The sequence below is a fragment of the Lactuca sativa genome, chromosome 8 (assembly GCF_002870075.4).
Source record: "Lactuca sativa cultivar Salinas chromosome 8, Lsat_Salinas_v11, whole genome shotgun sequence".
Classification (NCBI taxonomy): Eukaryota; Viridiplantae; Streptophyta; class Magnoliopsida; order Asterales; family Asteraceae; genus Lactuca; species Lactuca sativa.
In genome coordinates this window covers 138,505,249-138,577,337 of record NC_056630.2, presented here as the reverse complement: position 1 = coordinate 138,577,337, position 72,089 = coordinate 138,505,249, and the positions used below count along the sequence as shown (strand labels likewise).

Here is a 72,089-nt window from a genome sequence, read left to right as displayed (position 1 = left end):
TCTGCTGAAGTTACCACTGCTGAAGTTGCAGAACTTGTTCACAGTTCTCAGATTTTTCTCGAATCCCTCAAAGGTCATGTTGATTCAAATGCAGCCAAAGTGAATGCTTCAGTTGATTCCTTATCCAAGTCACTAAACGAGCAACATGCTAAATTTGAGTCTGTTCGTTCTTCCATTCAAGCTGAGAACACTTCTCTACTTATCAGGGTGACTTCTCATCTTCAAACACTCCAAACTGATTTAGAAAAGGGGAGTGCATTAAAGGAAGATCTTGCACGCCAAGCCTCTACTATTGAAGTTCAGGAAGTGCAATTATCTCAAGTTGAAAAGGAGATTTCGTTGTTGAAGACAGAGCGAGTTATTTTTCAGAGCTGTGTTGGTGATGTCAAGAATATGCTTACCAATCTTCTTAGTGCTCACGATCCAATACTTACTCTGACCATCAGGAATCATTTGACTTCCAAGATTCTTCCTTATCTTGCTCTCTTACATGAAATGAAGGGTGTTTCGGAGAGATTCGTACCTCCAAAACAAGGGAGAAGGTGCTCATGCTACTCAACCGAAGGTCACAGTCAAAACCGAACCGAAGGGTAATGAAGCTTTGGGTTCTGGTAATCAAGATACGAAAAAGGGATTGGATGATGATAGTGATGAAGAAGAAGAAGAAACAATTGTTGGGGACCTAAAGTGAAAGAAAAGGGATAAAGTATTGGATGAAAACCTTCAGGTTGCGAAGGAAGCTGAAGAAAGGGAGCGAAAGAACAAGGGAGAGCAATAAAAAGGCCTTGTTTCCTCTCTGGACAAGAGAAATGCTCATCAAAGAGGCAATAGAGTTTCCAAGCGTGTACTGGCTGGAACCTATCGCTTCTTTTGATTGTGAAAATTCAAAGGACTCGCAGTTCGATATGCTTATAACACGAAAGGAATTTACGTTTCATTGCTTTGATTCGACTATTCCAATTCCCTTCCCTCATCCTAAAGTTGATCGTGGACTTCTTGATTTTTATCTGAAGTTTGGTCAACCACAATACTTGACATGGAGTGCACAGAAGATTATTATTGTCATGGTGATGAAACCTTCATCTGCCGGGAAGTTTATCAATGTTAGTTTCAAAATAACCCGAGGTTCAGCAAACTCGGTTTTGGTTATATCCCTGTCAGATCTTCCAAATTTGAATCGTCATGATTAGATCTTGTTGTTTAACATACTGCTCACCAATCCAAAAGAATATAAGTCGATCCTGGATCATTTGAAGAGAATGTTGGCCTCCTATATTCATGAAGAAGCTGCAATGGATTAGGAGATAGCTAAAGTTATGAATAAGAAACCCACTGTGAAGCCAAGAGCAAAACCTGGAGATGTGAATAAAATGAAGATGGTCCAAATTGATTCTACACATCTCACGGTGATGTTCACAAAAGGCGAAGCCAATAAATTTCTTTTCGCTCTTGTTGACAAACATCTGTTCTCAACAGACTGCTTAGAGTACATAATTAGTATCATTCATCGGTGCAATTAGAACTCTAAGGCAAACAAAAAGAACTTCACGGACATGCTCCGGTGGTATATCACGTTTCGTCATACTCTTTTGGCTATCATACGGAAGGTGTTCAAGACTGTCAAGAAGTCTTCTATAGCTCAACCGAACAGAGATTTCGGCTCCATTGACGCAAAGGGGGAGATTGTTGGGTATGTTATGTTGCGTCATGGGCTTAGTATTGTATATCCGGATTGGGCCTATACATCCGTGATTATTATAGGGTTTAGCTATAAATATTTCATGCATGTATGCCTTAGAAACTAACGTGATTATAGTTATTATTACTTTTTAACCCTAAACACCTCTACGGTCGAAGTTCTTAATCGAGCTCTTCTGAGGTGTTAAAGTTTAATCATTTGACGTCAGTTAAACCATTCATGTGTTCATCATTACGTCTTTAATTGTTTTTCTTCTTAGAATCTATCGATCCTACAAGAACTTTATTCTAACATATATATATATATATATATATATATATATATATATATATATATATATATATATATTTGTGTATGTGTGTGTGTGTGACTAAATATGATTAAAATCTCAATCTAAGCTTTTAGAATTGAAATGAAGTATAATTTTCTCTCCCTTAATTATAGCAAAACAACTTTTCAAACTGTGCAACTTGCAAATTTAAACTTTTGTTTTCTATAATTAACATTGCTAACTTGCAACATTCACCATAATTGATTATGCTCCCACTAGCATAATAATTAAATCCTTATTAGCATAACACTTATGCTCCCACTAACTTTGACATGTACTCATAAATCAACTGGACTTCTAGAAATCAACACTTTGTTGACTTTCTTACCAAAGTTCATATTTCTGATATGAGATACTTTGATAAGACTTCATGTAAGCTTCTTAAACTCATACATCTTTCCTTAGATAGCTCACATGTGTATCTAAATAATTTTAGAACTATGAAGAGGTATGTCGTAATCATAGTCTCAATTGTTTAGACCTTTTCCATTTCTCACAATTCGAACTATGAAGAGGGATGTCATAATCATAATCGAATTTGAGAAATGTAAGTATCACAATTGCTAACTAGTTAAAATCTACTTAGTGAAAGCGTTTCCTCACCATCATTTTCATGAATAAGAGAGACACCTTATGACACTTAGATTTTATGGTGTATGTGTTCCTATCCATGTGAATTTGTCAAAACCATAATAACAAGATAAGGTTAGTGACAAATCCAAAATCATATGGACTGAACTTGTTCATTCTTAAGTTCTTGCCACCTGCAGTACAAGGGCCTACCATTGCGTCCAGGTTGTAATACAAACAATTGATAACTCATAGAACTACATACATAGTCAACTTTAACTGGAATGGGCACCAAAACAAGAATATGTCAACATGATAGGTCACAAACCTCAAGTCATGTGCTAGTGTTTAACAATAGGTTTATTCTTGATTAGTTCTTGAAACTTGTCAAGATCTTTAAGATTCCCACTGACCTCTTGACATATATGATTCACTTTGTCAAGGAACATTACCTGATAAACAAATATTCAAGAGTTAGTGCAAATTCTAATCAAGACAACCACTTCACATAATTGGCCTTAGTTGGTATTTGTTTTATCCAAAACATCACAACTTACCAATTTCGAATGTACAAGAGTAGAAAACATTTTACTCTACATTTGATGGGTGTTTTAAACCTTCTAAGATTATCTCACTCAAGGTTACAATCTTGGAGTATGACTCTAAGACTTGTTTTTGGAACGAAGTATGATTCATCTTCTTGATTTAACCATTTCAACAATTCATGATTCCTCTTCTTAGCCATAAGAATGCACTAAGATGTTCTTAGAGGATCAATTGTGATATGGGTTTTCCATAAACATTAAAATGATCATAAAACATGATACTAAAGTACTCTCCCATCTTTTCAGATTGGAGAAACTTTTATCTTTCTGCCTTATTTGATTCTTTTCATTCGTTCTACCATACATTGAATCTTTTCCAATGTTTCAGAATTATACTTAAACTTGTAAGCATAACCATGTTTACTAAACTTTAGTAAATCATCAAAAATAGTCCTTCACTTAACTCACGTATCCATGTGAACAAGGAATTAGTCTTAATTTACCAAAAATGAAAATTCTCATTCATCATACAATACAACATGCATGATTCCAAGTTTCTGTCCAACTGAAACTTGGGTGATGAGAATCTTTCCTTATTTGGTAAATTATGACACTACCACAAACGAAAGAATCAAATCTATTTTCCAATATTGCTATCAACGGAAACATATAAACAACAATTTTTCATAAATGCCATTATAAGGAGATATAATAAAATAAAACAAAATTTTATTTATAACATGCAGAAAAAACTTTTCCTTATAATTCAATTACAAATGAAAACAATGTTATTACATATTTCCTAGCAATCTATCATAACTCCTAAGCAGCAACTTAAAAATCCGATCTTCGAACCATGCGATTGAAATCCATCTTCGCTGAATCTTCCCTTAAGCTTCCTTCTCTTTGCTTCGATTCTTCAAAACATTAAGATGCGACCTAGTCATATCATGTATTAAGAATCAACAATTAGGGACTTAATAGAGTTGGATAGTAGACTTACCTGAAGCTGAGTCAAACTATTGATTCTACCTTTTCTCAGATCTTTCAGGTAGTCAGGGCAGCTTCGCAACCAATGCCCCTTCCCTTGGCAACAGAAACATATTGACTCTTTGGGAATGGTACACGGGACAGACTCAGACTTAGACTTTCTCTTTCCCTTAGAAAGAGAAATCTTTTCTAGACTTCCAATGTTTCCATTGTCAGTGACCATGGAAGTTTAGAGAGTAGATCTTCCATCAAATTTGCTTTTCCAGTGCACCAAATCATTGCTGATTCAGCAACAACAACAAATAGGTAAGATCAATAAGGGTCATGTCATGGTCTGTCACATAGTAGTCCTTAATGAATTCACTATATGATTCATGAAGTGATTGAAGAACCCAGTCAACGGCCAACTTCCTTGAGACTTCGACACCAAATACTCTCAGCCTGTCAGTATGTGACTTCATCTCCAAGATATAAGTACACACAGGCCTTCCATCTTCATGTTTCATTGTAAGTAGGGCTTGAGTGAACTTGAATTTTTTAAGTCTTTGAACTTGTGGGTTAGGGAGAATTATTGGAAGAGGTGGAGGAAGTGAAGTATGACTTCCACGATCCAACCGCGGGACATCATCTTCAAGAGGAAAGCTTGTTCCAAAGGATTTGGGAAGACCATAGTTGTCTGAACTAGACATATACAATGGGAGAAATTCAAGTTAGTTGATTTAAGTCCTTAATATAACACCCAAATGAAATATTAAGGCTAGGAACCAACATTACAATTTCGAAGAGAGATGTCGTAATCCAAACCGCAAAATATTTGAACGTAGGTAAATGACGATTTACCAATTTCCATCACGAAAAAAGAAAAAGAGTTTTAGGTTTTAAGTGAATTGAAACTCCTAGATCCTTTGAGATTCATTGGAAAAATTAATTGGCATGTTTAAATCTCGATTGTGCCCTTCAAGTTTGTGACTGGGATGCCAAGGATCACAAACAATGTGTGAATAACCATGCAAATTAACTTAATATACCCAATGTTACACCACCTAATCAATGTGTCGGTTAACCACACACACTCCATTGATCTATGATTAACATCAAGCTACCCTTTGTCATGCACTATCAGTCCCGATTAGTGTGCCGGTTAACCACACACACTCCACTAACGGCTTAACAAGGTGCAAAGTTCAATTTCATGGGTTAGAACCATATTCACATTTTCCTAAGTTACTAAGATTTGGGAATTTATAAGTTTTTAGTCACCTAGTATTTATCATTATACTTTTAATGAAGGGATAATTAGAGTCATATCCTACCCGTTCAGCTAACGACCCTCCACCAGTCAAGGAAGCGGTGGGTAAGAGTGGACACCCATTAAACTACCATTTTATAGGCAGTAACCTTATACCCCCCTTACCATTTTATAGGCAGTAACCTTATACCCCCCTTATAGAACAGCTTTGTGAATGAGGCCTACTAACGGTAAGACTGACTTTTACTCTTATATATATATATATATATATATATATATATATATATATATATATATATATATATATATATATATTAAACCTTTAACATTATAATAGTATAAGGGTTGAATTTTAAACTATTAAAATTCTAGGGTTTAATTTGGAATTAAAGTATTCATAAGTGAAACTTTACAAATTCCAAAACTTTAGGGCAAGTTTTGAACTATTCAAAAACTTTTGGAATCCATAACTTAAGAGTTTAATATAGGTATAAATGAAATGACTCTTGGAAATCCATGACTTGAAGACAAGTTATGGAGTTCATAAAACCATTTATGAAAAGGAATCTTAATTTTTCTATAACTTATGAGTTTAAGACTCTTTTAAATAAAAAGTTTTCATTTTCCATAAGTTGAGGACAAGTTATGGAATTCATCTAAGGCCATTTAAGATCATCAATTATTCGTTCAGCCATACATTGAAACTTTTCCAATGCTTCAGAATTATACTTAAACTTGTAAGTATAACCATATTTACTAAACTTTAGTAAATCATGACAAATAGTCTTATCGATCTTTGTGGTGGACTTTGATCAGTGCACAAGAATTATTACTTGATCCCTTAGTCCTTCACTTGACTCACATATACAGGTGAACAAGGAATTAATCTTAACTTTCCAAAAATGAAAATTCTCGTTCATCATGCAATACAACCTGCATGATTCCAAGTTTTGGTCCAATTGAAACTTTGGTGATGAGAATCTTCCCTTATTTGGTAAATTTAGGCACTACCACAGATGAAAGAATCAAATTCATTATTGCTAGAAACATACAAACATTAACTTTCCATAAATGCCATTGCAAGGAGATATAAAATAAAGTAAAACAAAATTTTTATTTATTTATAAAATGCAGAAAAAACTTTTTCCTTACAATGCAACTTTAAATGGAAACTATGCTATTACATATTTTATAGAAATCTATCATAACTCCTAAGTAGTAGCTCAAGAATCCGATCTTCGAACCATGAGATTGAAATCCATCTTCGCGATCAGATTCAACATACTCTTCTTTTAAGCTTCCTTCCCTTTGCTTGATTAAAATGCAACCCAGTCACATCATGTATTAAGGATCAACAATTAGGAACTTAACAGAGTTAGATAGTGGACTTACCTGAAGCATAACCATACATTCTAACTAAAGATCTCAGTTAGTAAGGGCAGCTTCGATTCCAATGTCCCTTTCCTTGGCAATAGAAACACACAGGCTCCTCTGAACCAGCACATAGAGCAGTCTCAGAAATGGCCTTTCTCTTATGATTATCACTTTCGACCATGGCCGATTCCTTCCCTTTAGGATAAGAAATCATTTCTGGGATGTTCATGTCAGCTTGGGTGGCAGACCTTCCAATCCAAGTTGCTTAACCATTGCGCCAAATCATTGTTGATTCAGCAGCAATTAGCAAATAGGTAAGATCTATTAGGGTCATGTCGAGATCTGCCACATAGTAGTCTTTAACAAACTCACTATATGACTCAGGAAGTGACTGAAGAACCTAGTCAATAGCCAATTTCCTTGGGAACCCGACACCCATCATCCTTAGCCTGTCAATGTGTGCCTTCATCTCCAAGACATGTGCACACACTGGCTTTCCATCCTTGTGTTTACTATCTAATAGGACTTGGGTGAGTTCGAACTTTTCAAGTCTTCGATGTTGTGGGTAGGGGAGAATAATTGGTGGAGGTGGAGGAAGTGGAGCATAATGTTGTGGGACATCATCTTCAAGAGGAAAGCTTGTTCCAAGAGATTTGGGAAGATCATACTTGTCTGAACCAGACGTCTACAATGGGAGAGATTCAAGTTAGTTGATTTAAAATCCTTAATATAACACCTAATATAAAATATTAAGTCTAGAACCCAACACAATATTATAACTTGGAAGACGGATGTCGTAATCTAAGCTATAGAATATTTGAAGGTAGGTGAATGACGATACACCAATTTCCACCATGAAAAACGAAATAAAGATTAGGTTTTAATTGGTTTGAAACTCCTAGATCTTTTGAGATTCACTAAAGTTTTCAATGGCATGTTTCAGTCTCGATTGTTCCCTTCAGATTTTGTGACTGGGATGCCGAGGATCACAAAACAAGGTGTGAATAACCATGCAAATTCACTTGGTACCCTTAATATTATCACCTAATCAATGTGCCGGTTAACCACACGTGCTCCACCGATCTATGATAAACATTAAGTCACCCTTTTACATCCTTACTAGTCCAAGTTAGTGTGTCGGTGAACCACACACGCTCCACCAACGACTTGGTAAGGCACAAAGTTTAAATTTCATGGGTTAGCACCAAATTCACATTTTCCTAAAGTAACTAAGATTGGAAATTTATAAAAGGTTTAGTTACTTTATATTCATCATTATACTTTTAATGAGAATTATAGTCCTTGTCCTACTCGTTCAGCTAATGACCATCCACCAGTCAAGGAAGCGGTGGGTGAGAGTGGATACCCATTAAGTTGCCATTTTATAGGCAACAACCTTATAACCCCCCCCCCCCCCTTATATACCGGCTTCGTGAATGAGGCCTACTAACGGTAAGACTGACTTGCTCATATATATATATATATATATATATATATATATATATATATATATATATATATATATTATTAACTTATAATACTATAAAGTATAAGGGTTGAATTTTAACTTTTAAAACTCTAAGGGTTGGAACTAAAGTGTGTGTGAGACTTTACAAATTCCAAAACATGAGGGCAAGTTTTGAACAATTCAAAAAATTTTGGATTTTCATAACTTATGAGTTTAATTAAGGTTTTAAAAAAACTTTTAATGAAGAGACTCTTGGACATCCATAACTTGAGGACAAGTTATGGAGTCCATAAAACTATTTATGATGAAAAGACTCTTCAACTTGTGTAACCTATAGTTTTTAAAGGACTTTAAAGAAAAGACTTTTGGTAATCCATAACTTGAGGACGAATTATGCATTCCATTAAAACACATCAAGATCAAGAATTAACTAAAAACTATTTGCAAATAATTCCTATGATCTAACAAAACTCATAAGTTCATGAACATCCATATCAACATTTTTCAGAATCATATGAACACATAAAAAACTTAAAATTTTGATAATAGCCTTTGAAATTGGATTATCATAATTAGTACAATATCAAAAACAAGTTTTATAAGTCCAAAACAGTTTAGTCTAATGATTCAAGTCCAATTCCAGCTTAAAAACTAGAAAAATTGCACTCTGGGTCTCCTACTCGTCGAGTGCATGAACCTACTCGACAAGTAGGATGAAGATGAACATGGACTCTTCGAGTCCCCCCATGGACTCGGCGAGTTCACTATGCAGACAGCAAGTTTTTCGATTCTTTCAACACTTTGCATCAAGTATTCAAGAAAACAATCCTAGGCTCTGATACCACTGCTGGGATTTGAGCATTCGAACACTGTTATGGTGTACATGCAACCCTATAAACTTGGATCTATGTTTTCTCTATAATACATGCAAATAAGAATTTCCAAGGTTTACGTCCTAACTAGCATGGCATGGGGAACTTGAATCATAAAATTACTAGTAGAATGACATACCTTTTAATAGTGGTTGATTGCTTGGAGTTTGAGAGCCTAGCACAAATAGTGTGGATGCCTCAAATGGAAATCACAAATCACCACAAACTTTGGAAAACTCTTTAGAGAATAATGCACTCTTGAAATCAGCCACCACTCTTGTTCACACACAACTAGTGTCAAATCAAGTGCCAAGGACTCCTTTATATAGTGTGGAGGATTAGGGTTACATCTATGTAAACCCTAATACCCATGACTCTTCCTTTCCAAGGATCCATGGGTTAAAAGCTCCATGGACCATCCATGGACTCCCATTCAATCCTAGCCCATTCCAAATGAGTATTAGCCCACACTATATAAAATACAAGAGCCCATATTTAATTAGTCACCTTTTTGATCACCAAATTAATTCTAAATTAATTTATGATCAATACTAATTAAATAATATGATTTCATATTAATATATTATAACTTATAATCTACTAACAAATCATAAACATATTATTCTCAAAAGATTATCCATACAAATTGTTCGGGTGAAGTGCAACCCAAATGGACCATGTCGGGTCGGGTCAAGTGCATCTCAAATATTGTTATGGACTTAGACACCTTATCCAACAGTGAACGATGTGTTCACCCTGTGTACTCTAAACCCTGGCGAATATGCGACTTAGTGTCCGCTGTATAAACCCTAGAGACTATGCGACTTAGTGCATGTTGTATAAACCCTGGCGACTATACGACTTAGTGCCTGTTGTATAAACCCTGGCAACTATGAGACTTAGTGCATAAACCCCTGCGACTATGCGACTTAGTGCCTATTTTATAAACCCTGAAGACTATGAGACTTGGTACCTAAACCCTGGCGACTATGCGACTTAGTTCATGTTGTATAAACCCTGACGACTATGAGACTTAGTGCCTAAACCCTAGCGACTATGCGACTTAGTGCCTGTTGAGTAAACCCTGACTGTCACACCCCCAAACCAGAATGGCGGAAACGTTCGAGGGCGGAGGACGTCATATTCAGTATCATAACAGTTCATAGAAAGGAAAGTACACACCACCATAATATAAATATATTTGAAAAGTTTACATGATTGTAGATGTTACATGTTTGCAAAAGAAATCAAATACAAAATGGTGATCCAAAATATGTTACTAACGCCAGCGCGTTAGTCTTTAGAAGTAGTTGCTACCTGGTCTAGCCGTTTCCTGAGAATACAAGTTATTTCAAAGAAAAAGTGTCAACATTTAAGTTGGTGAGTTCATAAGTGGTGTTTTGAGAAGATGTATGCCATTCGAAAGTGTTTGTATGTTTTCCAGAAAATGTAGTATTTCAATTGAAAACGAGTTATGATTCGTGTGTTGAAAATGAATGTATTAGATCCAGAAAATCCCATATTTTCCCTAATAGTTGAAATATGATTTGTTGTGTTTTCCAAGAAAAACCCTTATTTTCCTGACATAACTGGCAGTCTCTAAGACCGAAAATCGCAAGCAAACGACGTGCTTGTAAGTTGTGTCATAGTTTTACATAGTAAAGTTATACGAAGATCGCACTTGTTAGATGAAGAATAGTTTTAATAGCTACTCGTTCATAAAAGCATAATACCATAATAATTGTATATCCAATGAGTTTTATAACCATACTAAACATAATATGCCTGTAGCGACGTTCTTCAGGCGTCGTAGCGTTATGACAACTGTCACCCCAAAAGACGGACTGTAGCTAACAGTCAGGGCGCGGGATCATGACTTCCCGTATAGATCTATACACATTTGACACGTTCTCCGAATGGGAGACTCTGGTTGTAGACAGGACTTGTAGCGATACCTTTTATCAAAAAGGCAGTGTTTGAAGATGTATACGTCTCATGGATTCTCAACTAAGTCTGTATTAAAGTAGTAGTTTGTATGCAAAGTTTATCCTTTTTCACAATGTTTGACAAAGCATAAATCATAAGTTCTTTGAATGCATAAAATGATTTAGTAAAGAATGTTACCCTTGATATGATGTATTTGTATGCAAACGTATAAATAAAACATATTTCTATTTATAAACATATTGTATCCCAAGAGGGTAAAGTTGTGTTGTGAGGCGTTTTGCATGATAATGACTTCATAAGACAGTTAAAGCAACAGGATGAAAAGTATATAAAAAGATCGATGTTTCACACGATTTTAGTCGTGTGTTTACTTGTATTCCTCCCCTAAAAGAGTATAAAAGCATTTAAAATGTATTTAAAGAGTGTTCGAAGGGGATATGAACTCACTTGATAGTTTGAAGATAGCGAGATGGAAAACCGGACAGAGTTTCGTCTCGGGAAACTGATTTTTCTCGGGATTCTCGGGAATCTCGGGAGTAAAATCGACCCTCGGGACTTGAGTAAAAAGACCAGAGCTTCGGGTTTGAACGGGCACGGAAAACGAGGCAAGATCGTGAGAGAAAGGAGAGAATTGAGCCCTTTTTTTTCGGAAAGCCTCGCATCCTATTTATAGGAAGGCTGAACCGCCTCGGTACGCGGGGCGTACGCCCGTACGCAGCGCGTACGCGTACGTCATGCATGACCGAAGCCTCAACTGCCTCGGCTTCGGATGGGACGGGTTGCTGGGTACGAGGGTCGGATGGGACGGCGGGTCGGACGGGACAGCGAGTCGGACGGGTCGGGTACTTCGGACGGGTCGGATGGCTCGGATAGGGCGACGTGGACGATCAGAGGCCAAGTCTCTCGGGTACGCAGGGCGTACAGGGGTACGCAGCGCGTACCCGGATGAGGACGCTGACTCCTCTTCGGATAAGGTCCGAAATTTTGATTTAAATAAATATATAATTTATTTAATAAACTTCAAAAATTCATATCTTCTTCATACGAACTCCGTTTTCGATGGTCTTTATATCCACGCGTAGGTGAGACTACGCTCTACAACTTTCGTTTAGACTCCGTTGGCAAATTCTGAAATTATTTTTATTATTTATTTTATAACTCATCGTGTTTAAGGAATTTCTTTGAAAATTCATAACTTCTTTATCTGATGTCGGTTTTTGCCAGACTTTTTACCGCTGAAATACCATTGTCGAGACCTTCGATTCTCGTTTAGGTCATTCCGGCCAAAAGTCGCTCGATCTTCGATTCGAGTTTTTAGCTGTCTAATGCTATATTCGGATCTTGGAAAAATCATAACTTCCTCATACGAAGTCAGATTTGGACGTTCTTTTTGTGTACGCTCACGGTTTAATGTTATCTATAACTTTCATTTAGATACCCAAGGCTAAATGCTATCGTATTGAAACTTTGCGTTTTCCGTTTAATCGGTGTTGTCGGTTTTGTCGGAAATCTTAGAATGGTCATAACTTCTTCGTCATAACTCGGATTTTAGTGTTCTTTATATATTTGGAAACCTTTAAGACGATATCTACTACATAGTGTACTCCAATCAGAGCTTTTGAATAATTCATTTATCGATGATATTCCTATTACATTCCAAAGGGGTTACAAGACTCGATTTATAATGCCCGGAAATAACGGGTTGTTACACTGACAACGATGGATTTCATGTTGATTCCTTAGGATGATCCTTAGGAATGAATGAATGAGGAATAGCTAATTCTTAGGGTAGATCCTTAGTAGTAAAGAAGATAATAGGGATGGATAATTGGGTTGATTGTTTGATGTTTAAACATAAAAATTATATTATTGTGGGTTGAAAACCCTACGTACTCACCAGGTTTCCCAACCTGACCCACTCAAGCGTATTTAAATCACAAGTGTTGTTACGAAGTTACATTACACTGATAGATTAAATAAGTATAGATCACTAGTGTAAATGAATGTAAGTTCTTTTTATGCTTATGTTTCTGCATTGACAATGACATCCCAAATGTTTTGAAAATGAATAAAAATACATTTCTTCAGAAATGCTTTGCTAACGTATTTATCATGTTTTACTGGGAACAAATTCCGCAACATTTTTATTAAAAGAAGTACTCTGATTTTTATAAAGCATAAACAAAATCGGTCTTTTCTGGCAGTGAAAATGGGGATGTCACAGTTGGTATCAGAGCATTAGTTTAAGCAAACTAGGAATAAGGATTTATTTCTAGACTTAAACTTAGGACGATAAGAAATGATCGTGAGGAGTGTGTCTAATATAATTTAGGTAGTACACCTGAATAGACATAAATGCTAGCTTGATTAGGGAAGATGCCTAAAATGCTTTTATGTGCTAAATAATTTGTGATGTTTTATGCTATCGTTTGATCAAATCTATGGTTTGTTGCTGACCAGATCTGGAAATTTTATGTGTGCATATTTCTAAACGTTTAAATACGGTATTAGAACTGGCATGTAACTTTTCTGAGTAATAAGGAGGATTACACGTCTAAACCTTCTCTATCTACATTCTCGTCTTAGATGCACTAAACGCATGCTTCCATAAACATAGCATCATGGTGAAGACTCATAAAGAATTGAGTAAATGGAGGAAATAAAAAGGCTTATGATAATGAATGACATCTATCGGAAGATATTGTAAGAGTGGTATCTTGCCTTTAGAATATGTATGATAAAATAACAGTACATTTAGAGGAGTACGGTACATCCGAAGTACACCTTCGATTGGCAGGATGATGGAACGATTGGTGTACTTCTTGAAGTTGTCCCATCGTATGGAGATTCCACCACCAACCGAGTTGAAACAGAAATGATGATTAAAGATACGCATGGAGGAAGTCCTATTAGAGTCTAGGGAAAATTTTATGATTGTTTGCACACATTTGTATGTGTTAAAATTGTTTTTGTGATAATAACTTGGAAAGCTGCAAGACAATACTTGGGACGAGTATGAGTAGGTGTGAATGTTAGTACTAGAGGCCTATACTACCGGAAGCACAGGACTCGTACTTGGATCAGGGAAAGTCACAAGGTTACCAAGAAGCTAGTAATTGATTTTGTTTTGTTCATGTATGTCGTTACCATTGTTTCGTTGATGACTAAGAAGATAACTGTTATTTCAACCCTAGCAGTCATATCAAACCGAGTCCAACTAAGATGAGTATGTTACGTGGTTCAGAGAACCAAGTTTGATGTAGCATCCGACTTAAGCCAGAAGATTGAAGTGAAAGATAATCAAGGAGAATGTGATCGTTGTTAAAGTAAGAAACTTGTAGCTAGAAATGCTACATGCTAAAAGGTGATTATATCACATTAGAACATGAAGGAAGGTATATTCCATTCTGGAATTTGACTCTAAGAGACCTGAGTCTAAACGTTGCATCACACGATGTTAGGTCATTAGAATATGACACATCGGTCCATTGTAGTAATCAGAGAACTTATCTTAAGTTCATTAAGAAGAAGAAGTAATCTCCAATAAGGATCGAGATTGTGATTGTAAGGTCATAATTTTGGAGTCTAACATGAGATAGAGAGCAGGTGCGAGATCGAGCACTACTTGCAGTCAAGAAAACCAGGAGTTAGATACTCATTCAAAGGAAGATAGAAGTTACGATTATTACCTAGGATGAGGAGATAATGTATGGAGTCATTATACAGCCCTGTTTCGTTGATGATTTCGGGGCGTAATCATCCTAAGGGGGAGATAATTGTAACGCCCGCAGATTCGGGCTAGTCAATTTAGAGACAATAAACATCAAAAATGAGTTTTTGATGGAAGATTATTTAGAAGGAGTAATCTAAACCAAGTTGTAGTATATGTTACAAGGGTTTCGTACATATAAAGAACGTCGAAATCGGAGTTATAACGAAGAAGTTACTGCATGTCGAAGTTTCGCGACAAAACTGACACGACGGTGTGAGACGTAAATAGTGAATTTACGATAGAGGACTTTTTATCCTTAGAAATCTAAACCAAAGTTGTAGTATACATTAAACCAAGAGAGTGCATAAAAAGAACGCCCAAATCTAACTTCGTATGAGGAAGTTATGATTTTTCTAAGATTTGGCTTGGTAGTGCACAGCCCGAAATTTGAATTTTAGATTGATCGATTTTTGGCAACGCAACCTAAATGAGAATTGAAGATCTCATTAATAGGATCTCAACGGTAAAAAGACAGACGAAAACGGAGTCCGTATGTAGAAGTTATGAATTTTACGCGGTCATTTAACAGTATAATCTCCTTTTACTGTTAAATTTAAGATTGGTCGAGAATTAGCCGACAGCGTCAAAAGGAAAGTTGTAGATCTTATATTTACCTACGCGTGGATATAAAGAACGTCGAAAACAGAGCTCGTATGCGAAAGTTATGAAATTTTGAAAATCGGTTGTTTTACCCCCTGTGTGTGATGTCACGTGTCAGCACCAGGCTTTGCCCTGGTGCCCAAGCTAGCTCACGACGTGAGAGTTCTCCTGGAGGCCTAAAAATAGGATGTGAATCCAGCCTTCATTCCTCACCAATTCACTACTTCTTTCCCTCTCTAAACCCTCTCTCTAGCCCCTAAACCCCCCAAAAAGCCTAGGGAACCCCCCTAGCACGAGGCGGAAGCCCCAGAGCGCCCGACAGCTCCGAAAAGAAGAGCCTTCGGCTCAGAAACTCTGCTTCGGTGGAGCCCGATTTTGAGAAAAACCCGTTGTAAGTGAGATACGTCTACCATAATTTAAATATAGCTTATATATAAATATAATATTGTTAATATGAACCTATAAATAAGATTTATCAGTGATTCAAAGTCGTTATACTAATTGATCTACTTACCGGAATGATGTCTAGGATGTGATTTAGTAAGGTGTTTAAAGTGGGATTTCCAAACAGTATACTCCGTATACCAAACGGACCTTACCTCCGATATGATCCTACCTAGTTGTTCCTTACTTGATAGATCATGAAGTAGACTCTGAGTTAATGAAGAATCTAGACTAATAATTAGTCGCAATAAATATTAGACTAAAATCTACTGATAATAATACTAGGTTTCGTCGAAGGAAAATAGAATCGTTAGAAGCAAAGCGCTACCCGAGTTTGGAATCATCACTTTGACAAGTGAATGCATAGTTACTTTCATCTTACACACATATATGAAGTATTTAATATAAATTACATGCTATATGTGCATATTATCTGTATACTTGCTATCTATGTTGGATGAACGAGTTTATACGTGTTTTAAATGATTTAAACTGTATACGTATTTTATATCTACAAATTATGTTGGGTAAAACATGGGTAGATGAAATATGAGTTGGATGATGAGATGAGAGGTGATATAGACCATGAGATAAGGACGAGAGGTGAACAATGAGAGAAGCTTTTTTCCCAAGCGTTGGACCCGTCATCTAACAAAGTATGGATCACAACCACAGACTATTCTAGACAGTCCAGTGGAACACTAGCAGGCTTGCAACCTGTAGGTGTTGTGAACGATGTGTTCACCCGATGTATTCTAAACCCAGGCGACTATGCGACTTAGTGCCCGCTGTATAAACCCTGACAACTATGCGACTTAGTGCCTGTTGTATAAACCCTGGCGACTATGCATCTTAGTGCCTTTTGTATAAACCTTGGCGACTATGAGACTTAGTGCCTAAACCCTGGCGACTATGCGACTTAGTGCCTGTTGTATAAACCCTGGCGACTATGAGACTTAGTGCCTAAACCTTAGTGACTATGCGACTTAGTGCCTGTTGTATAAACCCTGACGACTATGAGACTTAGTGCCTAAACCCTGACAACTATGCGACTTAGTGCATGTTAAGTAAAGCCTGACAACGATGGATTTCGTGTTGATTCCTTAGGAATGAATGAACGAGGAATAGCTAATTCTTAGGGTAGATCCTTAGTAGTAAAGAAGATAATGGAGATGGGAAATTGGGTTGATTGTTTGATGTTTAAACATAATAATTATAATATTGTGGGTTGAAAACCTTATGTACTCATCGGGTTTCCCAACCTGACCCACTCAAGCTTATTTGAATCACAGATGCCGATATTAAGTTACATTACACTGAGAGATTAAAGAGGTGTAGATCACTAGTGTAAATGAATGTAAGTTCTGTTTATGCTTATGTTTTTGTATTGACAATGACATCTCAAATGTTTTGAAAATGAATAAAATACATTTCTTCGGAAATGCTTTGATAACGTATTTATCATGTTTTACTGGGAACAAATTCCACAACATTTTTATTAAAAGAAGTACTCTGATTTTTATAAAGCATAAACAAAATCGGTCTTTTCTGACAGTGAAAATGGGGATGTCACAGGAACCGTTGCCATGATGTTGTCAGTTCCGCAGTAGAGGCGGTAGCGTGAAAGGAAGTCGGAGACTACTGAAAAGAACCTGTTGATAAAGTGCATTGACCGAGCATGCCAGCCGAGTCAGCAGGATGAGTCGGCCGCGGGGCAGCAAGTTGTTGTTTGTGAGGCTACTGATAGGCAACAGTAGTATACGAGGACTTCTAATAAGCAGCAGCAGGGTGCAAAGGGTGCCAAGGGGAAGCAGACTATCCGGAGGTGCTCCATTGCGAGGCAGCAAGAGACCATCGCATCAGCAGGTACAAGAAGTGCAGAAAGGGAGGTTACAAAGGGCGAGATGTAGCAGCTGATTGACAACATTGATCTTGACCCGACTGTCGGTAGTTGTAATGAGACTCGTTGTGATTGTTGTTGCGGTTATTTTTGTTTCAGTTTCCGTTGTTGCTGCAGTTTGAAGATCGAGATGGAGATCTCGTGTAGAGAATCGTGGGTGTAGAAGCGTGATCGGTGTGTGAAGCATTGACTTGACAGGGTCGAGAGAAACACCGCTCTACCAACAGGAGGATGGATCAAGTTTGGACAAGAGTGGGAAAAAGATCCTTGTGTCTAATCGTAGTGGACATGTGATCAAATTTTGAAGAGACACCATTGAGAAAATGGGACAAAAGCGTTCGTTCGGACATGAGACGAGGTTCATTGTCCTGTTCCATAACCCTAGCTTCTTTGTTGTCTTGAAATAATGCTTTAATTGATAGCTAAAGAGAGTTTGCAGCGGACCCGTGTTTAGTGACCATGTTGAGAAGGGATTGGGTCAAGGTTCCATATATCCACATCTTGACAAGAGAGTCAAGTGTATACCATTCTTCATCATCGGTATTTTCAGGTTTGGAGGATCCGTCCAAATGGGCAAGGACTCCAAAACCAGTATCGTGGGTTTGAAAAGAAATTTGGGTGTAGAAAGGCTTGGAAATTCTGAGAATTATGATTATCACTTTCAAATCGAAGTATTTGGTGGTACTCCCAAATCTTCAATTGGATAAGACTCAGAGAGACAAGAACCGAAAATGTTTGATGATATTTTCGTATGTACCAGAAAATGAGACCAAAACAAACTTTAATATCTATGTCTGAAAACTGTCATAAAACCATAAAAACTGTCATAAAACGGATATATGGATAAGGGTCAAACCAATGGTCAATTATCTGAAAAATCAATTTTCTGATGCATTTTTAATATAGTAACACACCCTATATAAAAAATTTTCGCGCTGACCTGGCAGCTCGATCCCAGCCAGGGGCTCTGCCCCTTGGACCCCGCCAGGGGCTGCCGCCCCCAGACCCCCGTTCGTTCAGGGGCTTCGCCCCTAAATGACAGTGTACTTTGAAACTTGATCAAACTTAAACAAGTGTGTACTCCACATCTTCCTTACTTGTTTAATATTTATCAAGATTATTTTTGGTCAACACAAAGTAATCTCATTACATTTAAATAACATTGATGATCAAAATCACCAACAGAGTTCACGCCAAGAATCGTGATTGAGTTGGTTCAAATCAATGATCAATGGGATGAATGCTTTGATGTTAGTGATAGCGTATGGTTTCACATTTGCTGAGGAGTGCTTGATTCTGGCATGGTGACAATGACAAGATGAAGTAGAAGATGGAGAACAGCGACTAAGAGGCAGCAAGAAAGAAAACAGGCGGCAGTAGGGAGGATCGGTGGTGAGATGTAATCACAGAGCTTGTTATTGTGTTGATGCCATTTTAAGGCTTGTATAATTTTCCCATAATCGAGACTTACATTACGGATCACTATAAATACAAAATACAATGCATACCCTACTGGGCCTATACAATTGTGGGCTAAATACATTGGGCTGCTACAATACTACATATACACTAATACATTTAACCGCAATGAAGTTTTTGATTTGTTATCCTTCATTTCTACAATAGATCCATTAGAAATTTCTTTATCTTTTTTTCTTTTTTTGCACAAGTTAATACCGGGGACTGATAGCTACCATTTAAACTAATCGGTTCTTCACAACATGCACTTTAGTTTGATCCGATAAAAGTGTGTATGAAGTATGATATCTAAATCAATGGTTAGTGAAACCATATATTTGACCAAATCCAGGCACCAAAGAAACTTTAGATAATATGATACAAATTCATTGATTAAATATGTAGCAAAAGATTAAAATGGGAGGACAGGAGGAACAAGAAACTAAATCTAAACTTCTTGAATCTCATCCAATGCATAGTTGTTGGTTGAAACATTTGCATAATTCACTTTGGTAAAACGCACAACAACTGGGTATCGAGACTTTGGGTCCTGCAAATCATATGAACATCAAATCCCATGCTCAAAACACATTCATTATTCACACCAAGCATATCATCTTACCTGATCTACAGTAACAACCGATCCCACTCCCTTAAACCAGTACGACTCCTTCCTCAAGATTTTCACCTGCGTCCACAAATTCATATTATATATCAACCACTCAGCTCCTTTTGTTATATATATGCATGTATATATATGTGTGTGTGCGCGTGTGTTCAGTGTGTATGTGTTTATATACCTTAGCTCCTCTCTTGGGTCCAATCGGCGGTGGCTTAGGCTTAGGCGTCTCTGCCTTGGCTGGTTCAGCAGTGGCAGCCGGTGGTTCCGTATCTTCAGCAGCCCTAACAACCAGTCTTGAAACTCTTTTGTTTTGGAAAGGTAAGGAAACCATATGGCACTTGACGGTGGTTGTGTTGGAAGTGACATTTGGTGTCACCAAGAATCTTGAAGCAGCAGATGCCATACTGCAACTTGCCATTATCAACGGATTTGAAGGTGTTGACTGTTTGAGATGATGAAGAAGCAGGTTAGTAATTGAAGTTCAAAGGTTTTGATTTGATGTGGTTTGAGGATTTTGAGTGAATGGTGTTGTTCTTGTTTGAGAGAGCCAGTAGTGTGTTGCCACGTGGGTAGTCATATCCTTCTTCTGGATAGATAATGTTGCCCCACGCCATTTGGTTTCTAAACTTAGCCCGCTCACTACCTATCCAAATCCCTCGTTAGAATATACCTGATATTCCGATCATAATTCCTAGATTAAGGTTATATGTATAACTTTACAACATTTGAGTGAGCTAAGTTTATTTTCCAATTTTTTATATTATAATGTTTGTCGAACTAAAAAATTAATTTATAAGTGTAACATTGTGTATCTAATTATCTAAATATTAGACAAAACTGTAAAAATGGTCTTTGTGGTATGCAATTTTTTCTAAAGTTTAATTCAAATCTCGATTTTTTGGCTTTATGGTCCTTTTAAGATAGTTTTTTATGGAATTAGTTATTGTTAAACTTGAAAAGAGTAATCTACCCTTTTAATTTGTTTTTCTGTTTTCTTAAATATTTTTATCTTTTATTTAAATTTTTAAAAGTAAAAACAAATAAAGAAATCTCTCTCTCTCTCTCTCTCTCTCTCTCTCTCTCTCTCTCTCTCTCTCTCTCTCTCTCTCTCTCTCTCTCTCTCTCTCTCTCTCTCTCTCTCTCTCTCTCTCTCTCTCTCTCTCTCTCTCTCTCTCTCTCTCTCTCTCTCTCTCAAAAGAAAAACATGAAACTTCAAAATCAATTCAATTGTCAACCATAATTTACAATCAAATAAACTTGGTGAACATAATTTACAATCAAATAAACTTAGTTTTCACCAAACCCTTCACCACCACTCCATCTCCCTTGAAGATCAAACATCAGTTTAGAGGGGTAAGATGAAAATCTGGTGTTTCTAGAATGATGGTGAAAGATGTGCAAACGAGAATGATGAAAGAGGATACAGATCATTGGACATTTGAATTTCCATTACTGAAGGGCGTTATTATTGGATTTAACGATCGAGTTAGGGTTTCTTAAACTAGAAAATAGAACTCAGGATTTCCACAACCACAAATGACAGAGAGTAAAAGTATATTGCAACCTGCAACCAAATCCAAATTAAAAAATGTAGCCTCGCTGCCTAGGCCTCTTTTCTCGATGAAAGTTGTGTTTGACTTCACTGTGGAGGAGAATAATAAGAAATTGAGAATATCCTGCAAGATCTAAGGCTTGAAAGCATGTCGATTTTTGTTACCATACTGTTTATATGATGATTAGAGAACCAAAATTAACTATGAGGGATCTATGGAGGGAGTTGTGAGTTTGTAGTGATGGTGGTGAAGGTAGCAGTGGTGTTTGTGTATGGTTAGAGAGAAGACGAACCAAAAATCTAAACGCACTAGTGTTTTTTTCTTAAGAACCACTGTGAAGAAATCTATGGTTGGAGAGAGAGAGAGAGAGAGAGAGAGAGAGAGAGAGAGAGAGAGAGAGAGCCTTTTTATTTATTTTTATTTTTAAAATTTTAAATAAAAAGGAAAAATGTTTAAGAAAATTAAAAAAAAAAACAAATTAAAATGGTAGAGTAGTCTTTTCAAGTTTAACAAGGCTAATTCCACAAACAAACTACCTCAAAATGACCATGAAACCAAAAAAGTCTAGGTTCAGACTAGACCTTAAAAAAAATGCATACCACAAGGACCATTTTTGTAGTTTTGTCAAAATACTATGTATGCTTAAAAATAGTCCAGTGATTTGCGAAAAACTATGGATATGGTTTAAAAAGTTTTCAACTTACATGGAAGGTCCAAAATCAATAATTTTTTTTTTTTTTGATTTTAGTCTAAAAAAACTTGAAAAGACGGCTATACCCTTTTATTATTATTTTTTTTTTTTGTAATTTTTATAATTTCTCTAATACCATTTTAGCTTAAAAATAAAATCAAAAGAAAACAATTATCCTCCACCCACCCCCTCACCATTTTATTTCTCTTTATCTCTCTCTCTCTCTCTCTCTCTCTCTCTCTCTCTCACACACACACACAGTATCAACAGTCACCCTCTTCATCTTCTCCGACCATCCTTCCAAAAAAACCTTAAATCCATAATCAAACCTGCATATGGTGGCTCATAGATACGATGAAAATTCAAAATGCCCCAAATCCTCAATTATGCTTTTTTTTCTTTCGGTTTTCTCCAATTCCATGTGTACTGCAAGAATCTTATGGGTTTAGGACTGTGTTTATTGTCTCCACTGGCAAGCTTCAACAGAAAGTATCGATCCTACCACATTTTCATATGAACCTAGATTAAAGATTCAATTTTTGAAGATCTTAATGACTTTTAAGAACATTTACCTAAATCTTTGGGTTGATAAAATTATATATTGGACCCTATGAGATTAGGGCTTCTTTAACTTAAAGATTCAAATCAAGATTATGATTCAAGAGGCGAAGCACCCACACTTTGAATTTAAAATCGAATGAATATAAAGAAAAAAAGGTGTTTTAAGTGCCATGGAGTATGCATGGTGCATCTTGGAGAAGAAAGACTTTCTTGGAGAAGTGTTGGTTGCATTGGAGCTTGTAGATCTGGACTTTGTTCACCTTGATCTATCTTCTAGAGGTATAAAGTTTGAATCTTGATGATGCATTTGTTAGATCTAGCTAGTTTTGGATGTTATGAGCTTTTGGTCATTTTAGTGCATAGATTTTGGATCTTGAAAGTTTGTGACCTTGTTATGGATAAAGTTGGAAACTTTATCCATCTAAACATTATTTTGATTCAGATTTGAAAGTTGGAGACTTGTACTTAATGGATTAAGTTGAAAAATATGAACTTTTGGTTCCCTTTGAGACTTAATGACTAGATCTTGTTATGAACTATAAAAATGTGATCTTGGCCCTTCCATCCCTTCCATGCAAGAGTTGTGAAGTCTTATTCGGTTAAGAACTTAGGGTTTTGGACAATAAGCACTTTATAGCCATGAAAAGTCATAAAGTTGGAAACTTTATGACTTAGGACCTCATTTTGGGCATGGATTTGAGTTTAAGATGTAAGAACTTAATGGAATAAGCTCTTAATGGAGTTTTGGGATTAGGCTGCATACACTGGGTGTACCTGGTGGTACGTTGTGTGTATGCAATCAGCGCCCTGCTTTTGGTTAACATAAGAGTATGTTGGGCATACTCTCTTGGTATGCATGGCGTACTTCACTAGGAAGAAATATTGACTTTTGGACCTTGACTGTTGACTTTGACTTTGACCATGGTTGAACAAGTTTGACCTAAGGGAATTTTGGGTGATTTGATTTATAGTTTGAGATTTAGGTTTCTGTTAGTTGTATAGGTGACTGGTAGAGATAGATTTTAGAGCAATGATCGGTGCAGCTATTCTTTCAAACTATGAGGTGAGTCTTTCTCACTATATCCATGGGTCGAAGGCACCAATGTCGGCCCATTACTTGTTATGTGTGATGGGCTTCGAGTAATACATCATTCCTATGGTGTACATGCAAACCCTAATAGCTTTGGATCTAGTTTGTCTAATGAACATGCAATTGATTATCCAAAGCCATAAACCCTAGATCTAATAAACTATAATTGAAATTAAGGTTTAGATCTACCTTTGATTGTTATATAGGAATAACAATCAATCCTTGGCTTCAGAAAGCTTAGTGTCTCAATTGTTGCACCTCTAATGGAGTCACAAACACCACTAAGCAACTTGGATGAAGGGGGAGGAGAGATGAGGCACCAAAAACGGCTGGAAACCCTAATCCAAGTGTTAGCCACGTTTTTGGTGCCCAAGGGTTCCTTATACACTTAGGCTATTAGGGTTGTCAAACAAGGAAACCCTAATTTGATTGCTTAAGCCCTAAGCAGCCCATGGACCCCTTCTGGAACATGCCTTGGACGATTTCTAATGGGCTTCCCCATAGAATCCGTCCAACCTATTATTCCAAGGTAATCCATAGCCTAATTGCAATTATCTTATAATTACAATTCCAGTCCCCTAAGTTTAATTAATCTCTTTTAGCCACAAAAATTAATTCTTAATTAATTATTGACTAGTATTAATTAAACAATATGATTTCTCCTTTAATATATTATTCTCATAATATATTAATAAATCATAATTAATCCTTTCTCTCCTTAATTCATCCTACATATTGTTATGGTGAAGGCAACCCAAAAGGACCATGCTCATAATCGGGTCAAGTACATACCAAAATAGTTATGGACTTAGACACTAATCCAACAATGTGGAATGCTAGTTGTCCTTGTGATACTTTCATGGAAGACCCCGGGGGTAGCCCGTGGCATTTGTATGGAAGACCATGGGGGTAGCCTATGGCACTTGGATGTCAGACCATGGGGGCAGACCATGGCATTTCAAGGAAAGACCATGGGGGTAGCCCATGGCACTTGGATGTCAAACCATATGGGTAACCCATAACATTTTAGGGAAAAGACCATGGGGGTAGCCCATGGAAAATGTATGTATGGTATGTGGTATTTTGGGGAACTCGCTAAGCTTCGTGCTTACAGTTTCATATTTATGGTTTCAGGTACTTTCAATTCGGAAGGGAAGGGTCCGACGTGACTGCACAGCATCCCATAGAGTTTTCCGCATTGACAATTAATGATATTACTATGATGTTTAAAATATATATTCACTTTGATCAGTTTTTGGAACAACTCGTTTGTATGATTTATTGTTTTAAAAATGAAAAAAAATACATTGGATTTTCGAGACGTTACAAGTTGGTATCAGATCCTTGGTTTGAGGAATTTGGGCACACTCTTGGGTATGTCTGAACTCAAACTGAGGAATTGGTAGTCTTTTGAAAGAAAATAAGTTTCTAAAAAGATTTTTGTAAGGAAAATAAGTTTCTGAAAAGATTTTTATAAAGAAAAAAGGGGGTGTGATGCGTGCAATCAGCCGAGCTCAAGTAAGTGATTCCCAGAATACCCATACATGTTGATATGATATATGATATGAATGTTCACATGCTAGGATAAGGCTATGGATACTTTCAGGAATTGCATGACAGATCGGTCTGATATGTGATGCCTTGTAGCCTAGGAAGCATTGGATTCTTTGATTGGGAATATGTATTGGTAACAGTAATTGATAAGTGTATGCTTTAAAAATTGTATATGGTTAGGATCTTATAGCCCTAGAATGACTGATTTGGCCTTATTACCTGTTCCTCATCTGGTTGTGATCCTAGGGTGAAATCTTTTATTCGATAATCTATTTGATCTTGGATTGTGTATAATTTGCATGTATAAGACAACCCGAATTGAGAGTAGAAGTTCCTAGCATGGTAGTAGCAAGTGAGTTCGAGATGCCCTTTGTTTGTTTTATGGCTTGGAGTGTTACTGCACGAATGTTGTTTACTTTGTGCTTTGTCGAACTCTTAGTAATGTGAGTTAACTATTACGTGAAGATGTTAAGCCACATGTTGCAAAGGTTAAATAATCTCAGAGTGATGGATTTGACTCTATTACGCAGTTCTTGTATGAGTTCACTCGTTGTAGGGTTGAGTATTTTACTCTAAGGATTATCTAAGCTTTGTTTCATATGATTGTATTCATGAAGTGGTTAGCTGACATTAATGGGAGTTTTTCACCAGTTGATGGCAGTGTGAGGACGGGAACCTGGGAGAGCCGAGGAAGCGCTTTAGCAGGTTGGGTTGCACTGTTTATCAGGTACTTGGAATACTTATTTGAGAAGGTGACATGGAGGATTCGGGATAACTCTTGAGGAAAGTATGGGTAGGTGTGGAAGATAGCATTGGGCCCGTATTACCGAAAGCACAGGATTCATACTTGAATCGAGGGGAGTCACGAAGAATCTAGGAAGCTTATGGGAAGAGGATTCTTTCAATATGTTCCGATTATTGTATGTTTGCTTTTCAGTATGGTGATGAGCACTTGTGGAGGAGGTTCAAGCTCAGGTGCTGGCATTGAACCGATAGATGAGCAAACGCGAGACTTCATCTCGTCGGAGATCACCCACAACATTTTGGGAGCAGATTTGTGCGATCTTTGGTTTGGTCCAGGAAGGGAATTATGTAGATTTTGGATGAGTGCATAGGCACGTTACGCATGGAGATACTAACTATTGTGTGGGCTCGCACTCTTTCCTTCTGCAAGTTTCATGCGTGTGGAGCTCCTGAGTTCTTTGGAGAGAAAGAACCCATTGCTAGTAGGAGGTGGTTAACGAACATGGTGAACGCTTTCCGTTTGAGCTTCTACACGGAAGGGTCAAAGAATAGATTGTTTCTTGTCTTCTGAAAAACAGAACCTGAGATTTGTGGGAGGAGGTGGACTTTGCTTTGGGAGGCGATGCCATTAAGACGATGACTTAGGAGGAGTTTGTGACTCGGTTGAAGGCAGAGTTTGCACCAGCTATCGAGATGTAGTAGTTGGCGAGGTAGTTTCAAGACCTTCACTAGATGAATGAGATTGTGGTAGAGATCACTACCAAGTTTAGGGAGAGGGCTCTTTTGGTATCTCAGTATGTCACAAATGAGGAGATGAAAAAGACAAGGTACCATGATATGTTGCAAGATGGTATAAGAAAGTTTGTCAACTTTTCATCTTGTCGGCTTTAAAGGGCGTCATAGCTAGAGCCCGAGAGCGGGAGATTGATTAGGAGCACCTCTAGAAGAGGAAACCAAATCGGGTGCATACAGTTGGGGGTCCTACGAAGTGACCCAAAACTTTTGATCAGCGGGTGAGAGGCCAACATAGTCGGGGTCGGTGCAGCACGTGCGGGAAGCAGCACGATGGAGTTCGTCGATTTAGGGGTTTCGGTAGATATAAGTGTGGCAGGCTTGGTCGGGTCTGCAGAGATCGTCCCCACGGGACGAGCCCATTAAATTTCCACTACAACCAGGTAGGCCATGAGAAGGCCAACTATCCGATGTTGTGGGAGGGAATAGTGTGTGTACCTGCTCAAGTTACTTTGAGGATCACTGATGGTCGCGAGGGCAGAGTAGATGTTCCCATAGTGAGGAGTCGAGCATTATAGTCACGGTATGAGGAGATCCGAGTTCCACCAGTTGACTTCGCAGACATTTTATTTTGAGAATCTTCATATGTCATTTTGCATACCGAGAGTCATGCTTAGAGTATATTCATGTGAGATGGTTTTGGATGTCGATGTGGGTGGCATTAAACACCTTCAGGGCAAGCTTTAAGTGAGAAAAGACCAACAGTCGGTTTGAACTTTAGTGGTATCAGAAAGGAACTCAACGAATCCGTAAGGTGGGCATGTTGGGTTTGAATGCAGGAATTGTAGGGGTCATTCGGGAATACGAGACAATGAGGAATTGGTTTGATTGTGGGTGTAAGATCGGTAATTTTCAAGTTCATACCTTCGAATTGTGGTCAATTACAGCTTCACGTGGGAATTACTCTAGTGCAAGTAGGTCTTTTTATTTGTTGGGTACCTGTTTCGATAGTTGAGATTTTGATATTCAACATCTGATAAAGTCGTCGAGGACTTATAGTGGATTCAGTGGAAAGTGCTCATGAATATTGAACACGTTAAGATTTCGGGGAGTAATCATTCATTTTTGGCAGGTGTGTGTTTGCTAGGATTGGCTATTAATGGAACGTTAGTACTTTTGTGCTCAGGTTTTCGGAAGCTTCAAGTAGTCAGGTTGCGAGATAGATTAGATTCTATCAATTTTGTGGTTGGAAGAGTGTAGTTGAATCCAAGTGGGGGAGAACCGCTTGGACTCCAGAATTGCACAACGAATGAGATTTCAGGTTACCTTGTGCATTAGTGGTGTCGCATGGAGGGTATGTGATTAGTTTCAGGTGGAGGGATTGTGTTAGGGCCTCTTTTCCTGTTCTCACTACTAGAAAATAGACCTTTAATGACACGCGATTTATGATACACAAAAGTGTGTGACCTAAAAATAATGTCATCTCTCCAGAAATTTGAAGGATTTAGGACGCTCGTTTTTGCGTGCCCTAAAGTTAGTGTCACAAAATAACCACGGAGGGCACTTATTATAAGATGTGTGTCATCTAAGAATTTCTTTTTGTAATTTTTTAATGAAACTCGCGTTTTAATAGGCAAGGTAGGAAATGGAATAATCCCCAAAAATTAAAAACCCCGCATGTTCGATCTCCTCTCTCAGTCTCCCTTCTTCCCTCTACTGATGCCTCCACTTTCTTCCATCAACTCTAATCTTTGAATTAGCAAGAAAGAATCCCTAGGCCTTCTTCTTCACCCACGTCCAGGTTTTCCAACCCTTCTTTGTTCATGCAGCACAACTCACGCTTTCTTTGTAAGAAAACCTCCAACTACATCCTCCACACGAAGAAAAACCCTAACTGACGACCACATAACACGCTTTATCTTCCTCTCTCTTCCATTGATGTGCAAAACCTTCTTCTCATGCGATTTTAGGTAAGGCCCCGTTTGATACACATCTTTCCAGGTCCAAACAGATCTATCTGGCTGAATGGACCGGAAAGCTGTTTGATTTGCACAAAAGAATGGGTCTTTCCCGGTAAGATATGTATTTCCTAGAAAGCCCCAAAATCATATCTTTCTGGCTGAATGGGCTGGAAAGACAATTATACACCAAACCCCGCATCTTTTTTTCTTTATTGGATTATTAATTTTTTTAAATAACTTTTTTTAGATTTATTTTCTATTGAATTATTACTTTTTTCATCATTCAGCACAGTCAATCAGATGTACAATCAAACAGCATGGTTTCTTTCCCAGTCTGAAAACTTTCCCAGACAGCACTTTACCGGACAGCACTTTCCCAGATAGAAACTATCAAATGGGACCTAAGTCTCTCCCTCTCTCTCTCTAACCTAAAAGTTTCAAAGGGGAAAAATATCCTTCATCTTATCTTCAAACTCATCCGCCTCAGCCAACTAGTTCGTATCCAACCACACAATCGCATCCTCAATCTTCTTTTTATCACCTGGAGTCAACTTCTCACCAATCTTCTCATCTTTCACTGTGTTCCTCATGTTGTACGCATAATTATCCAAAGCATTCAAGGCCGGTCCAGACGGTGGGCAACCCGGGCGACCGCCCAGTGCCCACGTCCATAGGGCCCAAAATTTCTGGGTTATGTAGTGTATATATATATATATATATATATATATATATATATATATATATATATATATAATTATCACCTAAATGATTTTTAGAGACTAAATTGGTTCAAACTTAAACTAGCGCAAAAGATAAACAATTTGGCTTGTTTGTTATTGCTAATTGAACGCGTTTATAGTGAAGAATAAATAATATTTTTTTGAATCTTTATTATATCTGTCTTTAAGGGAACATTTTTTTCTTTTTGCCCCGGGCCCCGTATACGTTTGGACCGGCTAGCATTCTTCGCCTCCAACTTCTTCTTGTGCTCCTCATCTTCAGACTCATACTTATCAGCTTCCTGAACAAAGGCTCTAATTCGGGGTTTCCTCATGTTACCTGGTTTTAGGTTTCATCCAATAGACGAAGAGCTTGTTAATTTCCACCTAAAGAAGAAAATCCAGCAACGGGTTCTTCCTATCGAACTTATTAAACAAGTGGATATATACAAATACGATCCATGGGATTTACCAAGTACGCTTTCATGACCACTTGAGTCAAGATTTTTGTTGTTTATCTGTGTTTTGTAAACTCATATTCCATTTTGTTCAACAGATTTAATGCCCACGGTAGAAAAAGAGTGGTACTTTTTATAAGAGACTCCAAAGACTCCACCATTATAGGGACCACACAATCACAATAGACGGAAAGTGTATCATCATATATTGGTCCCAATATGTATACCAAATATAGCTCCTGTAATTACTCTATTACTCTGTTGTAAAAGGCCTATAAATGGTTGCATAAAGTTTTGTAATATCATTCAAGTTACACAATAATCTCTCAGACTTTACATGGTATTAGAGCACTTCTTGCTCCTCTGAGCCTTCACGATCCTACAACACTCAACAATCATTTCTTTATCCTACAACATGGCTACCATTGTTGAAATCACCACACACACTCACTTTCCTATTAAACTCACATCAACCAACTTCCCTATATGGAGAAAACAAGTTCTCTCCACCCTCATTGGCCTCGGTCTTGACAAACATGTCAAAGATTCAGTCGACCCACCACCAAAAACAATTGACAGCAAACCAAATCCTCTCTATTAGGCCTGGTATCGTCAAGATCAAATACTATTGGGTGCTCTTCTAGGTAGTTGCTCGGACATCATTCAACCCATTGTCTTTTCCGCAGAGACTGCTCAACAGGCTTTCAAAAGTCTCACTGATAGCTACGCTAGTGTCTCCAGATCTCGCATCATCTCTCTCAAGTCCAAATTGGCAAAGAAACCCAAAGGCTCAAAATCAATGGCTGAATTTCTTCATGAAATGAAAGCTATTGCTGATGAATTAGCCCTAGCACAATCTCCAGTTCAGGAAGAAGACCTAATTGTTCACATCCTAACTCAATTAGGGGATGATTACAAGCATATAACTGCAGCCTTACAAGTCAGAGATACTCCACTTACCTTCTCAGATCTCTTTGCTAAACTGATTGACTATGAACGCTCCCTTCATGAAGCTACTTCAACGCCGACCATCGCCACTGTCAATTATACACAAAAATCAAATACCCGCTCCACAAGCCGCACAAATTATGATCAGAGAAACAATCATCGATCCAACAATTTTGGGCCATGAAATAACAGGCCTTCCCACTTTGGGCCCAATTCTAATTTTAACACTCGTAACTCTCTGTTTTGTCAATTATGTAACATTCCAGGGCATGACACCAAAGATTGCAGAAAATTAGCATGACTTCTACGAGACAACAACATCATCATCTCATCAGGTCCACCATCAACTCCAATTATTAACCACTCCACAGCTACCATTTCTGCACCAAACCCACCTTGGATGTTTGACAGTGGGGCATCTCATCATGTAGCTTCCGATCGGTCCTCATTGCAAACCATATCAGACTTTGGAGGGCCATATGAAATCATGCATGGCAATGGTACAAATATACCCATCTCTCACACTGGTCACACCTCCCTTCCATCCCGGTCTCAACCCTTAAATTTACACAATGTCCTTATTGTCCCTCAACTTCGTAATAATCTTATCTCTGTTGCAAAACTCTGTAAATCTAATAATGTGTAGGTTGAATTTTTTCCTTTTCAGGAATAGTGTAAGACCAAACCGTGTTACAGGAGCTGGTTTTCAGAAAGCCACTGGCCCTGATAGGCTGATATACTCATCTGATGGCACTAACTGCATTGGTTTAAAAAAAGTCTTTGGTGTTCTACAGAGGAAGAGCTGCTAAAGGGATTAAAACAATTTGGATGATGAATAAGTTTTGATTTCCTTCACTTTCTTCATCTCAATCCTCACCACCTAAAAAGATCTTAGATAAAAGTCTTCCACCAAATGTAAGAATCTTACTTTTTCAAAATCTAATTATGTTATGGGTTAGACCAGGTATTTCTTTTTGACTTAATAGAGTTAATGATGATATGATTATTAGACAGATATATAGTGGACGTGGTATAAAGGAATGGGCTTAATGGATTAAATGATATAAGAACCCTTTAAAATTTAACCAAACTCTCATTCTTTTCATTTTAAAAAAGTTGATGTTTATTACTGATCTTGCTAATGTTGCTTAAAGCAACTAATAAGGCCTTATTCTTCAGCTTGGTCTTTTAGATTCACTAGTTTTAGCTCAATGTAATTAACAGAAAGCAGTTTCTCTTTATGCTTTCTAGCTGCTATTTACTAGCAGTTTCTGTTGTTTGTATGCTCAAATCCCTTTCAATGGTCCAGATTTCAAGCTCTCCTAATTGGATGATGATCTCAGACTTTAAGGCAGAATTCTCAAAACTCCCTCAATCAGAACCTTTTGAAGAAAAAGATACAGTGAATCTAATGTTGTCTTTTATGTTGGTAATTATATGGTTACCATTTTTTTGTTATTGTTGAGTAACTAACTTGAAGAAGAAATACTGACAGCAATGAAGAGACTTCAAGGGATGGGTGCCTCATTCTTCATTCTTGATCTTAGAGATAATCTTGGTGGATTAGTGCAGGTAAACTTGCATAAATCTAATCATTTTTTGTTTGTAAATCATCTGATTGTATTGTTAAGGGAATTTCTTCTTTCAGGAGGGGATTGAAATTGCTAAACTGTTTTTAAATGAAGGGGACATTGTAATATATACTGCTGGAAGAAAAATTCAGAAGGTAAAAAGTATAGTAGCTGAAACAGTGCCTCTTATTACAGCTCCTGTCATTGTAAGTTTTACCTTCATTAATAACATTATTTATAAAATTGGAGCTATGGGTAACTAATTCTTGATTTATGTTCTTTTATGGCAGGTTTTGGTGAACCAAAATACTACTACTGCAAGTGAAATAATGAGCACTAATATTACCATATTATGTGCTCAATTTTTTTGCAGAGTTTGGAGAATTTGTAACTGTATATAACAAAAGAAAGGTTTTTGTTCTTAACCATCCTTGGTGTTTCTCAATTGATATCAATAATCTTTTTTTACCTTCTTTAATAAATGTTCTAGAAATAAGATAAAAAAAATGTTTTTGTTCTTAACCATCCTTGGTGTTTCTCAATTGATATCAATAATCTTTTTTGCAGAATTTGGAACTATAGAAGAATATAAGGTCTTACTTGTGTTACGCAGATCAATATACTATTGCTTCTATATTTTGACTCTTAAAAGAGTAAAGTTACCAAAGTATCTGATAGATTTAATTAACTTAATTATTTACCCATATATTAAAAAAAGTACAAAATGATGAAGATAAGGAACTTGGACAACATGTTGAACATTAATTTGGAAGTAGCTGGGATTACACCATTTTTCTGTTAATTAAAGAGGTTCCTACTAACTTTATTAGAAATCTGAATCTTGATTCTTGATGGACTCTTGTTGCCAATTAGTTTACTTATATGTTATTGTGATTAAAGAGGTGTAAATTACATGAAGGAAAATGTTATGCTTCCTATGAATTTTTATAAATATATGTTCTCACATTGATTAGGAAGATTGCATGTAGATTAAGGCTTAATTGATTACAAACACTAATAAATTCTTTGTGCAAGATTGGGTTTCCACAAGCTGCATAAATTTTTGTTTTGAGATTTATGAATCTTGTGTTTAATATAGGCATTCCTATTTTTTCTTCTTTGATTTTGGGTTATTGCAGGCTAGGTGATCTCAAAGTGAAAACAGACATTAAGAAGATATAAAGAATAGAATATGGAAACAGAACATCAACCAATAAAAGGACACGTGAATCAAGAAAATGGTGTTAAGAATGAAAATATTACAATCCACATCGAAGAAAAATGGAATAAAAATGAGAACAAGAAACAAGGGAAATAAAATGGTGGCGGTGAATAGTCAACTAATGATCTTTATTAATTATTAATCTTCAAGCAAAGGTTTACAAATTGTGAAATAAAGGTCTGTGTAAGATATTTTCTTACACTTAAACTTTTAAATTCATGTTTAAGCAACTACCTGTTAGGTATTTTTTATGGCCACTTTCACTTGTTTTTATTTTTACTTTTTTGTGTGGTTATTAAAATATACTAAGTTGCTTTACAAAAGCATCTGAAAATGAATAGCTTTATTCTTTTTTACCGGACTTATATGCTCTATATTTTCATAAATCTGAATTTTTATTGTTATTGGATTCTTGATTTTTTTTTACCGAACTCAAATCTTATCTCAGGAGTATTCATGAATGTTGCAGCAAACTTGTGTTATGTCTAAGCACTTAGACAATCTACAAGCCAATTCATGACAGTCTTAATTCACTACTTACTTCCAAAGTATGATTGATTGTGGATAATTTGAACAATCCATTATTCCGGAAGTAAAACATGCAAAAGAGAAATAATAGTAAACAATTGAAACAAGATAGTAAACAATACTCATAAATAAATCTCCATTACTTAATCATCAAATGTCAATTACATTTATTTATTATAAGTTTCTAAAATATCTATCTAATCACTAAAACTAATATCGTCCTCCAGACCAATGCTCTTCGCATGCTGAACGTGCTTAATCCTACTCAGACCCTTTGTGAAGGGATCCACAAGATTCTTTTCTGGCGATACCCTCTTGACGACGAGGAGTCCTTCTTCTACCCGATGTCTAATGAAGTGGTATTTTTTGTCGATATTTTTGGATCTGCCATGATCCCTTGGTTCCTTGGTTAAGGCAACCACTCCTTCATTATCGCAGAAAATCTCCATGGGCTCCTTTATGGCTGGTAGAACTCCAAGGTCTCCAATGAAGTTCTTCAACCATATAGCCTTATTATACGTGTAGCTATATACTTTGATTCGCACGTTGAATCAGCTACGGTCTCCTGTTTGGAACATTTCCAAGTAACTGCTTCTCCATTAAGGGTAAACACCCAACCTAACTGAGAATGGAAGTTGTCTCGGTCGGTCTAAAACTTGGCGTCACTATACCCTATAACTCTCAAGTGATCACTGCCACCAAGCACAAGGACCCAGTCCTTAGTCCTTCGCAGATACTTAAGAATTTTCTTAACTGCTATCCAGTGAGCTTTACCTGGGTTCCCTTGATATAAACTGACCATGCTCAAAGCAAACGCCACATCAGGGTGACTACATGTCATAGCGTACATGATTGAGCCAACGACGAAAGCATATAGCACTCGACTCATTTCCTCTATCTCTACATCAGTACTCGGACTCTGAGTCATACTCAGTTTGGTATTGCTCTGGATAGGTAACTCCCCTTTCTTTCAATTCTCCATGCTAAAACGTTTTAGCACCTTGTCCAAGTAAGTACTTTGCCTAAGTCCAATTAGTCTTCTACTCCTATTTCTCAAAATCCTTATCCCTGTAATCTAAGCAGCTTCTCCTAGATCATTCATAGCGAAACATTTTCCAAGCCAGGACTTAACCTCCTGCAAGGTTGGAACGTCGTTTCCTATGAAAAGTAAGTCATCGACATACAATCCTAGAAAGCTAACTATACTCCTACTAGCTTTGACATATACACAGGATTCATCCTCACTCCTAGAGAAACCAAACTCTTTGACTTTCTCATCGAAGCAAAGACTCCATCTACGAGAAGCTTGATTTAATCCATAGATGAATTTCTCAAACTTGCACACTCTATTGGGGTGTTTAGCATCCACAAAACCCTCTGGCATTTCAAGAAAAGACCATGGTGGTAGCCCATGGCACTTGGATGTTAGATCATGGGGGTAGCTCATGGCATTTCATGGAAAAGACCACGGGGGTAACTCATGGAAAATGTATGTATGGTATGTGGTATTTTGGGGAACTCACTAAGCTTTGTGCTTACGGTTTCATATTTAAGGTTTCGGGTACTTTCGGTTCGAAAGGGAAGGGCCCGGTGTGACTGCACAACATCCCCCTAGAGTTTTCTGCATGGACAATTAATGGTATTACTATGATGTTTAAATGATATATCCACACTGATCGATTTTTGGAACAGCTCGTTTGTATGATTTATTTTTTTTAAAATGAAAAAAAAATAGCTTGGATTTTCGGGACGTTACAAAGGTTGGGTCGGTTTTTCCCTTTAAATTCTCAAAGTGTGTATGTGTGTGAGTTGTTGATCAATCAAATACATGTTATTTGTAACTTTAATGTGTGTTTATATGTTATTTTCTTGTGTATGTATGTATATATATATATATATATATATATATATATATATATATATATATATATATATATATATGTGTTTTTCACTTTTCTTACATATGAAATGAAGAAGACGAAACTAATATATATATATATATATATATATATATATATATATATATATATATATATATATATATAGAGAGAGAGAGAGAGAGAGGGTACATAATGGGTGTGAGTGGGTACTTTCCGATTTTTTATGTTAAAAAAGATTAATTCAATAATATGGAAATGTTGAGAAATCCAAAAATAAAATTTAATGGGTAAGAAAGTCTTTTCAAATATTTCAGAAACCAAAATCATAGGAATTTTCAGATTTTTGACCTTTCATGCAAGTTGAAAAATATTTAGATAATATCCACAATTTTTTGAAAACCAAATGGATCAATTTTGCAGTTTTGTCCTTAAAAATATTAGATGATCATATTTTACAAAATATTACACAAATATGAAAGTAAACTACTTAATTTTATAAAAGTATTTTTTTTCTAAATGATTAATGATTGGAATATGTTTAATTAATAATATTTTCTTTGGTAAAGTTAATAAAAATATTACATGAAAAAAAACACATTCAGTGGATTGATGATACTCTTATAATTGTATTAGGCGGATGTTTATGTTTTGGGTAGATTAAAATTTTGGAAAACTTAGTAAAAATCACTAAGTTTATACAAAAATTAGATTTTGATATTGCATTATTTTTATTTCAAATTAGATATTATGTTTACCAATTTGTTACAGTTCTAATTAATTAACTATCATTCAGGTTGTCTACTAATATGGTATGATGATGTGTCATTTTTTATGACGTGACACTATTTGGTGACATCATATTATGAGTATCAAAATTGAATAAATAAATAAAATAAAAAAATATAGTGATTTTTGTGATAGTCATCCAAAATATAATGTTTTTTGTGAAGTTTCCAAAATATAATGACTTTCGTGATAGCTATCCAAAATATAGTGATTTCTTAAAAAAACAAAAAAAAAGACAAAAAAACAAACAAACAAACAAACAAAAAAAGATGCAAAATGTATTCGGATAATACCATAGTTCATAAAGTTTGGTACACATTTTTTATACAAAGTTTTGAATATTTATTCTAATGTCTATTTTTTAGACTAAAAAGGGTAACGAAAAAGATAGAACTTTTTAATTATATATTGGTAGAATACTCTTCAACTATATACCACAATACATAGGCTTATACAATTATAAATCACATTAAAGCTTAAAAATTGCCTTCGATCTTTTTCAATGGGACAAAATTACATTTTTTGTAGTAAGTTTTAACAAGTGAATAAACGTTGTTTGTAAATATGTACATAAAATCAAATAAATTATATTTTTTGTATGTTGTTTTCTAAATCGATTCAGTACATGGTTGAAATCTGTATCTACATCTAAATCAAATAAATTCATCTCTTATAGATGTTATCATGTCGTGCATTTCTAGCAATTAAAATTTAACTTATTTATCGTTGTCTTATATTAAATTCTAAAATTATTATCATTTAAAAATGGGAAATGTCGTTAATGATTAATCAACTATTCAAAATTTTATAATTTAGTCATCGATAACTACTTACACATGTTTATCATCATTATATTAATTAAAGTTTGATAGTGTTCATATTATGTTGGGGAATTTCGAATTGGGTTATAGGAAATCTGGATCACAAACAGGAATCGTGTGATACATTTTCCTTGTTTGATATTTTGACCCTAATTGTCTTGGGTATCACGAAATTCAAACTAGGATAATTCCTGAAGAAACGATTTTGATTTTAGGCACAAAACACAGAATCAATTTTGAGAGAGAATGAAGAAGAAAGCGTTTTTTAGTTTTTTATGTTTCAACGAAGTCATTGTGTTTCCCGGATTTATCCACTCAACGAATAAATGAAAACAGTTTACATCTTTTAGAAATGACAGATTAGTCCTTGAATTTGCATCTCTAAAGAATGACAGATTAGTCCTTGTACTGTTCTAAAAAAAAATTCGGGACGCTGCCCCGAACCCCGACTTGACACAGTAAATCAGGGTTCGGTACTAACAATGTTTAGTAAATATAAGTGTGCACTCCCACACCTCCTAACTTGTATTATAACTAAAACACTTGTTAAATCCATTACACTAAAATATATTTGGTAATTAAATCACCAACATATTATAAGTCAAATATTTACTCTAACGTGGCATCCAATTATATTAAACATATAATTATATTACACATTTACAAACAAAGTTTATTCATTTGTTAAAAGGGATAGTGAATTAAAAGGGTAACATATTATTGGTTTTGTATACATTTAGTCCCTGACTTTTTTTTGTCCACATTTTACCCTTGAACTTGTTGTTGTGTATAAATTAAGTCATTATTACCGGTTGCTTCCAGTTAAACCTGCCATTTTGTGTTTTACTGGTTTACGTGGCAATTACGTGGCAGTTACCCTCTTCCACCCTCATTTACGAACAAAGATCAATTAGGGTTATATTGTCTTTATTCTCATAATTCGTTCTTGATCAGTTCCACATTACTCACACTTCTCTTCTCTCAAAACACCATTCTGATTCAATGGAGGAAAATCAAGCTTTTCCAAAAGTCGATGTACACTATAATGGTACTTTTGTGCCTAATTCGTTAGTGTATTTTGCTCCACAAGTACTACGTCTAAATGAAGATGCAAACGAGTTTGGTTTCTCCGATTTCATCAAATATGTTGAGAAGTTTATCGATTTTCAGTGTAAGCATGTGTATTACTATATACCTGAAGTGAGATTGAGTGAGGGGCTCCAAACACTACAAAATGAATGTGACTACTCTGAGTTTCTTGAGGTTGCAAATGCTAACAGACATGTGGATGTGTATATTGACCATGATAATGAACCTCGATTTGAGTGGATTCGGAAAGAAGAACCAGACAATGAAGAACTTGTGTATTAAGAAGAAGATGTCGACTCTGTTTTGGCAGATGATGAGAACTGTGAACATGAAGAGGATTAATGTGTTACATCAAGCAAAAGAATCTTCAAAAGAACCTATAATGATAAGTTTTTGAACAAGTTATGTCCAGTAGTTGTTGAAGATGAAGATGAAAAAGGCAATGAACTTCTAGCTGTCTACCCTAGGCATGATGATACTTAGGAATGGAGAAAGATGAAGCCTGAACTAGGTATGAGATTCTCTTCTCCTGCTGAACTTAAGTCATCTCTCAGTAACTATGTAGTTGCACATGGATATGACTTGTATTATGAGAAGAATGACAAGGATAGGTTGCTTGTAAAGTGTTGTAAAGGAAAAAGACCACAATGCCCTTTTAGACTGTGGGCTTCCTGGATGAAAGATGAACAAAAATTTCAAATAAAGTCCCTTAGAGAAGACCATAGTTGTTCAAGGGCATTCAAACTTGGGTCAATTGTTACCTATAAGTGGATAGGGAAACAATTTGTCACTGATATTCTAGAGCCCCCTAAAATGAGTCTGAGGAAGATGAAAGCTATGGTATCCAAGTTATTCAACATAAATGTTAGTGTTGGACAATGTAGGAATGCAAAAAGATTTGCATTGTGTGAAAGAGGGTGATTTAAAGGATCATTATTCCAAGCTGTGGGATTATGGGGCTGAAATTAAAAGGGCCAACCCAGGATCTCATGTAGAAGTGTATGTGCAGCCCCAAAATAATTCTACTGTGGTGTTTGAAAGGTTTTATGTGAGTTTTAAAGGAGTGGTTGATGGATGGTTAGATGGGTGTAGGAAGGTAATTGGGATAGATGGATGTTTTCTGAAGGGCATCTATAAAGTGGAGCTCCTCTCAGCAGTAGGCAGGGATGGAAACAATAACATTTACCCAATAGTATGGGCAATAGTAAATGTTGAAAACAAAAATACTTGGAAATGGTTCTTGGACAATCTAATGGAAGACATAAATGAAGGGGGAAATGGTAATGGAATCACATTGATGTCAGATGGACACAAGGTACATATATACACTACTTTTCTTTTACAAAAATTACCTTTTACATAAACTAACATTCCAAATCAATGCAGGGTATAATGGAGGCTGTGAAAGAAAGATGTCCAAAAGTTGAGCATAGGTTGTGTGCTAGGCACATCCTTGCTAACTTCCATAAAAAGCTTAAGGTTAAGTGCTACATTAAACGTTTTTGGAGGGCTGTAAAGGCAACTACAATTCCAAAATTTGAACTTGCAATGAAAGAAATCAAGAGCTTTGATGTAGGGGCATATGATTATCTCATTAAAAGGGACCCCAACTGTTGGTCAAGGGATTTTTTTAAGGTTGGAATAGGATGTGATGCAATGGAAAATGGTGTGTCTGAGAGCTTCAATGTTGCTATTGAAGAAGCTAGAAAGAAGCCATTGATCACTATGTTGGAGGACATAAGGGTATTTGTGATGGAGAGATTGTACATACAGAAAAGGAAAGGATTGGGTTGGGATCTAGCAATTTGTCCAAGTATCAGAAGTAAACTTGGTAAACTAAAGAAGTTGAGAAGGTTAGTTGTTACAAACACTTTTACTTACTTTTTGTACAAGCTAGTGCTAACTAATTTTTTGAATTGACAGATTCTGGGCATCATATGTTAGTGGATACAAGCAATTTGAAGTTGTGAAATGTAATGAAAGGTATGATGTTGACTTGGAGAAGAGAGAATGTGGATGTAGAGGTTGGCAATTGACAGGAATTCCTCGTGTACATGCCATATGTGCCATATCTTCCTTGAATCTTGATCCAGAGGAATTTGTTGCAGATTGGTTTACTAAATATGCATTTCTTAGGGCCTATGAGTACACCATACATCCCCTGAAAGATAGTAACTTGTGGCCCTAAATGTCGGATTTTCACCAGATACTACCTCCTATTAGGAGGAGGTTACCTGGTAGGCCATGTGTGAAAAGAAAAAGAGACCAAGCAGAAAATGAACTCAATGGGAACACAATGCATACTATAAGCAGGGCAGGTGTTCAGCACAGATGTACAATTTGTAATGAAACTGGACACAACAAAGCTACATGTCCAATGAGGGGTCCTTCTGAATCAGGTCCAAGTAAAGCAAGAAAGAAGAGTAATGCAAGAAACTGTCCTTCACAAGCAGGTCCAAGCACTCCAGCTCCAGGTGCTCCAACGCATGTCAATCAAGATCCTTTGACTCAAGACCATGTCCATCAAGACCCTGTGAATGAAGATCCTGTGAATCAGGAGAATGTGAATGAAGTTCCTGTCAACCAAGATCATGTGAATGAAGTTCATGTGCATGAAGATCCTGTGAATGAAGTACCTATTAACCAAGATCCTGTGATTCCAATACCTGTTAACCAAGTGCCTGTGAATCTTGGTGTTAGAGTGCCTAGGAGACTTGGTGTTAGAGCAAGGAAGCCTACAGAGAGAATCAACAAGATACAAATCAGGAAGCAGGTTTTCCGAAAGGATGGCAAAGGAGTGTCTGAGGAGAACCCAGTTACTTTAGATTTAAATTGATTAGGGTTACTTGTTTTCTTTTTCTTTGGAAGTATGTAATAGTACACTATGTATGGTGACTTCCTTTTGTCAATTGGGCCAACTTTTGATGTAATTGACAGTACTAACCTTGCTTGTAACCTAGCAACTTTTTATGGTCTTTAATTAAATGGAATCGGATATGGTATCCTATGTCAATTGTGTTTTGTCTTTTTCAATCTTTATTGGTATTAATGCATTAGTTTATTAAGAAGGTCATAATGGGAATCATATTTTAGTTGTGTACTGGGAATCATATTCCCTATTTGTTTCTATCAATGTCCTTTTGTCTTTTGGTTGTTGAAATTGCAGACAAATTCAATTATCATTGTCCTTGTCTTTTGGCTGTTGAAATTGCAGCCAAATTCAATGTAAATTACAATCAAATGTTCACCATGTAACACTTCATTCAGTATGCAAACTCCATTCAATACATTTAATATAAATTATTCAGTACATTCCATATAAACCATTCTATCCCTACATTCAATATACCACAATTCAATACATCATATAAAACTCTATTCAAACTGTTTTCATATAATATTACAACTGATTTCAACCCTATTACTATGTGCTTTATTCTTCAGCTCTTGAACTTCTTTCTTCAAACATGCAACATCCTCTTTAACTGCTTCAAGTTCTTGTTTTAAATCTGGATTCCCAGTCACAAGTTCATCAATCCATTCCCAATACTTACACTTTTTACCTGGTTTCTTTGAAATCAAATATAAAAATTGTAAGAACCTCAAAATCCTTATTTATTAGAAGGAAAATCAAAAGTACTGAGGGAAATCAAGATCGACATACCAGAGAATTAGGGCAAACTTTGAACTTTTTGTTAGGGTTGTCTTTAGTCTTGGATGAGCATATTCGAACTGGGAGTTGACAATCACATAGCTCCTCTTTCTTTGCGATGGAACCAGATGAACTGGGAGTCGACATCTTCTTCTTCGATTTTGGGTATGGGTTCGAATGTTTTTAAACTGAAGTTAGGGCTAGGCATCGTATTATAATCAACAGAACTAAGAGATGATCCACGTAAGAGTGTTTTCTTTTAATGAGTGTCCACATAGGTAGCCATGTCAGTAAATATGGAAGCAACCGGTAATAATGACTTAATTTATACACAACAACAAGTTCAAGGGTAAAATGTGGATAAAAAAAAGTCAGGGACTAAATGTGTACAAAACCAATAATATGTTACCCTTTTAAGTCATTATCCCTTGTTAAAACTCAGTAGACAAAAATTGTAATTTTCTCCCACCAAAAATGGTTAAAGGCAATTTATACGCTTCAATGTAGTATTTTATATACATGTATAAGTCAGTGCATTGTGATATATAGTTGAAAGCAACCCTCAAATAAATATCCAAATCTTGTATAAAAATTAGCGTGTAACAAACTTTATTAACTAGAGAATGGTATGTTTAGCCAATAAGCTTATTTTAGATATATTTGTTATCTTAAATATTAAAAAATAATCACTATATTTTGGATAACTATAATAAAAGTCACTATGTTTTGTCTTTTTCAATTTCGACACTTAGAATATAATATCACCAAATAGTGACACGTCATCATGTCATGTCATCAAAACTGGTACATCATTATCATGTCAAGTCAGCTACAATTTTGTTGACCAATCAAATAGTCAGAATTGTAACAAATTGGTAAATAAAGTTTTCAATTTAAGAAAAAGTATAACGTACTACAAAAAACGAATTTACGTGTAAACTTGGTGGCTTTTGAGGGATTTTCTCTAAAATTATATAGTTAAAATTTGACATTTATATGCTATTAAAAATGATTATGTCATTGACAATAACTATAAAATAATAATATTTACATTATTTTGATTTGTGAATTTGTATATTTAATTTGAACGATGTGATAAAATGAACATCTATAAAAATCAAATCATTTAATGGCATCTATTCGTAAATAAAACTAAATATAATTCTTGATTTGGTGTTAGTTTAACTCTTGTTATGATTAAGTGATTTAAAAATTACTTATTTGACTGTTTCTTAAATTTGTATTATGATTAACTTATTTAAAAATTACTTATTTGACTATTTTGAAAATTTTAGCTTATTGTATAAAATATCAATGTTTACAGTATAATATAATTTATAATTTTATGTTATTATAAATATAATTATTAATTAATTTAAATTATTTGTTATTATCAAAAATTTATAAAAGATTGAAATTTAGGTATAATCTTATTTTGTACTTATTATATATATATATATATATATATATATATATATATATATATATATATAATGTTCAGAGTTAGAAACTGTAAAATTGATGGTTTTTTGGCAACTTCGATCCACCTATTTGTTGTATATCATAATTGGTCCAGTAATTTATTCAAATTGCAATTTGGTCCTTGTTGGTCAATGCAACCGCTTCTTTTCTGTTCTAGATTGAGAGCCTCCTGTACACATGGTGGCGTCTGGATATCTGTTGTGTACATGTTTGCCATTCGACCTTTTCTCTTCTCTACTCACTGTTTCTCCTATAATCCAATGCTCCATCACCGATCAACTATCCATTTCTAATTTTTTTTCTCCAGCATTTGTTCTTTACTCCGCTCCTTTCCTCCAATCATTCAACTCTACCGTCGTCGGATATGAGTTCTAGAAATAGAACGGATCTATTCCACATTCCGCCTCCTTCCCCATCGCATTCTTCTCGACTCCCTAAATTGCACCCTCCATTATCTCTAAAACCCTCAATCTACACAAACGGAAGTTACATTTCGCTTCTGTATCTCCGTCCTTTCTTGAATGTTTTGGATCATTGCTCAGATAATCAGAGAAACATTCGAAGGTGTGGAGATTAGGGGAGATCGAGAGGGAAGAAAGAAGAAGCAACAACTTACACTGGCGCTCCATCATTCCACCGATTCCCCCCTCTGCTCGCTTTCATTCACCAAAAAAACGAAGACGGAGGACAATAGTGATAACCCACCAACTTCTACAGCCTTCTGCTGGTACTCCTATTTCGTCCAACATGGCGATGTCAACACTGAAGAGCCCTTTTTTGTGTCTTCGGCTTGCTTAGATTATCTCCTTCGTCTATCTGCTTTGTTATTATTAATATATCTCCAAACGCCTCTACGAGTTAGTAACATAGTGATCAACGGAGCACAATAACATATTGTAAAGGAAGATGAAGAAATCGCCAATGCAGTCATCGTGCGGTAGTGCGATTCTTGACCTAATTTCATAATTTATTATGTTAAAAAGAATACATGAAGGGGTTTTTTTGAAAAATTCAGTATCTTTGTCTCCAATTTTGCGTTCCTTTTACAATTTCACAAAGGTTTCATTCTCCATTTACATTTTCGATGCTGTAAATATAAAGGTGTTGTTTGTTTTTTGTCTGCAGATATGTGTGACCATTTCTGTCTGCACCGTGCAGACAACACGCAGACATTAACTTTCGCAGACTGTTTGTTTTTTTGAAGACTGCAGATCTAAAAATATATGCGCGCCCTCTTCTTGGCGCAGATGTGGACCAGAGTCTTCTAACATTTTCTAGCCTAAAAAAACACATATATCTTTATTTTTTTTAAGTTTTTTTTAATTTATATTTTTTTCAACTTTATTAATGATAAACAATTTGAAAAAAAAATTACAATACTTAAAAAAATACATTCGACGACACAAACATGATATTTTTGACAAATTTATAAATAAAAATTTATTACAATAATAGTTGTTGAAGTTGTTTATATAAAGATGAAAAAAAATCATAATATATTCTTTTATTTTTTTGCCAAATTTTGTAAAACATTATTTAATACAATATCGTCAATTTCTCGGTAAAATATTTATGGTACGTTTTTAATGGATTTAATTGAAAAAATCGAAGTTTATTTTCATCCATTTATATATCAGATTCTTTGATCCCTAATTATAATGTTTAGTTATAACTTTGCAACCAAAGTTGTTGGTTTTTATCAAATATATACGTTAATTCATACCATTTTTATTTTATTTTTTATACAATAATACATAAAAGTTGATCTAGATTTGTTAGTTATTTATAACAAAGTCATAAAAATATAAAAAAATCACTTTGAAGTTTAAAAAAAATCAATTTATTTAGATGTCAGTTTATTTTAATAACCTGCAAATGTTAAAAAAACAAACAATCTTTTTTTTCAGACTGCAGACGTTTGGTCCACTTCTTCTACCGCAGAGGTCTACAGATGTGGTCCGCAGGCTGCATACATTTTGTCTCAGAAAAAACAAACAGCACCAAACTCTTATCTTATTCTCTTTTTTTGTGGTTTTTTTCAGTAAGAACCAATTGATTTGGGGTTAAATGGGTTTTTTCCTAACACCAAGGGGGTGGACTACATAGTGGCCAAAGCACTGAAACTTGGAGTAGAAATAGGTTTGTGTTTCTTTGAATCGCAGGGGTGTCGGATCAGCTTAAAATTCATTGGAATATTGATTATCTCTTAATGTCGATGGCCACTCATCTATAAACTTTGAAGAAGAATGTTTGTTATCTCTTTCGCTTCCTCTATTCATGACACCTCCTCCACTTCTCACTTATGATACCTTTTCTCTCCATGTATGCAGGTAATGGCGTAGACATAACAATAAGGTTCAATAGTATATAAAAAGACGAAACTACCCTTCATAATTTTCGAGAACCATCAATTGCTAATACACTACAATCCACTTGGAAGGGATCTTGTTGATAGTTCAAGGTAATACATGAATGAATCTACTATGTAGGTTTGTTACCTTCTGTTACACATGCGATTAACATTTAAACTGTTGTCTGTTGGTATTGGTTTGGAATTTTTAGTTTTTTGCTGATTTGTAGGTTTTATCATTCTATATTACGTTGGTTATATACATTTATGAGATCATATCAATAGTTAGAAATATACGATTATTTGATTATAAGATGTAGAAAGTAACTTATATTAGTTTTCCTGTTAAGTTTGGCTTTTACTATGTTTATCTAAAACGTTAACCGATCAAATGATTGAACATGTTGAAAATCATTCAAAGTGTAATTCGGTGCTTACAACCCACGTTTTGAAAACCGGACCGGACTGGCCGGTTCAACCAGGAACCAGTCCCCCAATCCGGTTCTTAATTGCCAAAAAACTGGTATTCATGTCAACCGGTAAAAATCGGTCTAGTTGAACCGGTAAAACTGGTCAAAACTAGACATTTTAAAAAATATTTATTTTTTTCATTTTTTGTATTTTTTATATAATTATGACATCATTCGGTTTTTCCGGTTTTTAAACCGGTCCGACCAGTTGGACCACTTGAACCATCGAACCGGTAAGACGATCGGTTCGGTCTCCGTACTGCTTTCAAAACCTTGCTTACAACCTTCTAAATCACCCAAATATTTAAACTTATTGCCACTCAAAATTGTCTTTTTTTTCGTTTAGTTATTGATTTGGTTGTTTTAGTTTCAACATATTTATATTCTTTTTCAGGTTATACCTAAGAGTATGTTTGAAGAAGAAATAGCAGGGCTAAAACAAATGTTCCATATGAGGTATTATCCTATTATATTATAAACTTCCCTTTTTGTCTTTTTTAAACAAAAATTGACATACCCATGATTTCACATTTTACTTAATAGAAAAGTCAGCTGACAACTTAATGATGTTGTCCTGTTTTTACCATTAGTAAAGTACAAAAAAGCAATGTATTACATCCATACCATAACAAAGATTGGCAGATAAAATATTTGTATTTGGATTTGTTTTTTAGGAGCAACATTTTATAAAGCCTTAACAAGATCAACTTCATAACATGATAGGCTTGATTCATTTTTACAATTCAAACATGGGAATTCTGTAAGGATTGAAATCATAATCTAAAATTCTGGATATGCAGACCTGATGCATCTTCTTTTCTATATAATCCTACAAATAATGTTGTGGAAAAACACCCTATAATGGCGGAATCCCTAGCCTATCAATTTTGACATCAGGCTTCTCAATTAGTTCAGGTACTTTCATTGATTCACATATATTATTATTATAGCATCTTATTTCCATTTCTTTCTTTTATGACATTCTACTTTTGAAAAACCTATGATTAGGTAAGGTTTTTAAAATATAACTGAATGCATAATGTTATAATGTAACATCTATATTTTGTTTCAGATTTATTGGACAACTATATTTTGTCACTCTACCTGAGAACAGAATCATCATAGTAATGGAGACATCCAACAATGTATTATTTATAATTTTTTGGTTTTTTTTTAAAAATATATGTTTAAAAAGATAAATAAAATAAATGAAAAAGTAAGCTTTGAGTTTTGATTCATATGTGTGTCCTAGGTTGTCACTTGTCAGGAGACAGTAAAGTGGTAATGCAAGTAACCATTTGATTGTGATGCTATTTCTGCAACAGGGAGCTTTATGGAAATCACATCATTGGAAAAGTTCCTGAAGAGCTTGGAACCTTAATAGACATTGGAAAACATCTTTAAAATTCTACAAATGTGAACAAGTCAAGTGTTTTAATGCTCCCTTGCAACCTTCAGAAATAATAGTTGTAAAGAGAGTTGTAGAAGATAAGATGTATGAAGGAATCGATGAGAAGGGTCTCACTTTGACAAACTTCCTTTTTCTACATTCTTTATTTATTAAAAAAAGGCAGACCGATGACCACATGGACCGTTTTACAGAAGTTGCAGTACTATAATAATATAAGGTTTTGTGATGATCAAGTTCTGCATCATATTACAAGATCCCCTGATCAGATGTTTTATAAGTGCATTTATGTATGAGTGCTTTATTAAACCATGTTGCAATTAGTTTTTTTGTCCATATGGTTGGTTGAGGTTTTTAGTGATTTTGTCTTTGATTTTATGGAGTGTTGACTTGACAAGTGAAGCTTTCAAATTTCTTAGAGTAGTTTTATGTATAGAAAAGACAAAGAACTCAGCCAAACTAGATTGTTATTTCTGTGCATTTGACAATTCAACACATTACAAAATAAAAGAAAAAATAAAACCAAACCAAAAAAACCATCCCGTGTAGTAGGATAAACGAAAGGGTTAATGACCTAGGAGGGTAATAAGGTTTTAACTTTGTCTACATAAGGTCTTTAAGGTTTTTTTTTGTACATAGTACACCAATATGGTTGTTATAAACCATTTAAAAAGGGTAATAAGGTTTTAATTTTGTCTATATTAGGTTCCTAAGGTCTTTTTTGTACATATTACACCAACATGGTTGTTATAACCATTTAAAAAAAGTAATAAGGTTTAACTGTGTCCACGTTAGGTCCCTATTTTTAATATTTTTATCATTTCATCTAACTTTTTTACAATTTAAATTAGTATCTAGTTAGATGGTTTCATCATTTCATCTTTTTATTTTAGTCGCTCATTCACCACAACCACGATTTCAATCGAAATGTTACATAACATTTTTTTTTCATTTTTACGATAATAAAAAGCTAATAATAATGAAAGTCTTAATAATCAAGACTATGTTTGGCGCCACAGCTAGCTAATAAGCTAGTTTATTTTTCGATATTTTTTAAGTTGTCATGTTTGACAAGCTAAAAAGTAACTTATAAACTAGCATTTTAAAAAGCTACTTAGACTAGTTTTTTAAAAGTTTTTTTTTAATTTCCAAATATACCTCTTAGTTAATTAAGAAAACATATTTTTTAAATGTCATTTTATGTCATTATATAAATTTTGGATACCTTATAAGTCAGTAACAGAGCTAGAGTCAAAGTAAAAGAGTATCCCCGACAAGTAATAAGGTATCCTCGATAACTAATTGTCTATCGGGGATACCCAATTGGTGGAGCCATTACTTATCAAGGATATCTCATTACTTTTTGGGATACTCTTTTACTTTGACCTGGGTCCGCTACTGGCTTACGTAACCTTTTGATTGAAATTGTGGTTGTGGTGAATGGGTGACTAAAATGAGAAGATGAAATGATGAAGCCATCTAACTAGATACTAATATAAATTCTAAAAGAGTTAGATGAAATGATAAACATATTAAAAATAGGGACCTAATGTGGACACAGTTAAACCTTATTACCCTTCTTTAAACGGTTATAACAATCATGTTCGTGTCATATGTACAAAAAAGACGTTAAGGACCTATTGTGGATAAAATTAAAACTTTATTATTTTTTTTAAACGGTTATAACAACCATATTGGTGTTATATATATATATATATATATATATATATATATATATATATATATATATATATATATATATATATATATATATATATATATATATATATATATATATATATATATATTAAAAATTAAAAAAAATTAAAAAAATTAAAAAAATTAAAAAAAAAAAAAAAAAAAAAAAAAAAAAAAAAAAAACCGTTAAAGACCTAATGTCAACAAAGTTAAAACCTTATAACCCTCCTAAGTCATTAACCCTAAATGAAAACAGCTTTAATAGATTGATATCGGAAAAACTAATAAAGGCACAAATATAAAATAAAAGCAATACTTTCCGTCCCATGCGGAGTGTGGGCATTCCCTCCGGTTATTATTAAAATTCTGATAGACAATGAGAGTTTTTTTAGAAATTTGAAAAAAAAAAAAAGTTAGTGCAAGTAATTTTGCCTCTTTTGGTATAAATATAGATAATAAGGATATGATAATTATTTTATTATTTAAATACTTAATTTGCCCAATATAAAAAGTGAAAGGGCATAATTGGTACTCAAATAAAAGTTCAACGATTGAAGTTGCCATCACGAAGAACCGTTCCCAATTTGGCGCCTAATTGGCCTTTGCGGTTCAAACATTGAAATCAGGGTTTTTGCATCCTAAATCTCAAAGCAACGATGCGTCAAAACACCAAGAAATTCAAACCTAACCCTAGTAAGACTTCGCGACACAGCATCAGGAGTTATTCAATCAGAGATATCATTGGAGATCGTCGCTTTAACCATCAATTTAGCCATGCAAATCCTCATGGAACTGAAGGTAATTTGGTAAAATTCGAAATCAGTTCGAGATATTTTCTGCTTCCTTTATATGATCTTGTTACATGGAATACATCGTTTAAATATGTATTGCCTTGGAAAAGATTAGCGACAAGAATCGTGTTTTTCGATTTTGTGACATGTTTATGCTGTAAGGTATGGAAGAATTGATTAACACCTTCGTTTCGAGTTTTTAAGTATCGATAGATGAGTATGTTATTTGGTGATAGGAATAAAGAAGGTAAAAAGAATGAAAGTTGATGACACTGAAGCTCATGATCTCCCTAATATAAGACGAAATTCTTCTTCCAATCAACGTGAAGTTGCGGAGTATCCCAGACGTAAGTTAGAATCTTCTACAAATTTAACCATTTCAATTGACAAATTCCGTTACCTTTCCATTCTAGTATTTAGTTACATTTCTGCTTCTTATGCTATAAGTAGCTAGTATAAATATCTAAATGTAGTGTTTTTTTCTGGATTTAGGGAACCATTTTAAGATATATGTATAAGTATTTATTTTTGTATTCTTTCCAATGGACAATGAATCATAGCTCTTGGAATAGTGGCAGAATTAACTAAGAATCTGTATTAATCATTACAAATTCATGGTATCTGCTTAGTTGAATGTCTATCTAATCAAAGATGTGGAGGGATAGTTGTGCCATAGTCACTCAATGATGAACTAGGATTATGTTTGGAAATTGGAACTAACTTTTCATTGACACTTGGCTTATTCTATCCTTCCACATTTCTCACAGAGGGAGGGTATGAGTACTTGATGGTAATGACTTTCCGTCTTTAGGTTGTTGTGGAGATTTTGCAGCAAAAACTTCTGAGTATGCATTCTTCAAGAAAATTAAGCAGACTACTTCTAGCAACATACATATACATCCGAAATCTCATGATAATCAAGTAAACAATGTGCAACAGAGGGATCCTTCCACAATAAAAGGTTCTTACTTTTACCTTTCTGGTATCAAGGACAAATAAGACATGGTGTTCTTCAAGATAATTTTGCTGCTATGTCAGAGTTTTCCTTAGGTGATTATGTTACAACTTTCCATCTTATAAGAAGTTATGTTTTGTAGAGATCCCTAATGTGCAAAAAGAGGGTGTTAAATATGCCAGATCTTCATTGCCTGTTGAGAAAGAACTAGATGATGTCCACTATTCCTTTCTTTCACCCCCATTTTGTGGATCAAAGAACTCGGGTGAGAAAATGTGACAATACATGCCTCATCAAATGATTAAGCATTAGTTTTAATCATTGAAATTAAGTTATAATCTGATGCAGATGTTAATAATGTACTTGAAGCCGGTGGTGTAAATGTTCTAAAGGTTGTTACACCTCGGAAGTATAACCAGCTATCTCATCCATTAAAAACCTCAGGTAAACACTTATTAACCAATGAGATCAAGGAAATTTTATTTATCTATATGACAGAAAGAGTAACAAATAAACAAAATTGATATGTCTTATTTGATTTCTTCATTCATCTGCTAGAATTAATTAATTCAACCAAGTTATAGACTGATCTCTTTTTTTTTCTAGAGGTATACTGAGCATTCCTAATTTACACTTCCAAATATCTTCTTGATGATTTGTTCATATTGTATGATCATAACATGCAGGGAATAAAGGAGTGTTTTCTGTGAAGAGGGAGAAGTTACGTTGCAGGGTTGCAGATATATCATTAAATGAATATGATGATGTCAATGAACTCTCTTCAAAGGGGTTAGATTAGAATTAGATTCGATTCATCAACAACAATCTTATTCTTCATTATCCATGACCTTTATATCTGATTACTAGCTATTTTTCTCAGGATTGATTTAGTTTCAGCTCTCATCAGTAGGATACTCCCAGAAGACCATGAGAAGAATGTAAGATCTTTTATCTTATTCTTAATAATAGACGAAAATATTCTATTTTATTAGCTAAAAAGTCGGTGTATTTTGTCAGTGTCAAGATGAAACCAACTCCAAATACAAGCTGCCTTCTTCTTCTGAGTCATTAATGAAGTGTCATGAAGCAAACAAAAGACAACCCATCAAGTCTCTGTCTCACCATATATCATACTTAGATGATGATGATTTTCCAAGATCATTATCATCATCAGAGATTCGACACCTGGAATGGATTCATGATAATGGTTTGGAATTTTCTTTTGCTCCAAAATCTGGTTTTCAATATGATGCTCTGGAATGGAATCCTAATCATTCAGACTCTTCAAAATCTAGCATTCATTATGATCGTTGTTATTCAGAAGCTTACAAAAGAAAATGGATAAAGTCTGGGCATATATCATCATACTTGGATGGGATTCCCAGATCATTGGAATGGAATCCTACAGGCTCAAAATCTAGTATTTGGTATAATCAGAGTTTCAGAATTCCAAAAGACGTTGAGGATTTCCATTTTGATAATGACCCTACATTCTTGGAAAAGCCAGTGCCTTTGTTGTTAGGTTGGGAGGAGAAGAGTGAGAGAGATGAATTTCAGAGAGAGATGAACACGTTTTCAAGCTCACAAGATGATTATGATGATGATGAAAACCAACTTTACATGATGCATGTTGAGAGACACCTAAAAGAAGACCATTTTGTGTCATCATCATCATCATCACTCATACAATTACCATACACTCCAAAACATGTTATGCGAGTAGAAGATTGCAGCATAAACAACCATAAGAAAGAGTTGATACGGTTTATTCATTCTGAGGATGAAAAGGAAAATAATTACAGTTACAGTTACAGGGAGGGATTTGATGACATTGGGTATGGGTACCCATTGCTGCTGCTGGGTGATGACGATCCATATTCAAGCGAGAAAGAACTAAAATTACACACATAGATTCAATCAAGCTTGTTAGTCACGTGTGTATAATAGTGTTTTAGTTAAAGTATTTCTTTCTGGGTTTAGTCAAAACATCATGCATGTATAATAGTGTAGCTTCACCGATGTGTTTTTACTTTTTTGACCTTTAAGTTGTTTTTTTGGTTTTTCTGTTTTTTTTTTCGAACCAATACAACTGAATAGTTGAAGAAAAATAGAATGTAGTTTGGTTTTGTTTTAAATGTAAAAAAATATATATATAATGATGTTGAGAGTGGGATTTGAACCCACGCCCTTTCGGACCAGAACCTTAATCTGGCGCCTTAGACCAACTCGGCCATCTCAACTTTTTTGTTGAAGAAAATGAGAACATAGTTTTTAATTATAGGGCTGATGTTTGAATTTAATAGTAGAAAAATAAAATGTTTTGTCTTGCGAATCATAAGTTGAGATGGCCGAGTTGGTCTAAGGCGCCAGATTAAGGTTCTGGTCCGAAAGGGCGTGGGTTCAAATCCCACTCTCAACATTTTTCATTTTTCGATTTTGTTGCTCATTCTACTTATTTACTTATGCCAAAAGTTGGTATTTTTCGAAATTAAAAAATATTTATAGATACTTGGTTTTATCATATTTGTTGCAACTTAAAAGTGAATTTTTATGTGGAGCATTTTTTTTATACTTGTCAAACTTTAATTACGTTTCAAACAAATTACCAATAGTTTTTCATTAATTGCGTTTCTAATATATATATATATATATATATATATATATATATATATATATATATATATATATATATATATATATATATATATATATATATATAGAGAGAGAGAGAGAGAGAGAGAGAGAGAGACTGCATCCTCGTCCGATAAGTCATTAAGCGAATTGTCAAACACATCAACCACATGTTCTAATTTCACGGAGACATTCTTCTTAACCACATGAAATACATGGGATCGAAAGTCGGCGCCGAAAACGAAAACAGAAAAATACTCACCAAAGTAGAAGTCGTTGAGGAGATAGAACTCTTTCTTCCCGAAAGACGGCTCGTACCCCCCAATATCAAAAATCATTTTCTCTACTTCGCTTCGAGAGTTCGTCATAACTTCGTGGTAAACACATAATGTAAAAGTAAAGGATCCCCTTCTACCCCCTGCATGAATATTTAACCACCTCTAAAATAGGTCTTTCGGAACATAGTCTCACGTGACGGTATGTCATTAAGTGTCATAAGAATATCTGTGTTAATTGCGGGTTTGCAAGTTAGTATAAGTGATGTTTCAAACTACTAAAAGTGTAAGAATAAATTACTTACCCGTAAAACGACTAGATCATCAAGATCATGTACCGTATCTTCTTTGGTGTTTAACTATCAAATATGTAGTAGTGGCCAGAATGTGTCGGAATGGGTTTGTACATACTTTTCTGAAATGTGTCAAAATAAAATCCGTAATTCGGTTTTCTAAATCGAGATCTGGAACAAATCGAATTAGTCGGAATACGTATTCCGGAATGTAATTGATGGGCCGAGCCAGGAACACAATTCGAAGTAGCCTTTGGAATTGTCCATTCCAAAACGATGGTTATTTTTCGAAAACAAATTTATAATGATTATTTTTTTAAATAAAGAAAAAAATATTAGATTACTCAATTTCCCATAAATAAACGGTCTTGATTGGGCTGTAGTTTTAATATGCATTTGTTTCTCCTAAGAAAAGGCATAAACAATTTGATAGGAGATATTTTAAAACATTACGGAAATCATCCATACAAGAAGCGACTTTAAAACATTACGTAAATCAACCATATTCTTCTACCTAATTTATGAATACGTGTGAGGAAAATATATTAAATGCCCACGCTCACTATCATTTACTCGTTGTCTTTTTTAGGCCAACGATATTTATGCTATTAGATGACATTATTGCACATTACTAATCATTTGGAAAATAAAAACGTGACTGGCTTTGAAGGTAAGCATATTGATTTTTGGAGTTGGAATAAATAGCAAAAAAGAAGATCATGTGTAAATTGTAATGTTTATGATGAATTAAAATGGTTCTTCCTTAATAAGTCATTTTTTCCTAAACCTAAATAACTTCCTATAGAGAAAGAACGCAAGATTTTACAGTAGGGTTGCACAGGAGAGATAAGGGTTGCACGGTAGTTGAAAAAATAAATTTTTCGAAAATTTTCGAAAACTTTTCCACTACAGTCGGAAAAGTTAGAGGTTGTCGGTGCCACCGTGGACCACCCCTAGGTCCGCCCCTACATTTTCGTCGTCATCGCCATTGCACCAACCATTGTCATCACCTCCTCCACCATCGTCTCAATATTACCCTCCCTCCTCATATCGACCACCACCATGAAAGACATATTTACCTTAACCTCTCTTCTAAGGTCACTCAAACTTCATGATATTTCACCATTTATTGTTGACAGAGGTGGGTGGGTTCTTCATCATCCACCAAAAGTAAAGGGAGAGTGGACAAGAACCGGGCACCTTGGTTCGTTTGAAGGTGGAATCGGTACAACTTTATCCGATGAAAGTATTTGTTCTTCGGTGAAAGTAGATACAGGGAAGTCGGCATAAGCCACAATGTCTCTGATTTTGATAGTGGTGACTCTAGGACCGGTTGTTATTACAACTTTGACTACATCCATGTCTTGAGATAATTCACACAAACACTTTGTATAAAAGAATGCTTCTTTTGCTACAGAATAATTAATATCACAACCTACACACTACTATTGTAGCTGGATGGGTGGTGGCTGGTAGCCAAAAAAAAAAAAAAGAGAGGTTAAAGCAATATCATCGAGGAGACCAAAATTAAGGATCACCTTTAAAATTCAATTTTGATTCCATCAAATGATCAAGTAGGCAATATTAAATTGATGCTAATTTGAATTTAGGAAATCATGTCATTTGGGAATCGCCTAATTTTTGTACGGGGACGTGATGAGATGAAACGCGAACTCTTTGCATCTTTGCAAAATTCAGGAACTCTAACATGAATCCGAATTCAAGAACTTGAAAGAATGGAAAAGGTTGTAAACCCTAATTTGAATTGATCGGTTATTTTAGGGCGTATAGATTTTGGTTTTTGTTTTAATTTAGTATTTTAGCTTTGGTTTTTGTCCTACCGAAAAAAGGCTGGTGTCATCGGAGGAGACTATAGGGGCTGGTCGGACTCTAAGGTGGGAAACGAGTGGGTTGTCGTGTTGTTCTTGGAATGTACATGGTATAAGTGGGCCCCTACTAAATAATATAAATATATATTATCAAGCATATGTTTGGCGCGCCACAACTAGCTGATAAGCAAATTTTTTTATGTTGTCGTGTTTGGTAAGTAAAAAAAGTGACTTTTAAGCTAGTTTTTTGAAAAGCTATTTAGATTAGTTTTTTAGAAGCTTTTTTAAAATTTTACAAATATATCTCTAAATTAATTATAGAAACGCATACTCTTACATGTCATTTTATGTAATTTTATATTTTTCAGCGAGTTTTACTAAACGATATTTTTTAACAACTAGTTTTTCAGCTATCAGCTAGCTTTTTATTTAACAGCTAGTTTTTCAGCTAACAGCTAGCTTTTTAGCTCATACGCCAAACATTGCTTAAAAGTTAACTGAAAATATATAATCTACATTTTATAGAGTAAAACCAACTGATGACCAAAACCAAAACTCTCAAATAAGAGCCATTTATACAAATCAAAACTATTTTGGATCTTGTGTAAAGAAAAGTACAAATTAGAGGGTCTGTTTCTACAATTTGTCTATATTAAATAATGTTTGCAAAAAATTTACTTGCACTTTTGTCTATAGAATATTACAAATGTATAAATTTTAAAATATATTTTTTATGTTAGAAATGACGAAAATTAATACAAGCTATTTTTTCTATCTTTTTTTATATTTTTACTTTCTTATTATCAGAATGTGTGGCAAAAACAAGTCTCCATGTCTCATAAAAATAATCTTGATCTGAAACGAATATCTACCTTGCATAATATGACGCAACAGTGGTGATTCGTTACTATAAAATATATTCTTTTAACATTGTCATAAAACATAATGAATAATTCTAATATCATTTTGTTTGGATGCTATTCCTTTGAATTTAAAGTTTAGCTTTTAATAATTACTAGAGTATTCCCTATAAATCTCTTTATATCGATTTAATTCGATATTATCTTAGGGTTTTCTCTACTTCTGTGACTCTGTAAGCTCAATGCATATATAAGTTTTTATACTTAAAAAGCTGCAACATTAGAAAAAGGTACTCGGAAGAAAACAAACATAATATGAAGCTTTGACTAAACAATCATAATTGATGTCACATGCACTATGTACCTTAGTGGTGCATCACAAAGGACTACTTTGGATGATTGTTGGATTTTACCCTCTTTCTCTAAGGGCAAAAGATATTAACATTCAACCTCCATGGTTTTCTTATTATATTCATTTTCAAGTAGGGACGAGCGTGGTCCGGTGTGGTACTAAACCTGAACAGACCGTTTTGTACAGTTCCGATCCGGTACTGAACCAGAACGGATTGGTCTGTACAGTTCCGGTCTGAACCAGAACGGATTGGTTTGTACGGTTTTTTTAGACAAAATCTAAGACGATTACCAAACCCATGTGAAGTGTATTGGGACCAAATTAGAAGATACGGTACTTTTTATAACCCTAACTGAAACACGAAATTGAGAAATCATGTGCCGACAGATTGCAAAGTGAGTAAGGGACCTTTCGATATGATGCAAACAAATACTCGCAAAGGCGGCACATTGCTTGTGTATGACAATGGCGTTAATACGATTAGCATTTCATAAGTATGTGATCATGAGAACGAAGCTTCAATCGCAATATAAGAAGCGTATTTCATTTTCTAGTTTAATGTATTGTACCTAACTGCCTATACACATGTTTTTATTTTTGTATTTTTAAAAGTATATATTGGTTGGAGTTGAATCTAATTTGCAGCAACAAAAAAAAAAAAAAAAAAATGATTATCCCATTGGTTTGGAAAAGAATTGTTTGTATATGATCCAACCCGGTTGTATCAGATAAAATTTTTCCAAGTCCAATCCGGGTTTTTGAAAAAGGAAGAATTTCATATATATTCTTAAATGGGTTTTCATTTCCAAATAAATCATAACTTTAAAATCCTGATCTGATAAAATCTGACCCATGTACCTTTTTCGTCGTTCGTCCCTTGTCTTCTTCCCACAAAACAATAGATTTTGCTACAAAATATGTAGTAACTTTTTTTTATTCATTTGTAATTTCAGTTTATGACGATTGTTTAATTGTTAAACTTTTAATTAGCTTTATTTCTAAACAACTGCTCCAGAAAAAAAAAATTATTTAATCATTCAACCAACATTTTACCCATACACCATTTAATATTTGAATAAAAATAAACATGTATTGTTTTTTTAAATAATTATTTTGGGTTAGGTAATCAAATAATAGTCTTTCCTACTTTCACCAAAACAACCATCTTTTTCCTGTTGAACCTTTAACACTCACTGCAACCGGTTCATCATCTTTTTTCCTATTTTCAAGTCCTTCCTTTAATGCCTCCGTTCTTTTCCTGCATAACATGTGCAATGAAATCACAAAATTTTTTAAAATAAATAATATCATCAAGAATGTACGATAAGTGGTACTTGGTTGGACCACGAATGTTAATGTTACAGATTTTCAAGTCTTTAATGGTCATGGACCGATTGATTTTCCATTTGCAGAAAATATATAATATGTGGGTCGTTAATTATTAAATATATCAAATAAATAAGTATAGTGTACAACAATTAATAAAATTGGTACTGAATATTTTACTTGGTATCTGTAAGCCGACCATGTAAACTCCATCTTTGGCGAAACCCTTCTGCTCCTTCCATCCCACTTGCAAGAATCAATCGCCTACAAATGCAAGTTATAAAATAAAAAAAAATTAAAAATAAAATATTTAAATCATTAACAATAAATAATAACATACCTCTCTAAAGTTGTGGTTTCGGACTCTAGTTGAGAAGCTCTTTCTTTTGCTTGATCTAAAGGCATTGATAACCCTAATCTATACTCGCTACCTTGAAGACGTTTTCTTAGTTCCTTATCCTAACATATTTAATATTTATCTTAGCAATTCAAAATCATCGCAAATGTAAAATAAAAAAGGAAAAGTATACCCTTTTCTCCGCACATTCTCGATACAAAGCGATCTCTTCTTGACAAAATGGCTCTATATCATTAACTTGGAGGCCTAAAGTATATAAATGAGAAGAGGCCACAAACAATAAGTTGTGATGAAAAATGGGAAAATTTAATTAACTGGGAAATGAAAATGAAAAACTTACACAAAAAAAGGTTTCTCAAAATCCCATCACACAAATTAACACCTTCAAGAACATGTGAAGCAATTTCAGGTGGAATGATTGGTGATGGTGGTCCTAACATCAGATCATCTCCAACAAGAACCGTTTCCTCCATTGTTGGTTGAGAATCGACTGAACAATGAACATTCATTCCAAATTTCCAATCATTCCATATATTTATATGTAATGTAATAAAAACAAAATGAACCAACATACCATCCATGATTCTTCCTTTTGATTAATGTTGTTCTCTGTAAATACACAAAGTAAATGGAATCAGTAAATGTTGCAAACAGAGATCTAACTACATCTTAACAGAACAAGATATTTATTTGTGTGAACCTCTAACATCCGTAATTCCGTATATGTAAATAAACAATAAGAGTTATAATATTATAATAATAAATAAATAAACGTTGTTTGCTAAAAATGGGTTCATTTCAAAGTACACTGACTTAATAACAAAATTAATAAAAGTTGTGTGTTTTTTGCTTTAGGTAAATAAAGGAATTGGAAACTGCAACAGTAATACATGATTGGCTTTATGATTGAACAATAATCTTCCTATTATTTAGTATATTTGTAAAACCAGCCAACTTCTGTTGTTCCAACCTATTAAGCTTGAAACGTTTGTTTTATTATTTTATTTAGCTTTTGGTATTGGTGTAAATGAACATGACATGGCAGGGGGGTTTGTTATATAGGTGGACCTCTTTTTATCTAATGCTAGAATAACTTAATCAAACTACAAAAACAATCAAATATAGACATGAGACAAAACAACAAACAGTTGGTGTGCACCCTAGCAAAGGAATAAGTAATTGCTAATATTCACCTGTTCATGAAAAGCATTTAAATTTCACATTTGGTTACAAGACAAGGAAACAAAAGAGCAAACAGTTGGTGTGCACCACAGTAAGAAACAACCGGTTAACAAATATGAGGCATATTAACAAACACCTGGCGTGCATGTTATCCTTATTTGAAAACAACGGCTAAAGAAATGTTGTATGCATTGTAACAAACCAAAGAGAAAGAAAATAAGAGAATCTTATTCTATATAAATCAGAGGAACATTTTGAAACCATAGAAAACCTTTCAGGGAAAAAAGGCATATAAGTATGGAAAGCCAAAACAGAAGGGGGACGTTACCTAAAAGGTCTTGCTGTTGTCAAGGATCGGTCGGTTTACATCGATTGGTGACAAGCGTGTAAGCGGAAGTAATGGATGCAAATGTGATGGAAAGTAATGGAACCAGAGTAGAATCGGAATCGGAAACCTAACCGGTATATATAGTTCGGTTCCGGATACGGTACCAGGTAAAGACATAAGTAATCTACAATCGGATAACTCGGAAACATCAAAGTGGGTAGGATGGAACCGGACAAAGTGAGTTTAGAACCGAAAAAACCCGGGGAAAAAAAACGGATTTTTTTTATATGGGTTGAACTTTAAGAATTTTCATATTGATATCTCGATTTCGGGGGACTCTAACTCATTGAATATAAATCCAAAATTGACAATATTATAATATAAAATCATATAAAAACTCTAAATTATACTCTGGAAAAAAAATCGTATGTTAATTCAACTTTAGACGAATGAGATACGTATGTTTTAAAATTTTCATATAATACAAAGTATAAAAACAAATAGCTGAAAAGTAGAAAATTTTCAGTTTTGATATCTCAACTTTAAGGAACTGTAATCCATTGAATATTAAACCAAAAATGACAAAATTATATTCGAAACTTATGTACAAACTCTAAACTACAAGTTGGGAAAAATCGTATTTCAACCGACTTCAAACGAATTAGATATGCATGTTTTAAAATTTTCACAAAATACAAAAATGTTGAAAATCTAAAAACTTACAGCTTTGATATCTTGACTTTGAAGGAATGTAAGTCATTGAATATAAACTCAAAACTGACAAAATTATAGTCTAAAATCATGTATAAATTTCGAACTACATGTTGGAAAAAATTGTATGTCAATCCGACTTTAAATGAATGAGATATTCATAATTTAAAATTTTCACAAATATCAATTTCAGCCCCTAAAAGTGATTCTGGTTACTAACACCGGTTCCGGTTCTTAAACCTGGTTTACCCGGACCCAATGTGCTCAACCCCAGATTACCCGGAACCGGATAAAACCATTCTTTAAACCCAGAGCCGGAACCGATTCTATATATGAACAATTGTTCTGATTCCGATTCCTGTTCCAGTCCGATTTTTCGGTTTTAAATTCAATCCCTAGTCTTGACTATACAAAAAGGTTAGGATGAAGAATAAGAATTAAGAAAACAATGTTGTCCAAACCATATCTGATAAAATTTTAACTATCAAAATTAACAATTTGGATCTCATTGGATTGATTAGATTGGATATTTGGATTATAACTCAAATTTAATTATCATTTTGGATTTCAAATTTGTTTTGATTTACAAAGGAAAATTTTAATAGTTCAATCAAATCGAATAATAATTGTTTTTATTTATTTATTTATTTTGTTTATATATATAAATAAAAGAAAAATAAATATATAGTTGTTATGTATGTAATATTATGTATTGAACCATTAAATTTTGACAAAATTGCAAAAATGGTCCCTGTGGTTGACAAATTTATGTGTTTTTAGTCCAAAACGAAATGTTGGTGTACCACTGATCCAATTTTAAATACGTTGTGTGGTTTTGGTCCATATGGTTGTATTTTCTTGTGTTTTTGGTCCACGTCCCACCTAAAATGACTAATATGCCCCTTAAATAATTATATATTAATTTCTTTTATTTATTTTCCTATTCTTATAATAAAATGAAAAACAAAAACAACATAAACCCACCACACACACACACACACACTCTCTTTCTCTCTCTCTCTTCTTTTTTCTGTATGTCATCCTCCCAACTGGAACCTCCACCAAAATAAAATCAAACCCACAACACCACCACCATACCTTCTAGAACACTAGCTTCATCGGCATGACTTCATCGGACCACCCTTTTATGATGGAGGACATTTTCCGGTTCCTACATCTCTAAGACCTCCATCTCATATGCCTTCAAGATGGCGCTGCCCCAAACGCACTTAAATCCCCAAATCAAATCCAAAAACTGAAGTCCTCGTTTCAAATTCTCCTCTAAAATCGAATCTGAAAATCGTTTCCAATCTTGTTTCAGGAACCAAAATTAAAAGTCGGTAGTGGTGTAGAGAATGATAAGAGATAAAGTGAGGGGTTCAATAGATTTTAGAGGAATGAGCTTGCAGTGGTAAGGTACGTAGTGGAGTAGAGAACAACCGAGAGTAAGACTTGAATCGATTGCTTGTCGTTGGAGATGGAGTTGGGGAAGCTATGATGGTCTTCGATTTGATGGTGGTGGCAGACAAAAGGAAGCAGATGTGGACTAAAATGGACAAGGTGAAACCAATATTGGCGGTGATGGCGGTCTATTGAAGCTTGGTGGAGGTTGTATGGTTGTGGCAGTCGGCTGGTGGTGGGTAAAGAATAGGTATTGACCTAATTTTTTATCATCTTCTACAATCGATCTCCCATCACCGAAGGCTCCATGTTTGGTGGGTGATTCGATTTGGGGTTTAAATTCCCCTGCTGTCTCTGTTGGCCCAGTTCATCACTCCTTGCCCAATGCACGAATAGATCAGTGGGGTGTGAAGGTTTCCGGCGGTATCGATGCTGACGACTGGTGATGGTAGTGGGGTGGGGAGTCTAGCAACCAGGTCTTTGGAAAAGGTGGTGGTGATTGCGATCTAGGTGAACTCCGGCGACAATAGTTGTTGATAATGGTGGTTTCAGATATCGGTGATGAGGGTGGAGCCGATGATGAAGGGCTTCTTTAAGATAAGAGTCTGGAATGGGTTATTTGTTTTTATTTTTTAGTTTTAAGTTAAATATATATATATATATATATATATATATATATATATATATATATATATATATATATATATATATATATATATATATATATATATATAATTAGTTTATGTATTTCAACAATTAAAGAAAATAAAAAATATAAATTATAAGGGCATAACTGTCATTTTAAGTGTATAGGGACCAAAAACAATAGAAAGATCCAATTTTGGACCAGTGGTGCGTCAACATTTCGTTTTGGACCAAAAGCACATAAATTTGTCAACCATAGGGACCATTTTTGCAATTTTGTCTTAAATTTGAGTTCATTTAGATTAGAAAGCACAATTTTCTTTTATTATTAGTTTTTCTAATAATTTTGAACTCATATTATTTCTAATTTCATGATTTATCTCGAGCATCTATGTATTTCAAATACATTGTTTTTATTAGATCTCTACTATCCTCCAACACGTACTCTATGTATATTTGCATGGTTCTTTTTAATGGGTTATAAGAAAATGTTTATTCGTTTTTTTAATGAATACTTCCGATCTTTCATTATAGTTTTTGTATTAAATTTCAATATAAAGACTTATAGGTAGTTGGTAAAATAATTTTATATGCGATTTGTGGTGCAAAATTAAAGTTTTAAAACTCCATAAAAAAATGTATACAAAGTCTATCATAAACTCTAATAGATGATGCAAAAAAATGATAAAAATGTTTGCATTTTGTTAAAAATATGTAGTTTTTTATAGTTTAAAGTACATAACAACCATATATTTTATATTTTATAAGCTCTCTCTCTCTCTCTCTCTCTCTCTCTCTATATATATATATATATATATATATATATATATATATATATATATATATATATATATATATATATATATATATATATATATATTTGTTTTTTAAATTAAATTAACAGTCATGTCTCAAATGAAAAACCTTAATTAATATAAGATTAAATTCATAAAGTAACCAAATATAAATCACTTCAATTTTCTGCAATTATATTAACTAAAAATTTAACTTATTAGATGTCAATCAAACACAACCTAAAAAATATAAACAGGCTTGTAAACCAAATATAAATCACTTCAATTTTTATAACTTTATACAACTAACTTATTCGATGCCAAACTATGCGTTAAATATAATTTAATTTAAGTAGATATATTTTAAAATCAATTTTTAAATTTCTAAAATATAAATCTATAATTTTAGTACAAACACATTTAGCTTACTAAATGATAATATATTTATCAATAAGTTGATTCATATTTTATACAATCCGATCAGATATGTAATTAGATTTTTTTTTATGTTTAAATACGCATTTTAAAATTATGAACTTTAATTAAAATCAACTATAAACTTAATTTTACATACATTTTATGATTATTGGTTTACTGAATAATACGTTACACACAATAGTACTATCTTTAGTTTAGGATGAATTAAAAAACAAAAATGTGGATGGTTGTTGGATTGTGGGTCCCCCATATGGAAAAATAGGCCAGTGCTCGTCTACAAAGTCAACGTCACTGTTTCAACGGCTCTGATGACTTCACACATTCCAATTCTTTAGTCTTAATTACTACACCGTCTCTATGCTTTTTGCCAGATTGTCTACTGAAAAACGACGAAAACTCCAGCCCCTTCTTAGCAAATACTGAAAAATACTACAATAATCTGAATCATCCAGTCTTATCGTCAAATCTCAATTTTTAGTTAGTGTATTTTTATTTTTTTTAATATGATCGATCAACTAACACAACAATCTGAATAATATAGTTTGGTTAGTTTACGTTTGCAACCGAAAATTATTAACAGAAACGTTAATTACATGAACAAAAAACAAAAGCTAGCCTAAAACTTTAGTATATTTATTTATACGGGCTTTGTAAAAAGATGTTTATGTTTTGAGAGGGCATTCAACAAAAACAAGATAAGCAATGAAAATAACAAAAGAGCATTGTTTAAATATCAGATTTGAAGTGATTAAGTATCAAGTATGTTAGGTTATTGGGTATGGGTCGAAGTCTGAATTGGTTATCTTCAACGAGACAAAAACACAGTCTCGTCCTAACGAGGCACCCTACACTACAAATAATGATAAAACATATATAATCTAACACTCCCCCTCAGTTTGAGCAGGAGCTCACAAATGTTTAAATTGTTTCTAAAATTAAGAAATAGTTGTGTAGGTAGGCTTTTAGTAAATATATCAGCAAATGGTGCACGGATGGAACATTTAAAACGTAAATATGTTAATGGCAACATGTTCCTTAACAAAATGTAAGTCAATTTCCACATGTTTTGTTCCTTGGTGCTAAACCAGGTTTGAGGCCAAATACATGGCACTCACATTGTCACAAAACACTATCATTGTGCGTTTTAGAGGGCAAGACAACTCGAGTAATATAATTTGAATCCAGGCGGCTTCAGCAACGACATTAGCTACCCCTATACTCGACTTCAGCGGTAGACCTAGACAAAACGTGTTAACGCTTCGAGGACCAAGAAATGAGATTGTCCCCGATATAGACACAGAACCCAGAAGTTGACCAGTGTGTCGAAGGACACCCGACCCAATCAACATCAAAATACGAAACCAAACGATCAACATAAGATGGACAAAAGTAGAGACCATGTGAGAGTGTGCCTTGCAAATAATGTTGGATCCTCTTGAGGGCAAGGAATTGTGGTTCGTGTGGATCATGCATGAAGAGGCAGATATGTTGAATAGCATAAGCGATATTCGGTCGCATGAAGGTCTGATATTGAAGGGCCCTAGCCAGGCTTCGATAAAGAGTAGGATCGTCTACATGAGTACCAAAGCCTAAAAATTTAGGCTTGGTGTTCGTAGGGGTGTTGCACGAATTGCAGGTTGTCATATCGACACAAGTAAGAATCTCCTTGGCAAAAGAGATCTAAGAGAAGTTGAGACCAAAGGCGGTCTGAGTAGCAAAAATGCCAAGAAATAAGGAAAGAGTTCCACGATCGGTCATGGAAAATTCAGAAGAGATGCAAGAGATAACTTGCGTGATGAGGGTAGGAGCAGAGGTAGTGAGGATAATGTCATCAACATAAAGGAAAAGATAGTATGTATTGGGGCCGCGACGATAGACAAAGAGAGAACTGTCAGAGCGACTACTAAAGAAATCGGTGGAAGAAATGTATACATCGAAACTTTGATACCACGCTCGAGGGGATTGTTTCAGGCTGTAGAGAGCCTTTTGTAAATGACACACATGGTAAGGAAGATCAAGATGGACGTAGCCTGGAGGCTGCTTCATATAGACCTCTTTGGTGAGATCGCCATGAAGAAAGGCATTTTTAGCATAAATTTGATGTATAGGCCAGTTTTGAGAGACATAAATGCTAAGAACGGTACAAATAGTAGTATGTTTAATGACAGGGTTGACGTGTCATCAAAGTCAAGACCCAGTTGTTGAGAGAAACCTTGAGCAACAATGCGACCTTTGTAGTGGTCAAGTTTTCCATTACTGTCAAATTTGTGGTGATATAGTCATCGATATCCGATAATGTCGGCTCTAGAGGGGCGAGGAACGAGATCCCATGTGTGGTTAGAGTGTAAAGCATCCATTTCAAAGTCCATTACAGACTTCATATTTGGATCACACAAGGATTAAAGAGTGGAACGAGGAATAGGAGATATATTAGAAACCACAGAAAGGTTCATAAGTTAACGAGGCTTCATAGAACCAGTACGAGCATGAGTAACCATAGGGTGGGTGTTTGAAGGGTGTGAAGGAGACGGAGTCGAGGGGTGAGGATGCTTAACCGAGGGCAGAGGTGAAGCAGGAGAGGTGCTCTTGGGTTCAGAAGTGGGAAGCGAGGGGGGTGATGGTAGGAAAAGTAGCCAGGATAGGAACGGTGTCATCATCGAAGAAAGGATAGTCATAGTCCTTGGTGGAAGGGGTTGATGAAAATCTGATAATAGGAAATGGTCTTCATAAAAAATGACATGGAAATGATGAGATGTCGAGTAAGCAGGTCAAGGCAGCGATGACCTCTATAATCAGATGCATGGTCAAGATAGACACAAGCAGAAGATTGTGGAGAAAGTTTGTGTTGAGCGGTAGCCGATGTATTGGGGTGACATAGACAACCAAATACGCATAAGTGAGTGTAAGACGGAGAGTGACCAAAAAGGACTTCAAATGGGGTTTTGAAGTCAAGCGTGGGAGTATGGAGAAGATTAATGGTATGAACGAAAGAAAGGAGAGCTTCAACCCAAAACTTGGGAGGAAGAGAAGATTGAAAGAGATATATGAGCACAAGATTATTAATATGAGCACAAGTTTATTAATGGTGTGAATGGAGCATTCCGCCTTCCCATTTTGTTGGGACATGTAGGGACAAGAACAACGCATTTGAATGTCATTTGAGTGAAACAAGTAGAGAAGAGATTGGTTGTTGAATTCACGACCATTATCACATTGAAAAGATTGGATGTCACATTTGAATTGATTTTTGACAAAGGAGTGAAATTTGCAAAAAACAGAGAAACCATCAAATTTTAAGCATAATGGAAACCCCCACAAAAAATGAGAAAAATCATCCAAAAATATGATATAGTATTGAAAACCACTTATACTAAAAAAAGGATATGTCCAAAAGTCAGAATGCACTAATTCAAACACACGAGAAGTTTTGGAAACAAACTTAGGAAACTTGAGACAACGTTGTTTACCTAGTCGACAATGTAAAATGAACTTATTGTTAGAAAACGGTAGTGTATTGTTGCCTATAAAATTAGTCGGTATGATAGCACCATTTCCAACCATGATAGACTTAGACATACAAGGTGTTAGACGTACAAGGTGTTGTTGGATTAGGTGTCTAAGACAATAACTAAATTGATATATACTTGAATTAAAAGCAAAGTCATTTTAGGTTTCCCTAAAAACTAGTAATTGATTATAATGACTTTTGGAGAAAGATGTTGATTATGGATTTATTATGTGATTAATAAATAGCAATGAATGGTTTGTTAATATATTATGAGTTTAATATATTAATTAGAAATAGTATTATTTAATTAATAATTAATCAAAATTAATTGGAATTAACTTTAAGATTAAGTGGATTAATTAAAAGTGCAAGGACCTAAGCTATAATTGTTTAATAGTTGAACAAGAGAATGATTCTAGAACGTCCCTAAGGTTGGACGAAATTTGGTTTGATCCTTAGGATTTCTAGATTATTCCATGTGGATAACATGGATAATAAGGAAACTAGATAAAGTCAAGATTTGATATAATATTATTTTATTTCAGATTAGGATTATCTAGGGTTTTCCTATCATCTATAAATAGGACCCTTAGCCTATGATTGTCAGCCACTCCAATTCTAAGAAGGATAACCAAAAATATCATCCCCTCTCCTTTTTACTCAAGTGTTCTAATTGCTAGGTTTTTGGTACAAACCATCAGAGACATTAGATTTTTGGTGTTTGCTTTCTAAGAGCTCTTTGAAGAAGGATTTAGTTTATTTTTTACAACAATAATCAAGAAGGTATGTAAACCCTAGTCCATTATAACTTTTAATTATATTAGGGTTCTTGGTGTTCATAGATTGTTGCTATCAATAGAGAAAACTTAGATCCAAATAGGTTGCATGTGAACATAAGGGTTAAGTTTTTTTGCCGCATGTTTTATTATAACCTATAAAACCCATCAGTGGTAACCATAGTTTTCTATTCGGTTGCGCATAATAGTGAAAAGATAAAAATTATGGTTTAAAGAAATTAAACCCTAGTGGCCATGATTTTCAATTTTGATAGGGTTTCTTGAAACCCTAGCCTCCCTAACCCTATTTTCGAAAACGGGGGAGCTCATTTAGGGTTCTATCTTGTTTCTTTAATTATTATTTTAAAAGCCTTAAAATTTGAATAATTAAAACCTTATAAACCCAACTTTAATTTTCTAAAATTAGAAGGGTTTGGATTAGGATTAAATTTGATTTTATTAATTGTTTGATTTAAATAAATATTTAATCCCTAGCCGATTTAATTAATTTAATTAATTGTTTAATTAAAAGATAAAGATAAATCACAATTGATTTAATATTAATTAATTAAAAGTTTTAATTTAGATAATTAATATTTAAACCTTATATTTTAAAAAATTTTAAAATACACCTTATATATACTATTAAAAGTTTAATATATTATATACATAAGTCAAGTCAGTCAAATCGCTAGTACGTCTCATTCACGGAGCAATACTATATGGGGGTATAAGTAAGCGGCCAATAAAATGACCGTCATTGGGTGTCCACTCTCACCCACCACTCCCTTGTATGGTGGAGGGTCATTAGTTGAATGGATTTGATAAGACATAATCTCACTAAAAGCATAATGATATAAAAGTACCAGAACATTCTTTAAAAATCTCACTATAGTTACTTTAGGAAAATGTGAAAAGTATACTAATCCATGAAAACGCACATCATACTTTAATATGTCGTTAGTGGAGCGTGTGTTGTTAACTGACACACTAATAGAGACTTTAAAGAGAAATGATGGGCATCTCAAAAACTGTCATTGTTAATAGAGTGTGTGTGGTTAACTGACACATTAATTAGAGACGATAAATAGCATCGAGGTTTTCAAGCGTGTTTGCATGGTTATTCACATCTTGTTTTTGATCATCGGCATCCCAGTCACAAATAGAAGAGCATAATCTGAGATTAAACATGACATTGATAAGATTCAATGAATCACAAAAGATCAAGGAATTTCATATATTGAAATTGGTGAATTGTTTTACCTACCTTCATAAATTTGCAATAAGATTACTACATCCCTCTTCTTAGTTGTGAATTGTTATATTGGATCCTAGCCTTGAATATTTATTATGGGTAAAAATATTAAGGAGATTATATCAACTAACTAAAACTTTTCTTCTCCTATAGATGTCTACTTCCAACGGTGATGCTACTGCTGCTCAAAACTCAACCAACAACAACAACTTCACTCTACTATCTATCATCTCCAAAGAGAAATTAGCTGGTCCAAACTACATGGACTGGATGCTAAATCTCAAAATAACTCTTTGCTATGAGGGAAAAGAATATGTCCTCGAAAAACCTCTTCTTGAAATTGATGAGCCGACTGCTACTCCTGTAGAGCTTGCCACTTATAAGAAACACTATGACGACACAGCAGAGGTCACTTGCATCATGGTTGCTGTCACACCCCAAAACCAAGAACGGCGGAAACGTTCTGGGGCGGAGGACGTCATGTATAGTATCACAACACAGTAAATGTAAATAAGCAAAACAACATCATCCATTGCATTAAATATATAATTTTAATACAAGTGTGTTCTGTACAGTTATAGACACCAAAATAATGTATACCAAAATAATATGAGATGAGTCTTGAATGCACTCCATCTTCTCAAAAGCTGGCCTCGATACCTGTCTACTGATGACCTGAGAATACAAGTTATTTTGAAAGAGTTTATCAGCATTAAGCTGGTGAGTTCATAAGTATTTTAGTGTCAATGTTTCTTGTAAAAACGTTTGAACCTGTCTCAATGTATAAGTTTGTGAAAATGTAAGTAAATGTTCGAAAGTGTTTGTAAAAGTTTGAATCTCTCAGAAAATCCTATATTTTCTATAAAAGTAACCTTCTACCAAGGCTAAACTGATTTGTAAACTTTTCTGTTGTAAAAGTGTGTAATTACCCAAGTATAACTATCATTTGTTATAAATATAGTTTGTACATTAATGCTTAAGTGAGATTATCACTAAAATATGTAATGGGTAAATCATTGTAGTACTGTAGCTTTGTATAATAAGACTACTGTTGTACTAAATACTACTACCTTAAACCGGATTTATATTAAGGTATATTGTGATAAATTGCACCATGCTATCGACTGGTAACAACGACATAATGAATGGTCGTAATAAAAGAAATGACGTTTGGCACCCGCAGACCTGCAGGTCCGGCTGTAGCTAGCAGCAAGGTGTAGGATAGTCAATCCAGTATAGATCTATACGCAAACTCACGCTCTCCCTCCAAGAGAATTCTGGCTACAACTCGGGCCATGACATTTAAGGCATGCTCCGACACAGTGGATCACAATTGTTACGTATTCATGTATATGTAATGCTTCTCGTTCTAGTATACCTATATATGTATTGTTTCTAGTATATCTGTATATGTATTGTTTCTAGTATATCTGTATATGTATTGTTTCTAGTATATCTGTATATGTATTGTTTCTAGTATATCTGTATATGTACTTGTTTCTAGTATATCTGTATATGTACTTGTTTCTAGTATATCTGTATATGTATTGTCCTGCGTTACCCCGATGGTAA

General features: G+C 34.7%; 3 protein-coding genes, 2 non-coding genes and 1 pseudogene across 6 annotated transcripts; 3 read left to right on the top strand and 3 right to left on the bottom strand.

Moving 5' to 3' along the window:
• Positions 1 to 19,584: 19,584 nt before the first annotated feature.
• Positions 19,585 to 20,415, bottom strand: LOC111907689 (photosystem I reaction center subunit IV A, chloroplastic). Its single transcript, XM_023903507.2, has 3 exons — positions 20,020 to 20,415; positions 19,842 to 19,907; positions 19,585 to 19,769 (listed from the first exon to the last, which is right to left on the bottom strand). Exons 1-3 carry the CDS (start codon positions 20,257 to 20,259, stop codon positions 19,668 to 19,670), a joined length of 408 nt encoding a protein of 135 aa, XP_023759275.1. The 5' UTR covers positions 20,260 to 20,415; the 3' UTR covers positions 19,585 to 19,667.
• Positions 20,416 to 29,779: 9,364 nt separating this feature from the next.
• On the top strand, positions 29,780 to 32,814 carry LOC111907629 (protein FEZ-like; annotated as a pseudogene).
• A 6,797-nt stretch (positions 32,815 to 39,611) lies between these two features.
• Positions 39,612 to 40,937, top strand: LOC111907628 (uncharacterized). Its single transcript, XM_023903420.1, has 3 exons — positions 39,612 to 40,064; positions 40,136 to 40,602; positions 40,673 to 40,937. Exons 1-3 carry the CDS (start codon positions 39,612 to 39,614, stop codon positions 40,935 to 40,937), a joined length of 1,185 nt encoding a protein of 394 aa, XP_023759188.1.
• Positions 40,938 to 53,714: 12,777 nt separating this feature from the next.
• TRNAL-AAG (transfer RNA leucine (anticodon AAG)) lies at positions 53,715 to 53,795 on the bottom strand. The gene has a single exon. It is a non-coding gene; the product is annotated as a tRNA-Leu (tRNA).
• A 98-nt stretch (positions 53,796 to 53,893) lies between these two features.
• Positions 53,894 to 53,974, top strand: TRNAL-AAG (transfer RNA leucine (anticodon AAG)). The gene has a single exon. It is a non-coding gene; the product is annotated as a tRNA-Leu (tRNA).
• Positions 53,975 to 58,809: 4,835 nt separating this feature from the next.
• LOC111907611 (uncharacterized) lies at positions 58,810 to 61,135 on the bottom strand. Of its 2 annotated transcripts, none has more exons than XM_023903404.2 (7): positions 60,990 to 61,135; positions 60,054 to 60,088; positions 59,820 to 59,969; positions 59,652 to 59,725; positions 59,462 to 59,580; positions 59,302 to 59,385; positions 58,810 to 59,053 (listed from the first exon to the last, which is right to left on the bottom strand). In XM_023903404.2, the coding sequence occupies exons 2-7, from the start codon at positions 60,058 to 60,060 to the stop codon at positions 58,945 to 58,947; spliced, it is 543 nt and encodes a 180-aa protein (XP_023759172.1). In that variant the 5' UTR covers positions 60,061 to 60,088; positions 60,990 to 61,135; the 3' UTR covers positions 58,810 to 58,944. The 2 variants fall into 2 exon arrangements, with proteins under 2 accessions (XP_023759172.1, XP_023759173.1); XM_023903405.3 differs by lacking the exon at positions 60,990 to 61,135 and adding an exon at positions 60,673 to 60,931.
• Positions 61,136 to 72,089: the final 10,954 nt, after the last annotated feature.

Coding starts and splice junctions, on each gene's coding strand:
- LOC111907689 (XM_023903507.2), bottom strand. CDS start 20,259: ATGGCAAGTTGCAGTATGGCATCTGCTGCTTCAAGATTCTTGGTGACA. Junction 19,908..20,019: donor GACCCAAGAGAGGAGCTAAG/GTATATAAACAC, acceptor TTGTGGACGCAG/GTGAAAATCTTGAGGAAGGA. Junction 19,770..19,841: donor CGGTTGTTACTGTAGATCAG/GTAAGATGATAT, acceptor TATGATTTGCAG/GACCCAAAGTCTCGATACCC.
- LOC111907628 (XM_023903420.1), top strand. CDS start 39,612: ATGTTAGTGTTGGACAATGTAGGAATGCAAAAAGATTTGCATTGTGTG. Junction 40,065..40,135: donor TGATGTCAGATGGACACAAG/GTACATATATAC, acceptor AAATCAATGCAG/GGTATAATGGAGGCTGTGAA. Junction 40,603..40,672: donor AAACTAAAGAAGTTGAGAAG/GTTAGTTGTTAC, acceptor TTGAATTGACAG/ATTCTGGGCATCATATGTTA.
- LOC111907611 (XM_023903404.2), bottom strand. Junction 59,386..59,461: donor GAAACCACAACTTTAGAGAG/GTATGTTATTAT, acceptor TTGCATTTGTAG/GCGATTGATTCTTGCAAGTG. Junction 59,054..59,301: donor GGTCGGCTTACAGATACCAA/GTAAAATATTCA, acceptor CATGTTATGCAG/GAAAAGAACGGAGGCATTAA.